Consider the following 68,405-nt stretch of genomic DNA (forward strand, 5'->3'; position numbering starts at 1 on the left):
ACCCGGTTCCTGCTCAGCCCGGGCCACCAGGGGCCACTGAGGCTCTGATGGGCCCAGGCCCTGGAGGCCGGCCTGGGTGAGGCAGACAGGCCCTTGCGGGCAGGGGCGGGCAGTGCTCCAGCCCCCAGGGATGGGGCTGTGCTCCCTGCCGGGGGCCCCGGGTCAGCCGTGGCCTTGTCCGGCTGCAGGACGGCCTCGCAGGCCCTCTCCCACCCCTGCGCCCTCACCCAGCCTCCCTGCTCCCCGTGCCCCTGACGGGTCAGCCACACAGCTGCCCATGCAATGACCCCTCAGTGTCCAGGTCCTGCCCACTTTCCAGTGAAGCCCCCCGACCCCCTCCTGTCCCGTCTGGGTGGCTCCTGCCCAGGGCACGTGGGATGGATGCCCCACCTGGGGGCCGGAGGCCCCCTGCCGCCCCTGCAGAGACGGGCATGGACCTGAAGGGTCCCCTCCCAGCCTGAGTGCCCTGTGGGGAGCCCCATGGCACCTCCACAATGCCACAGCCCCCATCTGGGCCTGGGTGGTGGCCGTGGGGACATCTGCAGGTCTTACCCGGGCCAGGGTGGCCAGAAACAGGCGCCCTGGGGTTCTGGAGGACTGGGGCTGGGGTGTTTCACCCCAACATGGGCCGAGGACGGGCCCAGCTGGCAGGCAGGCTCTAGGGGAGCCTGGGGCCCCTTGCTGCCCAGTCCAAGCAACGTCAGGGCTGAGGCTGGCAGGGAGGTACAGCCGGGCCCTGGGGAAGGGGACACTGCCCACCCCCACCCACGGGCAAAGGCAGGGCTGCGGGCGGGTGGCTGCGGCTCGGCGGCATCTGTGGCCCCTGAGTTTGCCAGCCAGGGTTCGCGTTGCCTGGCGGGCGGGGGCTGCGGGGCCAGCTCGGGGAGCACATGGGTATGCGCAGGGGAGGGCAGAGCGGGCGTGCAGGCGGCGGCCTGGCTTGGTCCCCATCCCCGTGAGCGTCCTCAGCCAGCTCCATTCTACACAGGGACACCTGGCCCAGGGCCCAGCGGAGGGGGGCAGGGGCGGGGTGTGCGTGTGTGGGGTGAGCGGGGATGTGGGGACGCCGAATGAGCCCCTCTGTGGGGAGCAAGACCACCTAACAGGCACCTGTGCACAGCCGTGCGGGCGGAAGCCCGAGTCCCGCTCCCTGCATGGCGGAAACTCGGGGCCGCTCCCTGCAGAGCAGGTGGGCTAGGCTGCCCAGGGGACATCCGAGGTCCAGGAGCCTGGCTGGACCCACAGGTCCCGGGAAACGGGCCAGACTGGGGCTGGGGCTCCTGAGAGTCAGGAAGGTGGGGAGGTGTGGAGGCGGGGTGGAGCCCCCTGGCTCCAGTCCTGGACGTGTGACCCCTGCACCCTTCCTGGGCCTCAGCCCCCCTTCGACAAGCAGAGGGAGGCAGTGAGCTGAGGAGCCCCGCTGGCCCCCAGGCCCCTCGCTGTCCGGGGAGGGCTGTCAGAGGGCACAGAGGACCTGGCTCTCCTCACCAGGTGCAGAGGGGTGGGGCCAGATTGCCGTTGCCATGGTGACGAGTTCACCTTTGTCCTTACAGCCTCATTAACAAACGCCTCCTGGTTTCATTTTTGGTCCTGGCAAGGGGTGGACCCTGACCTGCAGACGGGCCAGGTGGCCGGGCAGAGGGCCAGAGAGACGTGGGCAGTGGGGGCCCGGGACCCAGGTGTCCTCATGGAGGTCCCCAGCAGTAGGGCCGCGCCTTCACCCAGGGAGGGCCGGCTCGTGGCCCCGCTTTGCAGATGAGGCACTGAGGCCGTTCATTGTTCAGGTCGCACGAGGTCGAGCTGCCCTGGAGTCCTGGGCCAGGACACTTCCCAGCTTTTCCTCCCTCAGAGCAACTGACAACGCGCAGCTCGGCCTGGCTGGGCTGAGGTGGGGTTATTTCAGGCGTCTTGGCCAAGAGGGCTATGGCAGGGGACTCCCCCAGGGTTGCCAGCCCCTCCCTCCCGGGGGAAGTGGCCCGTTAGGAAGGCTCTGGGGAGGACAGGCTGACCCCGGAGCCCTCTCCCCGCTCCAGGCCCAAGCCGGGCCCCCAGAGGTCAGACCCCACCAGGCTCATGCTCCGGGGAGCTGAGAAGGGCTGTTCCAAGAAGGTGGAGTGTCCAGTGGGTTTTGCAGGATGAGGACGAGTTTTGCAGGACTCAGCTTGCCAAGATACAGTTGGAGCCCTGGGCTCTTGTGCCGCACGGGTGGAGAGCCCGCAGCCCCGGTTTCCTGTCGGTGCCTCCCGTTGTAAAGCCTGGCCTGGGAGGTCTGTGGGGCTCAAGGGGCCCAGATGGTACGCCTGACACACGGGGCTCCATGGGCATCGTCCAGCGAGTGGTCACATGCCACGCACGGGGAGCGGGGGCATTGGGGCAGGACTTCAGGCAGCAGAGCCCTGGGCCCCACTGACCGCTCCAGTGGAGGAAGCAACTGCTGACTGCTGCCTGCTCTGTGCACCCAGGGGAGTCTCTGGGGGGCTCTCAAGGGCCCTCAAGCCTGTCATCCCTGGCCCAGATCACCGTCAGCGTCCCTGGCGCCCACAGGCTGGGAAAGCCCATGGAATGGAAGCGCCGTGGCAGCAGGACCTGGGGGATGCTGGGCCCCAGCCGCCCCGTCAGCCTGCCGCCCCTGCCTGGGTGTCCTCGTCCTGAACCTCTGCTCCACCCCTGGGGTCCTCCAGGCCTGCTCCCTTCAAGGCCAGGGCAGCCGTGTCTGAACTCTCAGCCCCAAGCTGGGGGCAGGTGGCTTGGGGCACCCCAGGCCTCCACGGCCAGCTCAGCATCCTTGACTGCAGCCTCCACTTCCACGTGATGGGACGCGACGACGCCCGGGTCTGGGGGCTGTGAGCACAGGAGTGCTCAGTGAAGGGGGCCCCGTCCTCGCGGCTTGCTCTGTGAACAGAGAGGTGCTGCAACCTCGCCAAGGACACACAGGCGCTGCAGGCAGGGCCAGCTTCCGCCCTGGCCCTCCGCCCGGTGCCCCCACCAGCCCCTGCGTGCTGTTAACAGGGCTGGAGGGCTGGGCCCCATTACACGGGGTTCCTATAAATGGCATGAGGAGAATTAATAATGTATTTATAACACATCGTCGTGGTAGCCGAAAATGATCTATAAATGTGCGGTTAATGTTTTATAATGTTTTTGTAACCCGTTATAAATGATAAATGGCAGACTATAGATGCCGGATCAAATATTTATAATGCATTGTGTGCAACATTGGGCTGCTACAGTTCGGGAAAGCCATTAATAATAAAGTGGATGGAAATGTAAAAGTTACCGACATGCCCAGCAAAGCCATTTATAATGAAATGTAAAATTCGGCTGTTGGAAGCAAACCACGAGCCTCAGCCAAAGCACCGGCCGGGTTCCCCCGGAGTCTTGGGAAGGAGCAGGTCGTGAATTATTCGTGAGGTGTTCGGACGAGAACGTATACTATCCATAGCATGCCATATAAATATGCTATTAATATACCCAAGGCAGCGTGCATTATTCATGGGGCCTAATTAATTAAGGGGTGGCCCCTTAAAATGGGGTGTCACAGCTCCCAGCTCCCTCCTGCCTGGGGTGCTGGCATCCACAGCCGCCCGTGTGAGCCAGCAGCTGAACTGACGGTGGTCTGGGGAACCGGGGGAGGATGGGACGCCCCTGGGATGCTCTGCTGTGAAGTCCGTGTGGCCCCCTGGTACCCGTGCAAGTGGCTCTGGTTCCCCTCGGGGTGTTCTGCTCAGCTGTTGCCCACAGGCGTCCGGCGACCACAACCGCAGCTGCCCTCACTTCCGCGGGTCAGCCCCAGTGCTGCTGGGGACAAGCCACTCACTTTGCTTTGAAGCACAGGAGGCTCAGAAAAGGGGGGTGACGGATGGGGCAAAGCTGTGCAGAGTGCGGCTGCCAGCCCGGGCCTGCCCGGTGGGGTCCGAGCGTGTCTTCCACACAAGCCCGGGCTCCCAGCGCTGTTTCCTGAGACAGCCCTGACGCAGGGGTCAGTTTGGGAACCCCTGTGCAGCATGGCCGCTCCCTTGGGCGTCACGCTGCTTGGCAGGGGACGAAGGCTCTGAGAAGTCCTGCAGGAAGGGCCTTGTGGGTGGGTACCTTTCCCTTCTTTCTCCACGTGCCCCCACTCCCGCCCTGGTTTCCTCCCTCTGCCTCGGGGCTCGGGCGCTGCCAGCTCTGCTGTGTCTGGACGGCACCCCTGGTTGCGCTCCAGCTCAGGGGCACCCCTGGTTGCGCTCCAGCTCAGGGGCACCCCTGGTTTTGCTCCAGCTCAGGCCATCAGCCTTGACCAGACCTGTTACTTGCGGTTCAATCTACCGGTTAAAAGGTCTGCAGACCCCACCCTGCCACTCCACGGTCCCCCACCGCTTACCTGCCTAGCGGCCCTGCAGGCTTTTGGGATGCAAATCAGTGCTGCCTGTGGCCCGAATGCCCCTGGTCCCCAGCACTGTGCCTGCCAGCCTTCCTCCCAGGGAGGGCCCCCAGCCTCACCAAGAGGTCTGGAAAGCAGGAGCGGGGAGATTGAGACCATCTGGCCTGGAAGTCCTGCCCAGGACCAGGGTGGCCCCCCGGGTAGGAGGCCGGCCAGGCTGACCCAGGCTCCCTGGGCCCTCCCACATGCGGGGGCTGGGACTCCGAGGTTTCAGCTCTGTCTGCCGACCCAGTGGTCCCCTCTCCCCTCAGAGCCTCATTTTCCTGAGCTGCAGAACAGGTCGGGTCCACCCACTTTTGGTGAGACAAATGGGTGTGGAAATGCTAGAAAAGGCTGGAGTGGGGCCGGCCTGGCCCTGCCGCCTCCCCGAGCCCCCCCAGCCGCCCCCCCAGCCGCCCCCGCAGCTGGGTCCTTCCATCCCCTCCCGTGCTCCTCCATCTCTCGGGTGCTCCCCTGGCTTCATCCCTGCTGCCGAGCTCCATGCACGCCAGCCCCTGTGCCTGGGACACTCCCCCCTTCCTCTTAGGAAGGACAAGCCAATTGTCCTTGTCCTCTTAGGGGGACAAGCCGATTCCCACTTACCCTCAGGTCTCAGGTCTCCCCAGGGAAGCCATCTCCTGCCTCTGGCTCAGCACAGGGGCCCCTCGCTCGCCATCTAAAGGGACTGGATCCCCTCGAGGCACTGTCATGGGGGCCGTTTGCCTTTGTCTGTGCTACGTGTATCAGTCAGGTAGGAACGCTAGCTGCTGTAACAAACACGTCCCAAAGTTCCAGCAATGGGATCCAGCCCGCCAGTGTTTCTCACGACCCAGAGGCCAACCTGGCCAGTGATGACCTTCTGCCGGACCTGCACTGTCCAAGCTCCTCCATCTGTGGCCCCATCATCTGGTAAATTCTCTCCATCCAGCCCGCAGACCACGGAGAAGACGGAGACGGAGTGCACCCACCGCCTCCGTAGGCCACAACAGTCTCCTGACCTGCAGGGGAGGCTGGAGAAGGTTCCAGGCAGCGGAAACAGCAAGAAGAGGAGCACGTCCGAGGGGCAGTGGTGGGACGGGACGTGGAGAGGTGACTTTGGGGGAGGGCTGGACGGCCCGTTTTGAAGACAGTGCTTTTATGTTGAGTTGGGGCGGGAGGGTTAGAGGAGGGGTTTGAGAAGTTGGGGGGCAAGTTCTGGCTCCCACTGTTGTCAAAGATTTTATGCTGAGAAGAGACTGAAGGTGTCACGCCAGAAGCAGAGGCATGGCTAGATTTCCTGGAGAAACCCAGGCTTGCAGCAGCTGGTGGCTGTGGAGGTGGTGGCAACGGTCAGCTTCCGGCTGGACTGGATGTGGGCAGGGAGAAGACAGGAGGCGAGGGTCATGCCCGGAACAGAGGGGCTGGTTGAGGGCTGGGAGGCCCAGGAGTGGCTGAGTGCAGGGGGCCCCAGGGCAGAGGCTCTAGGCCAGAGGGGTAGGGCAGGTGTGGGAGGGTGGGGCCAGGCAGCAGCAGATGTGATAAGAGGCCGGACTTCACTCAGAGTGCTGCAGGGGCCAAGCAGGGAAGGGCTTGTTCTGCTGGCTTTCTGGAAGGATCCCTAGGCTGCGGGGGAGGGGCCCAAGGTCAGGGGCCAGGTGTCCGTGGCCTGGATGGGAAGGGCCGCGGTGGGGAGGTGTGGGCAGACTGGAGGTATCTGAGGTAGAAGGTCACTCTCTGTGAGGTGCTGAAGGGGACACCCCACACGTGCTGCCTGCCACACCACTGTTCCCAGAGGCAGCCACGGGGGCAAGAGTCAGCGCTCCGGCCACCTCCCTCTTCCTTCGGAGCCCCCAGCCTCGTCCAGCCCTGTGACCACCCCTTCGTGGCCTTGGCCTTTCCCTGCCTCACTGGCTTTTCCAGTTCTAAATTCTGCCCTGGGGTCAGGAAAACCCACTTGGCTCCAGGACTAAGCACCAGCCCAGACGAGCTGGCAGGACATCACCCTTTGTCCTCTTCTGGAAAACCCCAGGGGGTCAGAACAGCGGCATGGTCTCAGGTCACAGGGGCTCCCTGTCTAGTACCTGCTTGCCCCTTGGGATGGGAAGCTCACCACCACTGGGCCCAGTCGCAGAAAGGAGTTACCTCTGCGTGGGAAGACCGTCTCCACTCCTTCTAGTGGGCACAGAAGCCACCCTGTCCCCTTGCTGGGCCTCTATCGGAAAAACACCTTCCTTCCTGCCCGCAGCAGCCTTGTCTGGACAAGCCCTGGGCCTGACCAGGTGGGCAGGGTCACCGCACATGTCTGGTGTGTTTCTGGCTGCCTGTCCTCCTGCATACGGACAGGGTTCCCAGAGAACACGGACGGCTGGGAGCAGCCCCGTAACTGAGGTCCCCACGGGGACCCTTTTTTTCCTTAATAACCTGGGGCTTAGATGCTCGTAGCGGAAAACTGGGACACAGACCAGAACACCGAGACCCCCCCAGGGGTCTCAGGCAGGGAGACTCCTAGAGGACGTCGCCCCACCGGCAGGGCCGCCAACGACACCACGCCCCTTTCCCGGCCTCCGCTGCCTCTTCTTTGTATCCGGGAGGTTCACGGGCCCGCCGGCAGGCAGGCCGGATAGGAAAGTCCTTCCAAAGGCCAGAAATGCGAGGGCCGTTCCTGCTGAGCGCCGGGAGGGCGTGGGGGCCGCCGGCCGGCCCGCCTGGCGGCACCCGGGTCAGGCCTCAGTCTCCGCGCCCCAGAAGGGTGCGGGACGGGGTTGGAAAGAAAGAGGGTCGAAGCGCCTCCGCAGGACCCCGGGAGGGAGGGGCGAGCGGCGGGCGGGGCCTGGGCGGGGCCTATGGGCGGGGCTTGCTCGGGCCAAAGCCTTGCAGGACCAGGTGGGGGCGGGGTCCAGCCGGGCCCGGGGGCGGGGCCTCTCCGGGGGAGGATCCTGACTGGAGGAGTGGGGCCTGGAGGGCGGGACCTCATGGTAGGAGGCGTGGCTTAGCCGGGGGCAGGGCCAGGCGGGCGGGCTCCGGCCGCGTTCCCGCCGGCTCGTAGTCCTCCCGGGGCTCCTCGGCCGCGGCTCCTCGTCCTCCCAGCGCTCGGGGACGGGGTTCTCGTCCGCCCCCCGGGCTCGGGCCGGGCCGCGGCCACCGGGAAGCGCTGTCCGAGCTCCGGCGCCGGCCGGGCGGACACCGCCGCCCGCATGGCGGCCATCAAGGCGCTGCAGCAGTGGTGCCGGCAGCAGTGCGAGGGCTACCGGGACGTGAGCATCACCGACATGACCACGTCGTTCCGCGACGGCCTGGCCTTCTGCGCCATCCTGCACCGCCACCGGCCGGACCTCATGTGAGTGCGCGCCGCCCGCGCGCCGCCGGGGAGACCGAGGCCGGCCTGCTCGGGCCGGCGCGGGGCCGTGGACTGCGGTCAGGACCCCCGGCCCGGCGGGACGCTCCGCAGGCTGCCCCCCGCGGCCTCAGTTTGCCCGACCACCAAGTGGAGCTGGGCCGGAGCCAGGACCTCCGGCCGCCCCCGCCGGCTTAGTCAGTCTGTGACTCAGGCCAGCGACCTGGGCTCTGGCCACAGCCAGCCTTCCTGGCTGGTCTCCCTGGGAAAGGGCCAGCACAGCTGCCCTTCCGGGCCCTCTGAGACCCCCCACTGTCCTGAGACCTAGCCACCAGATCAGGGGCCCTTACTGATCGGACTGACTGTGAGGTACTGCCCCTCCCCGAGCCTGTTTAGGCACCCAGGAATGCAGCCCAGGGTCATTGTAGGGGAGGGGCTAACAGAGCCAAAAGCTTGAGACCACCCGGGTCCAGGTCCCACTGGCTAGGCCTCAGTACCCTGGGGTGATAGGGCCAGAGACAGGAGCGCTGGGAGGTGGGGCAGTCTGGGGACGAGGTCGTCTCCCCCCAGGAGCGTCTCGGAGCCGAGGCTGGGAGGTGGACCCTGCCCTGTTGCCAGGCCTTGTCCCCATTCTGGCCCCTTCCATCTGTTACGCACTCAGCAAACACTCTTTGACTGGGACCCAGCTGGCTGGGACAAAGCTCTGTGCTGTGAGGCCCTGGGCCCCTGCATCGTGAGAATTCACAATGAGTAAAGCTGCCCGGGCGGGTGCCTGGGCTGGCCAGACAGAGGCTCGGGAAGGGTGTCCTCAGAAGATGCCTTCTGGGAAAGCAGGGTGTTTCAAAGTTCTCCCGAGAAGTTGTGGGTGGAGCCAGAGGTGGGTGGAGCGGGTTTTCCAGGGAGCCCGCAGGTGGGAGAGGCCCGAGGCTGTACCTCCTACAGTAAGCGCAGCCCTCGGGTCTGCTGTACGGACCCGGAGCCCGAGGCCCAGGGAGGAGGCATCCTATCTTGGGACACAGAGCACAATCAGGCAGAACCAGAGCTGGCACGTGCCCCCCCCACCACTGCCCGCACCCAGATGTCCCCTGTACCCCCGGGGACTGTCCCCAGGCCCTCTAGAGGGAAGCTGGTCTTAAGAAAGAGGCCCACAAGGATTTCCTCCTGCAGCCGGGGGTTGTGAAATGCACGTGTGAGGCCGGTGGGCTGTGCTCTCTGCCCCCAGCCCCGGCCCGGTGATGCAGCGAGTGTTCCACACTGAACACCTGAAGCTGGGCTTTGAGGGGTGGGCTGGGGTCTTGGAGACTGGGGCATGGACTAGCAGTGGAGGCTGGGGCAGGCAGGGTCCTGGGGAAGGCTAGCTGGTGACTGAGCCCAGGAAACCTGGACAGGGTCAGCGGGAGGAGTCTGCCAGTGCTGAGAAAACCAGCGGGTGCGGCCTTCTGCCAGCCCCACAGCCTCAGGACACCACATGGGTGTAACTGGAAATTTGGGGCCTTTCTGAGCCCCAGGAGTGCCCAACTGTTCTCAGCTGAGCTGGGGTTGGAGGCCTTTGTGTGTGTATGTTTGTGTGTATGTGTGTGTGTGCAAGCCTGTCCCAGCATGCACTGCCCACAGGTGAACACAGGCGTGCACACGTGGGTGTGTCTGCGTCCTGGCGCAAGCTGGTGTCATGCAGCAGTTCCGATAACCGTTATTGAGTGCCTGCTGTATACTCAGCACTGCGTACTGTGCCAGGTGGCCTTGGCCCCTGCCTCAGGCAGGGAGTGATGTAGAGACAGACAGACACATGGACAGGAGCTCCAGGCAGCTCCAGGAGGTGGTGAGGGTGGGGCAGGGGCCGCTGGGGGAGGAGGAGGTCTTGCCCGGCGCGCAGGATGGTGTAGCCCCTCCCTGCTGGCTTGGTGTCCATCACCTGCCCCCGCTGGACTTTCAGCTCCAGGCGGGGGGAGGTCTGCTTTGTGCACTGCTGTGTCCCCAGTGCCTGGGACCATATCTGGCGCGTGCCAGGCACTCAGTAGCTAACAGCATGCAGCCGGAGGTCGGCAGACGTGGCTGGTGCTTGGGGCCCAGCAGGCGTGGCTGTCGTTGCCAGGTGAGGGCTCTGCAGGCGCCTAGGAGCAGCAGACAGCGCAGAGGTGGCCCGTGGCCACAGAGGCAGGGTGGAGGCGCATGGCTGCAGCCGGGGAACGCCACCGGAGGCCAGAGGGACGGGAGCTTCCGCAGGGAGCTCAGCCCTGCCGGCACCTTGGTGTTGGACTTCCGGTCTCCAGCGTGGGAGGGAGTAAACGTCTGTTACCCTCAGCCGCCCTGTTTGCGGATGTTTGTCATGGCAGCCGTGGGCGATGCGTCAGGGTCCTGTACGTGGCGGGGCCCTGGAAGGGACTCCACAGATACTAACTGGTGGGGTCCCATGAGTGTGGGCCCACGTGCGTCACGGGCCTCTGTCTGTGCCCTAAGCACCCCTCCGCTGCCTCTGGCTCCGGCCACGCCTCTGGGCAAGGGGGTGGCCTCCCCAAGAAGCTCTGAGCTGCCCCACCGGCCCCCAGTGGTGTAGGAGGGGAGGAAGCATGTGGGAACTTGGCAGGGTGGCTGTCCTCCCTGGTCAGACCTGGGTGAGACTCACCCCCTCCCTCCCCATCCTGTGAAGACCCCCGGCAGCAGGAAAGTGGACATCCTGTCTCCACGTCTCCTAGCTTTGCCACCAGGAAGGCCTTCCTTTTACCTCTTCTCAGGCCTTCCTGCTGCCTGTCTCCTCCTGGCGCCCAGCGGAGGAGCACACCAGTGCGGGGCTCCGGCTGCCTGCTGCTGGGTCCTCACAGCGGCTCTGCCCAGCGGGACCTGGGGTTCCCGTGTGCCCTGCGCTGGTCGCCCGCAGGCACCCTGGCAGGTGTGCGGTGTCTGCTGCAGGTAGGGAGACAGGTTCACCCGGCGGTGTGTCCCTGCCCCAGCCCACCTGCCCAGCCCACTCTGAAGCTGTAGGTTTCACAGATGGGCCTGGAGGCGCCTGCCCACAGGGTCTGTTTCCCCAGTGACGCCACACCTGCCCAGCAGCCAGGTGAGCTCAGGAACAGCTCAAAGTAAACACTCCCGTTCCGCCTCCGGGCAGTAAACCTGTGGGGCTGGACCTGGAGGGACCAAGACTCCAGGAGGCCAGGAGGAAGGTGGGCGGGCACGATGCCAGGGTGGGAGCCCTTCTCAGAGGCAGGGCTTCCTTCTCCAGGGCCTTTCGGGCGGGTGGGCTGCTGGAGCCCCCCGCCTTTTGGGGGCCTTCGAGGGCTCAGGAGTCAGGGAGTAGGGCTCTGTGCAAACTCGTGGGGTGCCCCCTGCACCCCACAGTCCCGTGGGGAGTGACCTGACCTTTCCCTGCAGCTTGTATCAGGCTGGACCAGAAGCAAGGGCAGTGGTGGGGGGCTCCCTGACCGCTCTGGGAGACTCACCAGTCATGGTGGGGTCAGGAGGCCCCAGTCCCAGAGGCCCCCACCCAAGACCTAATTCCTGGGCCAGGGCAGAGGGGCCAGGCCCCGGGCATGGGATGGCCTCCCCACGCCCCGGCGCTGGCTTTGTGGTCAGCAGGAAGCCACCTGGGGACCAAGCCTTGGCTCTGGCCTGAGAGCTGTAGCCCGGCCCTGTTGTGGCCTTCTGGCCAGCTCTCCAGGGTGCCTGTGGGAAGAGGCTTGGGTCCGAACCCCCGCCTGACTCCCCTTTCAGCTGCTGCACGAGCCCCAAGCTGACCCCTCTTGGCTGGGCCTGCTCCGGCCTGGGGGAGGCCTGCAGCCAGACGGCAAGCAGGGGGGCGTCCTGGGGCCAGCCCTACGCGTGGGGACCCCTCCCTGCCTCGCCCTGGCCGCCTCCTCGCCCCAGTCCCCTGGCCTCTTCCGGGGTGTCTGCCTTGGTGTCTCTGGCCCCAAACCAGCTCCCCCCGCCCCAACACTCTCTTCGGCCCCGTGGCCTCTCCTGTCTCCTCCCTGGGTGCTTTGGTGCCTATGTGTCCCTCCGTCTGTGTCTCGGCCTGTCTGTCCATCTGTCCCCCTCTCTGCTCCCTTTCCCTGTGGGATTAACCCCAGATGTGCTGGAGGCACCTGGAAAAAAGGCTCTGCTTCTGGCATTCCCCACCCCCACCCCAGCCCCAGAGCCCACCCCCACGCAGCTGCTTTTAGTTCCAGGAAGTAAACAGCGTGAGGTCAGCCCTCCAGGAATTTGGAAGGGGGTACGCATGCCCAAGAGCCCCTGGGGCGTTGGAGGTCAGCAGCCCTGCTCAGCTGTGGCCGCGGGGGGGAAGGGGCTGTGTGTGCCCGGGCACTGTGCCAGGCTGGGCGCCGGCCAGGGCACGGCACGCAGACCCAGTGAGTTCATTCATTCAGCCAGCGTTGCGACAGTGAACAGATGCCCAGGGGACCCCTCGCTCAGCGAGCACTGCACAGAGGAGCTCGTCAGAGCGTTTATGGAGCACCAGCTGTGTGCTGGCCCCAGGCAGGTGCCTTGGAGTCGTAACAGAACATCCATGATTTTATCATTACTATGGTTATTTTTATTTTTGGCCACACCGAGTGGCTCGTGGTATCTTATTTCCCCAACCAGGGATCAAACCGGTGCCCCCCCCAGAGGGGAAGCAGAGAGTCCTAAGAGGTGCGCCGCTGGGACAGTCTGGGAACAGGTCTGATTTACCAGGGGGTGGGGTGCTCCGCGTCCCCACCGCTGGGACAGTCCGGGAACAGGTCGGATTTACCTGGGTGGGGCGGGTGCTCCGGTCCCCGCCCACAGGTGTGCAGGTTTGACCCCTCGAGGCCTTAAACTGTAACACGAGCCGGCGCCAGACCTCCCTGAGTCAGACGAGGGGTCAGCCCGCGGGGCCTGTTGGGCAAGGTCTGCAAATGGGCAGCTGAGGCACAGAAGGAAGCCGTCCCACCAGCCCGTCCAGGAGCCCCGGGCGGGTATCTGCAGGGCTGGTTCCCTCTGGGCCTCCGCCCTGGACACGCGGATGCGGTCTGCTCCTCGAGCCTCCACTCTGGGCCTCTCTTCGTCCGTGTTTCCCATTTAGAAGGACGCCAGGCGTTTTGGGTTAGGGCCCCCACTGACTTAGCTTGATTCTCTCTGTGAACTCCCTGCTTCCCAGCAGGGTCGCGTCCTGAGGTCGTGGGGGTTAGGGCTCCAAACGGCCCCTTGGGGAGGATAATTCAGCCCGTCCCACTGGGGATTCACCTGCTGGGAGAAGGCTGGCGGCCTGGGGCGGGCGCTCCTTGGCGCTCTCTGAAAGGGTTTGCAAGGCCACTCTGACTCCGGCTGTTTCCGCCACCCCGCTGGACCAGGGCGATGCCGGCCGAACCCCCTGCTGAGGGAGCCGTGAGCTCAGGCTCCGGGAGAAGGGGCGCTCTGGATGCAGGGAACAGCGTGAGCCAAGGCCCAGAGGCAGGAGACAGGGAGTTTGGAGAGAGCCGGGTCTGGGTGGGGCATGGTCGCTGTGGGACTGGCCAGGGTGGTCCGGCCCAGCCAAGGAGCCTGGGAGGCAGGCTGGCTTTGGTGCTGAGTGTGGTGGCCTGGAACTTGAGTGGAAGGGCGATTCTGCACCCTCTGGCTGGCACATCTTGAGCCTGCTCAGTGGGGCTGACCCCAAGTCGTGGGTGCGCCGACCTGCCCTGGGTTCTGAGACGCTCGCTCTGGGTCTGCAGGTGGACAGGGTCCTGTGGGCAGCTGGCTGCCCCCCACCTCGCAGGACGGGGTCACTGCAGCCCCCCGGGTGGACCGAGGCCAGCGCAGGGGGCAGAGGGCTTCCTTCTTCTGCTTGTTTGGAGACAAAACAGACCTTGTTATCCTGCCCTGCAGCACCGAGCATCTTGCTGAGGACATGGCCATTTTGGTCAGTGACCCAGGGCAGGTCTGGAGAAGAGATTGGGCTTTCAAAGGGATGCTGAGGTCAGAAGGGCCAGCCTGGCCGGGAGTCCCTGGGCAATGGATGGAACCCAGCCAGTCCTCCAGCCACGGACTGCGGGGGAGGGGAGGCCGGGCCGCCACGCCCACTTTCCCGCCCTGCCGTCATTTGTCCCCTCAGACAGTCTGCTGGCCGCCCTGCCCCGGGCACAAAGCACCTCTGTTCTCCTGGGTGGTCTTACATCTGGGACCAGTTACCTGGGAGGTGGGGGTCCAGGCGGAGACCGGAGGGTCCCGAGGAGCCAGGCAGGGCAATGAACAGCAGCCGGAAGCCTGTGGGCCCCCCCGACGTGTGGCCCAGGGCCAGCCTCAGTTTCCTCATCTGTGTACTAGGCCTCCCGGGTATGTCAGGGGTCAGGGGGTCAGTGCACGGTCAGGGCTGGAGGCCAAGGCCTCCCGGGCCAGGTGGCTGCAGGGTCTCCTCTCTGTTTGTGACCTCCCCAGCTTCGAGGTGGGCGTGAGCAGCTGCGGTCGCCCTCTTAGGTGGGGCCCCAAGAGAAGAGGGCCCTGCCCGGGTTGGGCAGCACTGGGTTGCAGCCCTCAGCTCTCTCCTGTACCCCGAGGCTTCTGCAGAAGATCACCCCAAAGTGGCGAGGTTGCCGCCCAGCACATGGACAGCCAGACGGACCCATATGTGACCAGGCCTCCCGGAGGCGTTGGGCCACCCAGCTGAGTGTCCAGGCCTGGGCCGGCTGCCTGCTGGGGCCCGGCTGTGTCTTCGGCTTGGACCGTCCTCCCAGGGGTGCCATGCAGTGCTGCGCGGAGTCCTAGGCCTGGCCTGGAGCTGGCACCAGGCTTCTCCCCCTTCTGGAGTGATCTCTGTGCTCTGGCCTCTCCAGGCCGGGCCTGGGGCCCCTGCACACTCGCGGCAAAGTGCGGGCTGGGGGGGCGTGGGGGCTCTGACATCATCGGCCTGGAGGGTCTGCCCCCTTAGGAGGACGGCTGGGTACCTGGCGGGCACGTGTGAACCTCAAACGCCGGGACTCTGGGGCCTCGACCCTGCTCTGGTCCTGTGGTCCTGCTGTGTGGCCTCGGGCAGGTACGGAGCCTCTCTGCCGCATCCCTGTCTGTGAGCGGGGCGTTGACGGCGTCTGCAGGCGCGGGGCAGTGTTTGTACGGAGCTGGGGACAGCAGCGCTCACAGGCAGCGCTGAGTTCATACAGGGAGCGAGAGGAGCCCGGAGCTGGCGCGGGGCCCGGCCTGCCCTGACCACTGGGCCGTGCGCACCTCCGTCCATGGAGCCACTCGCTCTGGGACGCTGGCCTCTTGGGACCCCCCAGCTCCCTGCCAGGGGGCACCCTCCCTGAGCGGGAGCCCGGCAGGGCTGACCGCTCTGCCGCCCAGGGCCTGCTTCCAGCCACACCTAATGGGCGGGATCGCGTGCGGCCTCCACAGGGTGAGAGGTGAAGGTTGTAGCTGGGGGCCCATGGGGGCCACGGGGCCCAGGTCAGTGGAGGTGCTGGACGGCCTCCCGGGCCAGAGCCCTGCCCTCCTTGCGGTCGCCGTGCAACCTACTTCCTTCCCCGCCCCCACCCCGGCCTCGGTTTCCCCCTTCCCCCAGGCCCTTCTGGCTCCTCCTTTCTTGGACCCTGAGCTGCTTTGAACACCAGTGTTCTTATTTTCCAGAAACTTTGATGCTCTCAGGAAGGAAAATGTTTACGAGAACAACAAGCTGGTGAGTGCCCGCTTGTGCCTCCCCAGCCCACGTCCCAGGGACCCTCATGGGGCGACGTCCCCAGGGGTCGCTTCAGAGTCGCCGCTGCCTGCAGGTGGTCAGGGGAAGGGCCAGTCCGCGCAGGGCAGCCCCAGCTCCCAGAGCAGCCCCTGATCTTGCAGCCAGGCCCTCCCAGTCCCTCTTCCTGGACCCTCCTTCCCACCCGGGGCAGAGCAGGGGGAGTGGGCGGGACGGGGCTCCTGGGGGTCCTGGGATGGGCCTGCTCTCAGGCTAATGGCCTCAACTGCTGCCTGGCCCTCCTACCATGGACCCCTCCCGGCTAGCCTCAGTGTGTCTGCTGCTCAGCGAGCTCCTGACCACCCGCTGATGCCAGGGCGCTGGCCCATGCTCACTGTGCTCCCTTGTGGGCCCAGCCCGGGTGCAGCCGCCGCTCGGCGTGGGCAATGGGAAACTTAATCGAGATGAAATGAAACGGCATTTTCAGTTCCTCAGCGGCACTGACAACGTGTCAGACCCTCACCAGCCACGCGTGGACGGCTTGGGATGGGACATGCCCGCTGTGACAGGGTGCTTAGACCACCTGACCACGGGGAATGTGTGTGCGGGTGCGAGGCATGGTGAGGGGGCCGGGGTGCCTCCCTGGGTGAGGCCGGGAGGGGGCTGCGGAGGTGAGGCTCCGGGGCTGGAGGGCGCCCTGCTTGTGGGAGACAGCAGGCGGGGCCCGGCAGGGATGGAGGGGGAGGCTGGAACAGTGAGAGGAGGAGGCTGGAACAGAGCTGGGGGGGAGGTCGGAAAAGAAAGAGGAGACTAGAACAGAGGGAGGAGCCTGGAGCAGCCGGCAGCTCGGGGTGTGGGAAGAACTTGGCTTCTTCTCTGAAGGCTGTTGTGCTGGGAGCTGCCCCTAGTGCCACAGGGTCTGTGCAGGGCAGGGGGCAGCCGGAGGAGCCAAATCCCGCCTGTGTTTTGAAGGAGTTAGAGGCGGTGGGAGGCCTCAGTATCTGGGATGGAGGGGCCGTCACTGCTGGGGGCTGCAGGTCTGCGGGCCCAGGAGCCTCTTGGATGCACAGAGATTGGGGAAGTCATGGTAGTTTAGGGGAGGAATGGAGTGCAAAGGCGGGAGCCCACTGGGCAGGCAGGAAGAGCCCCGACAGCGCAGAGCCGGGCAGGGGAGGCAGCCCAAGGCAGGGCGGGGAGACGCAGAGGCCGCGGCCAGTGGGGAGCCCCTCCTGCCAGTGCCCTTGCCGCGGCCCCTGGCTTTGGCTCCTAGGACACAGGTCCCCGTTGGCCTGGGGAGGGCTTCTCCCATGGAGAAAGCTGCCCCGTGACCTGTGAGGCCCGTGTCAGCCAGGGGTGCACAGATTCGGGGGTGGGGGACCGTTGAGGGGTCTCCACAGTGACAGGCTGGAGTCCCTGAGGACCAGGGCCCAGACGGGCCCCTGGCTCCTTCAATCCCGTTGTTGGGGTGTGATCCCCATTGTACAGACGGGTAAACTGAGGCCAGGGAGCCACACAGGCCAAGCAGACCACGAACCAGAATCTGACCCTTCTGGACTCCAGGCGGTTCTGCTGCCTCGGGCCCATCCCACTCCTCCGGGGGTAGCTGGTGGTCTGGCCAAGGAGGGGTGGGGTCTCCCGGCCCCTCGCTGACCGCCGCCCTCCCTCAGGCCTTCAGTGTGGCGGAGGAGCAGCTGGGCATCCCGGCCCTGCTGGATGCTGAGGACATGGTGGCCCTGAAGGTGCCCGACCGGCTGAGCATCCTGACCTACGTGTCCCAGTACTACAACTACTTCCAGAGGGGTGCCTCCGGTGAGCGCTGCCCCGCCCAGGCCCCCCGCGGGCAGACACACCCAGCTCCCCCATGCCCCTCCGGGCCTGGGTCTACCTGTCTGCACCCCTGGGGTCTGCGCCCACAGCTCAGGTGGCGTGGCCAGCCCCACTGGGCTCTCAGGCCTGACACAGAGACCCCCCGTTGGGTGCTGAAGGTCAGCTGGCCCTGGCAGGGTGCAGCTGCTAGCAGGCTGCACAGGGGAGGGGCTGGCTGGGGGGGGGGGGGGGGGGACGTTCGTTGCTCCAGCTGCTTTGTGCAGCAGTCTCCCCACCTCCCACCACGCCTCGCCTCACCCGGGCTCAGAAATCCCCAGATTGCTCTGGGCTGAGGGCCAGCCTGCCCTAGAGCCGCACTCCGTGGGGGAAGAGAAAGTCCCTATTCCCTGCCTGCAGAGCAGGGCTCTTGGGGAGGGGAGGGGATGGGGAGAGGGGAGGGGATGGGGGAGGGGCAGGGGATGGGGAGGGGATGGGGAGAGGGGAGGGGGAGAGGGGAGGGGATGGGGGAGGGGATGGGGAGGGCAGGGGATGGGGGAGGGGCAGGGGATGGGGGAGGGGATGGGGGAGGGGAGGGGGAGAGGGGGAGGCCAGGCCCTGCTGCGAGTGGAAGCAGTCAGGGCCCCCCACCCAGGCCCCTGCCCATACCCCCCCACCCCAGCTCCCGCACTGGCACTGGCACCTCCAGGGAACCCACACTGGGTGGGGAGGAGGGTAGCTGGACTCTCAGAGCCAGCATGAGGGGCCTGGGCCCTGACCCCGTGTCTCATGCCAGCTGAGCGCACGGCCGGTGTCAAAAGGCCGTCGTCCAATGCCAGTGAGGAGCCGTCTGGAAAGAAGGCCCCGACCCAGCCCACCCAGCCCGCACCCGTCCCGGCCCGGGGACAGCCACTGTCTCCAGTCAGCACAAACCGTACCGTCCAGCGGAAAGATGGGGGCACGGAGGGCCCCCCGCAGAAGGCTGTAAGCGCCCAGCCCCTCGCTCTGGTTCATGGGTTCTCTGTCAGCTTCCCCCGAGCAGGGCTCTGGGGCCTGAGTGTGCCCAGGATGTGGAGTTCCCTCGGGGCCCAGACGTGGCCCCAGCTGCCCCCTAGACTGGCCCCACGAGCTCCTTCAATGCTGTGATGGTGGGGGTGTGATGCCCACTGTACAGACGGGTAAATGGAGGCCAGGGAGGCCCTACAGGCCCAGCGTGCTGCAAGCCGCTGCTTCACCTCAGCCCCTGCCCCGCCCCGTGGGTGGGCCTGGAGAACGGGCGGTGTGTCCTTTGCTCCCAGGCCAGCCCTGCAAGGTGAGGTGGAGACGGGATGGGGTAGGGTAGTCACTCCAGGCTTCCCCGCCCGGGGCGCTGGGAATTGGGTTGGATTTCTGCACCTTGGGGTGGGAACTGGAGGTGTTGGAACCTGTCCTGGTCCTCAGGGTCCCCCAACATCAGCCCCCAGCCCCCCTCCGCTTGGACCAGGCTGGAGACCCTGAACTGAGTCCAGGCATGAGCCTCCTCCGGGGCCTCGGTCTGTAAACTGGGATCTTCCAGCCCCCGGATGGCTGGGCGGGCTGGGGGTGGGTGGGCTGGGGCAGGCAGCTCAGTGGTGCCCACCGCCCAGGGCCAGGCCGCGGGGGGCTCCCTCAGCAGCAGCTGCGGCGTCTGCGGGCAGCACGTGCATCTCATGCAGCGCCACCTGGCGGACGGGAGGCTGTACCACCGCGGCTGCTTCAGGTGGGCGTGGGCGTGTGCATGTGTGCATCTGTGTGCGTGCTGAAGGGTGTGGGCACTTCCCAGGGCGTCCGCACCCCTAAGGAGGGCCTTGGGTGAGACTACCTCAGAATGATTGGGGGATGGGGCGTTTGAGTGACTCGCCGGCCGCACGAGGGGACGTGGGACGCATGTGCATGTGCTCTGGGAGGAAGGAGTGCACATGCGTGTGGCTGGATGGAGCCTCCCGCCCCCAACCCCCACAGATGCAACCAGTGCTTCAGCACGCTGCACTCGGGGGCCTACAGGGCCACAGGAGAGCCCGGCATCTTCGTCTGCTCCAGCCATCACCCCGGAACCGCCTCTGCCAGCCCCACGTTGCCCAGCCTGGCCTCCAGGCGGCATGGAGCCATGTCCATGGACTCAGAGACCCCTGGAGGCCTGAGGAAGACGCGGGAGGCAAGCGGACAGAGAGATGTGGGGCCAAAGGCCAGGCTGCCTGGCTGGGACCCCGTGGCGGGCAGTGCGTCTGCCAGAGGTTTTGCTCCAGCTGCAACCGACCCGCCGGCCCCCGCTTCATCCCGAGTCCTCACGGGGAGCCCAGCTGCGCCCAGGCTCATGGTGGGCCCTGCAGGGGGTGAAGCCAGAACTCATGTGACCAGCAGCTCCCTGACGGTATGGCCGTCGCCAGCAGGCAGACCCCCGCCCACCGGGACCCCGAGTGCCCTGGATCCTTGCCCGGCCACACCGCAAGGCTGGGCCACACCCCGAGTCTCAGCCCCCCAGACCAAGCTCAGTTCCAGGCCGGCGTCTCCAGTGCCAGCTAGCACCCCGGCCTGGACCCCATCATCCTCTAAGACCCAGCAGGCTCGGGAGTGGTTCTTCCAGACCCCCGGAGCTGCCCCCGGCCCTGGCCCGGCTGCTGCAGATGCGCCTTCCAGGGACGGCCGCAAGGAGCAGGCACTGAGCTTCCTCCGCAAAACCCTCCCGGAGCTCGGGGCGCCCGGCAGGTGGGTGTAGGAGGAGCCTGGGGCCCAGCGGGGTTGGGGCAGCCGGGGAGGCCGGGGAGGTTCTCGGGGCTTCGGCCCTGCCTGGCGTGTGGCACCGGGGCTGCCCATCCCCAGCCTGTTTACTGACCGGGGGGTGTGGGGACTGAGGAGGGCCTGGAGGCTGTAGGCGGGGGCCACAGCTGGCCCTGTAGAGCTGGCCGCATGTGTGCGGGGGGCCAGGCCATGCTCAGTCCATGTGAGGACACCATGCACAGATGAGGGGCCGGGGCCACGGGTGGTCCGAGCGTTGGCGGGGCTGAGCATGGCCCAGTGTCTTCAGCGCGCGGGACCCAGGGCCGCAGGGTGGTGGGTAGAGGTGGGTCTCCACGCTCGCGTCCTGGGGCTGCTGGACAAGCGGGGCCCGGGCAGCTGCAACCGCAGGCCTTGTTCCTTCACAGAGCTGGAGGCCCCGGGTCCGAGTGCCAGAGGTGGGCAGGGCCGCACCCCAGCGCAGGCTCGCGGGGGCGCCCGTGGCCCCTGGCTCGTCTCTGCTGTCTTCACGGGCTCCTGTCTGTCCATCTGTCCTGTCCTTCTCTCCTTTCCCTCTTGTCTTTGACGTCAGGGCCTCCCCCATCCAGGATGAGCGAGTCGTAGCTTGATCTCACCTGGAGACAGCCTGTTTCCAAATAAGGTCACGCCCTGAGCCCCTGGGGGGACAGGGGGTGGTGCACCATGGTGCCCGGTACACGTTGGAGGGTCCACGCCAGGCCGGCGACAAGGCTGCAGCCACTGCCCGGAGTTGCCCTTCCCGTTGGGGCTATTCCTGGCTTGGAGCTGCTGATGCTGACGGGTGCCAGGGCCTCCCAGGGCGGGCACGGGCAAGCAGACCCCCTGCCACTGCAGCGCTGAGGGGTGTCCAGAGCTCTCGGGGGCCGAGGCTGTGTGAGCGCTCCCAGGGTGCTCCCTGTGGGGAGCCCAGTCTGGGGGGACGGGGGAGAGAACTGGTTTGCCTGAGGGGCCTGGGCCCCCACTTCCTGCACAAGTGCACCCCCGGGGACGCGGTGGCCGTGGGCGGGCCTCATGCATGTCACTCAGGATGGAGCACAGACTCTGCCATGCAGCCTGGCTGCTCCGATTGGGTCGGGGGCTCAGGGAGGGAAGTCAGGGTGCTGCCCATGCCCTGCACGTGGTGCCTCGGGGGGTGTTCAGTGCCAGCTGACCCCAGAGCTCACAGGAGGGCGCGCCAGGGCCAGACGCAATGCCCACACCCACAGCAGCCCTCAGGAGGGTGGGCCTTGGGAAGCGTCTCAGGGAGACGAGGGGCTGCTTACTGCCTGGGGGTCGAGGGAGCTCCCACCCCTGCTGACACCCGTGCCCCCCCAACAGGGCCCCCACCACCACCACCCCCGCTCCCAGCTCCCATCCCAGATCTGAGGGGCCCAGAGCCAGTCCGCCAGCCAGGGCGTCACTGCCCACATCCCCACAGACCCTCAGCTCCCTGGCGAGGATGGGGCCTCCCGCCACCCCGGGTGTGGGCAGCACCTCACGGGCATCCCAGGAGGCCAAGAAGGGCTCGGCTGCCTCCTCAGGGGCTGTCGGGGCCGGTGCTGGCTCCAGGCTGAAGCCGGAGGCCCCGCTGGCCAAGGGTAAGAGCCCCCAGTGTGGGCGGGGTGCGGGCCGGGCTGTGGGGGTGGTGGGGTCCCCAGGGTCCCCGCGCCCAGCCTGTCGCCGTGTCGTGGCCGCTCTGTTCCCGGCCTGTGGTCCTGTTTCACAGCCTGGCTCCTGGGGGCCCGTCTGGGCAGCTGTCACCCGCTGGCCCAGCCCCACAGCCCCGCCGCCCTGTGGCGACGGCGGCCTGGCAGGGTCCCCTTCCCGTGGGTCCCTCTTCACTGCCCAGAACTGGCCTCGGGGTCTGTTCTGCAAAGGCCCTGATGCCCTTGACTGCCCTGGCCTCGTGCTCCGGGCCGGCGTTACGGGCGCTTTGCTGCAGGACTGTGAACTTGGCTTTTTCTTGGCGCCGGGGCTGCCCCTGAAGGCACCCGTGGGGTCACTGGGCGGCTCAGAGAACGCAGGATCCAAAGCGTTCTTCCTACTCTTTCGTGGCTGAGCCCCCAGCCCGAAGGCCATTCTGCCCGGAGCCGAGGAGGCCTGCGGATGGTCACCCCACACCCGCACGGAGTCCCTGGAGCACACACACCCTGTTTGGCAGCAGGAGAAGTGGGCAGGGACCCCCCAGGCACACAACACAGGGGGGAGTCCTTCCCAGGAGCCAGGCTGGCTGTGGGGGTGCCCGAAGGTGGGGTGGTGGGAGGAGCGGGAGGGGCAGCCTTTCCCAGCAGACTACTCCCATCCAGGCCCAGGCGCCAGCCCCCAGGGCAGCCCGGAGGACCAGCCGGCGGGGTGGAGGGCCCGCCTGAAGCCCGTGGAGAAGAGCCCTGCAGACAGGTGCGTGCACAGGCCCCCGGGGCGCCGAGCCTCCCCCGCCTGTGGCCAGGGCGGGCACCGGGCAGGCACACAGCAGGCGCTTCTCACAGGCCAGCCACACGGCGGCCAGTTGGCACCCATGGCAGGGCTGTGTGCCCTTGGCCTGTGCGGGTCAGCTGTGGAAGCGGGAGCCTGAGGGGACAGGCCATGTGCCCTCAGGCTGCTGGCCTCGGGGGGGTCAGGCGGCTCCAGGGAGGGGCCACCAGCACCCTCAGATCCTCACTGAGCCAGCCTGGAGGCCCCAGGGAAGGAGAGCACCCGAGGTGCATCCCCCCAGGGCTGATCTGGGACCCCCACTCACTGTAGGCTTGGCAGAGAGAGGGGCGGGGAGGGAGAGAGGGCCGCTGCAGGCCCGCGGTGCGGGGTGGCCTCCCTGTGTGAGCTGCGGGGGACCCATCCTCATACATGCTCCAGGCAGGGGGCCGTGTGTGCATCGGCCGTGTGCACCTGAGCACACGCTCACACCTGTGCACACACATCTGTTCTCCAGGTGAGACCGTCGGGGCCGAGAGCTGCACGCGTGCTTCAGACTGGTCTGCACAGGGTGTGGGGAGGCCTGTCTCCTTCCCCTGACCTCCTGCCTCTCTGCCCAGGGCCCCGGAGGCAAAGGAACCTCAGGTCCTGGGAGAGCCGAGGGCAGGTGATGCAGCCGGGAAGGCGTCCGGGAGCTCCAAGGGGGGCATCCGCATCACGCTGAACTCTGTGCGGGTGGACAGGACGCCAGGCACGGCCGGCCCCGGGGCCAGCCTCCCAGGTACTGCCAGCCAGAGGCCCCCAACCCTCCTCTACAGGCAGCCCTGGTCTAGCGGGCCCTTTCCTCGGGGGCAGAGCAGCCGGTGGTCCTGGCGGGCGGGCGTGCGTGTGTGAGGCGTGACTGTGCGTGTCTGCTCCCAGCCGCGCTCTGCCTCCCCAAGCAGGTCCCCTCTCAAGGGCTGTGCTCTCAAGGGCCAGGCTTCTGTCCCCTTCCCCTCCCATGGACGGGGCCAGCCGGGCAGACGTGGATCGTGGCCTGACACCCATGTGGGCACCCCTCCAAGGGGCCCCAGCTCAGGAAGGCAGGAGGGGGAGGGCCTGGGCCTACCAGCCTGACACATGGCTCGTCCCCACCACGGGTAGCCGCGTCTGCGTCTGCATCCCCTCTCAGGAAGCTGGCCGTCCCTGCCAGCCTGGATGTTTCTGGCGACTGGCTGCAGCTTGAACCGTCGAGGAAGGAAGGCCCTGCCCAGAGCCAGAAGGAGGAGGAGAAAGGTCCTCCACAAGGCAAACCAGGTGAGTCCAGGGCATACCGCGTTCCTGCTTGGGATCCTTTGGAGGACATGCCCCGTGGGGCTTTGGAGGATGCATAGGAGCTCGTGAAGCCTAGACTGGAGGAAGACAAGCCTCCAGTGCCAGCAGAGGCGAGTGCACCTGGACGTGCTGGGCTCTGTGTATCTGAGGTGGGGCTGGAGGTCTGGAGGGGCTGGGCTGGGCCCCAGGACGGGATCAAGGCCCTGCCTCCCTCCTGGAACCTGAGTCACCCTGGCAGCGATGGGGCGTCTGCTCCTGGCATCTTGTGGGAAGGGTGGCTGGGGTGCTGGCAGGGTGTCCTTGCTGCCAACCTAGAGGAGGGCAGGGCCCGAGTGAGCACAGGGTCTCCTGGGATGTGTCTGCCAGCTCACACTCTTCAGGCACCAGCAGGGGCTGCTGGGCATGGCAGGCATACCAGGATGCCAGGGCGTCCCGGGGGGCAGGGCTGGGTGGGCCCCACTGCAGACCACGTCTGGGTCATGCTGGGCCTGGTGCCTGAAGAGGCTCGTCCTGCCCCTTCCCCAGGGAGGCCTCCAGGCCCGGCCAGCGTAGCTGCTCTGCCTGCCAAGTCGGCAGCCTCCCCAGTCAGGGTGAGTGGGCTGGGGCACGGGTGGGTGAGAAGCTCAGCCCCAGGACCCACGGCCGCCCCCCACCTCTCACCACCCGCTCATCCCCAGCTGCACCCCGACGACATGCCGCCTGAGATCCAGCGGCAAGTGCAGGACATTGAGAGGCAGCTGGATGCCCTGGAGCTCCAGGGCGTGGAGCTGGAGAAGCGTCTGCGAGCGGCTGAGGGGGGTGAGCGCCCCCCACACCCCGGGTTGGGCCCCCCTCCCTCCCCCGGTCGGGCCTCCCCTCCCCACCCAGCACCCTGACCTGGCCTCACCCAGCGTGGCCCTGGGCGCCTCGGCCCGCCTGCGCCCAGCCCGCTCCTCTCTGTAGATGACTCAGAGGATGCCCTCATGGTGGACTGGTTCCGGCTCGTCCACGAGAAGCAGCTGCTGTTAAGGCTGGAGTCGGAGCTGATGTACAAGTGAGTGTCTGGCCGTGGCCCCCTGGAGGGGCCTTCTCCGTGCACGTACACGGGTGCACACACAGGTGTGCTCATGGGTGTGCTTGCGGGCATGCTCCCGGGTTTGCCCGTGGGTGTGCTCACAGGTGTGCTCGTGGGCGTACTCACGGGCGTGCTCACATGCGTGCTCATGTGTATGCCCGTGGGTGTGCTCATGGGCGTGCTTGTGACGGAGTGTGCTCACGGGTATGCCTGTGGGTGTGCTCGTGGGCGTGCTCGCAGGCGGCCAGGCTCACAGCCACACACCCTTGGCAGGGCCAGGGACCAGCGCCTGGAGGAGCAGCAGCTGGACCTCGAAGGGGAGCTGCGCCGGCTGATGGCCAAGCCGGGTGCGTCCAACCAGCAGCGCGGGGCGGGGCTGCGGGGCGCGGGGTGTGGGCTTCCCTGGGCCCCTGGCTGGCTGCCTGGCTGAGCTCCTCAGCCTCTCTGTGCCTGGGTTTCATTCCTGGAAAATGGAGATTCTAGCACCCTCTCCTTCGGTGGTGGTGAGGGTTGTGTGGGGCGTGCCGGGAGCAGCTGACAAGAGTCTGTTGGCATCGTGGTTCCCGCAGCTGAGTTCAGGGCTGGGGCTCGGGTCCTGGCAGGCCTGCCCGCCCCTTGCCATAGTGCTGCCAGCCCACCGTGTCTGGGACGGCGGGCGGGGCGGGCGGTGTTGTGTGCCTGGCTGTGACAGCCGGGAGGGGCCCGCAGCGCCCGCCTCCCGTTCAGGTGCTGTTCACTTGCTCCCTCAGCCAGCACTGCCCCTCACGGCCCAGGGACCCCCCCATTTCTCCGTCAGGGGAGGAGCCTGACCTTGGGGAGTGGGGACACCACGTCCCTGAGCAGGGTGGGGACAACAGGGCTCCGCTGATGCCAGCTGTCCCCGCAGAGGGTCTGAAGTCCCCCCAGGACCGGCAGCGGGAGCAGGATCTGCTGGACCAGTACGTGCACACGGTCAACAGCCGCAGCGACATCATCGACTTCCTGGATGAGGACCGGCTTAGGTGAGGGGGTCCAGGGGGGTCCGGGTGAGGGGGGCTCAGGACCTCTCCTTCTGGTCAGCCGGAGGAGACCCACCCTGTGCATTTTGCAGGTGGGTCCCGAGGCTGAGGGTGGGCCCTGCCAGGCAGCCCGGTTCCCAGGGTCTCCCCTAGTGAAACCCCTGGTGCACGCCGGCCCTTCTGACCCCGGTCACTGTCCCAGGTCCTGCCGGGCGGAGAAGCGGGGACCTGCGTGGGGCAGGAGAGGGTGGTTCAGTGGTGTGGCCCGCCGGCAGGTGGTGAGAGGGCTGGTGAGGTTGGGCGGTATGAGGGCGCCCGCACCCCCGCCGCCGCGTGCCCTCACGGCCGCTGCATTTCAGGGAGCAGGAGGAGGACGAGGTGCTGCAGAGCATGATCCAGAAGCTGGGTGACTGGGGGCTCCGGCGCAGGGGGGCGGGGCCCGTGGGGCGGGGTGGGCCATCGGGGCGGGGCCTGTGGGAGGGAGGGGGCCGGCTGGCCCGCGGGCCGCAGAAGCGCTTGGTCAGGAAGGCTCACCTTGAGGCAGTGAGTCCCCCGGGCTTGAGGGGTCCCATGGTCGGGGCGAGGGGAGGCCTCGTCCCCCAGAAGGCGCCCAGCCCGGCGGGTGCTCTCCAGGCAGGCGCTCGGCGCGTCCCCCTGGGAAGGGCGGTGGGTGGGCTCTGCTGGGGCCTGGGAGGCCTCGCGGGTGGGAGGCCGTGGGGAGCCGGCCTCCAGGTGGGCGAGCGAGGCCCCTGTGTCCGCCCCCAGACCTGCAGAGGAGCAGCGAGGAGCAGAGGAAGAAGCCCAGATTCCGCTTGTCCAGCATCTGGTCCCCCAAGAGCCGGAGCAGGACCCCCGAGTAGCCGCCTGGCGGCACTGCAGGACCCTCACCTGCGGGCAGGGTGGGACCCACGCTGCCCCCTCTGCGGGGTCCCGGGCACCTCAATAAAGAAACTGACGCGTGGCCTGGCCTCCGTGTCCCGTCCCGCCCCAAGCTCCTGGCAGCCCAGAGGTCTCAGCCACCGTCCTCTGCTGCTGCGTGGACAGGCCTGTGGCCTAGGGCGCTCACAGCCTCTCTGGACCCAGCCTGGGCCCTCTGGGATGGGCCTGCTGGCTCCTTCCTGGCCTGGTGGCGCAGACAGGCTAGACGTGAGCCTTCCAGGAGCCAGGGCAGGGCTGGATCTCTGCAAACCGCACCGGCTGCTGGCCCCCACACCCCTCGTGGGATCCCCGTCTAGATCTGTGACTTTGACCTTTGAGGTAAAGGCCAGCTGGGCCCCTGTGGGCCGCGTTCCTGGCGTCCAGCAAGGGAGAGCCAGGCACCGCCCTGCCCGACCCCGGGTAAGGGGGCCACGGTCCCGCAGGGCAGGCCTGAGGGAGCAGAGCTTCCTCGCAGCCCAGACCTGCGTCCTCGGCAGCGCCAGCCCGGGCCCCTGGACTGCAGTCAGCCTCCCTCCCAGGGCTCAGCCTCCCAGCCTGGCATGGCGGGTCACAGCCGTGTCTTCCTGTGGGGTCTGCAGCCACCGCGGAGCCCACCATGGTGGTCCCGCCCTGGGGACCCTCGGCAACAGCGAAGCATGGACACTCCCCACCCGGCGGCAGGGCCCACCCGGCGGCAGGGCCCACCCGGCAGCAGGGCCCCGCAGGTACCGTGGGGATGGGAGCCCCTGGCTGAATGTGCTGGGCCCACCGGCTCTCAGCTCTGTCCTCACGGGCTGTGGGGGTCTCCGCTGGGGTCTGGGGAACCGCAGTCAGGATGTGACCTGACAGGGCAGGGTGTTGCCTGGCGCAGAGGTGGACTCCTGGTCCCGGCTGTGCTGCTCAGCCGCGTGGCCTTGGGCCAGGGCCCTGCCCTCCCTAAGCCTCTGGTAGCGATGGGCTGCGTGTTCCTGGTGAGGTTGGTGGGGTCACGGGGCTGAGCCTGGCCCAGCAGTGGGTCGAGGGGCTCAGAGACTTCCTGCCGACCCCTGGATAGCAGCCAGATCCTGGTGGAGGGCGGGGTGATGGGGGGCTGTGGACAGCCCTGGGCGGTCAGTGGGGCCTGGGCCCTGCAGGGACTCGGCCAGGTAGGGCAGCCTGACGTCCTTCCGCAGGCACTGGGCACCGTGGTGGCTCTGAGCAGAGGCCGGGGGCCCTTGCGTGTTAGGAAGAGGACCGGGAAGGGCCCCAGGGCTGTCAGCCTGACCCTCCCTGAGTGCCAGCCCCCACACCATCCTCCCACGCGGGCCCCTGCGGCAGTGCGGCCTCTTCACCACCAGGGGGAAGCAGAGGGCCACTCAGCAGAGCCGATAGCTGCATTTTACTGACAAGGAGACAGGGGCTCAGAGAGGTGCGGCCAGCCCCCTGGAGTCACACAGCAAGCTAGGTGTGGCCTGGGGCTGGAACCTGCAGCCCAGCTCCAGCACCCCAGTGGCAGTGCCCTCCACATGACCCGGGAGCCCGGGTGGGCAGGTGCACAGGGCATCTCGAGACAGGGTGGGAAGGATTCCTCCCGGCGCGTGTGAGGTTGTCCAGCCCGTTAGGGGACAGCCCTGGTGGGGACACGCACCTCAGAGGCACCCCCGGGGAGAGGGGGCTGCCCTCCATCATGGCTCCTCTTTGGGGCCCTGGAGGCCCCCCTGGGGGTGCTGGGGGGCTCAAGGTAGCAGAGCCCCTGCTGGCGGTCACACCCCAGGGTCTGAGCTGCTGGCAGGCTGTGCTTGCTGTCCACCCGGGGGCCAGTGCCCGGTCATGGCAGGTCAAGCCTGGCGGTGTCCTTGGGGGCCGAGGAGTTACCAGGTCACACAACATGCATTCCATCGGGGCCAGAGCAGGAGGGGCCGCAGGGACCACCCTCTAGGCATATAGGTGGGGCCTGGCTTCACTGTGGCCCCCCAACTTGGAGGAGAATTCAGCTGGTGTTCCCGCCCCAGGGGGCCCCAACGACTGCAAGGGGCCCACAGACCAACAGGAGTGGGCACGGCAGTGTGCAGTGGGCACAGCGCTGAGCGGGAGGCTTAGCTGGACCCATGCCCACATGTGCTGGGAGGTTCCTGGGGCTTTGAGACCCACCTGTGCATACGGGAGGCTCTCAGTATGGCCTTTCTCTTCCCAGACGTGGCCCGGAGGAGCCGTGCCCCATCGCTGGACACGGTGCTGGGCTGTGTGTTTGGAGACGGCTGTGTCCCGGGGGCCCTCATGGGGCCCACACGCTGGCCTGGGGCCTCACTGACGGACTTTCAGGGCAGAGGCGATGCTCGAACCAAGGCCTGGCTGTGTGGAGGGTCCGGGGTGTGAGGGGAGCTCAGGGTGGGGAGTGGGCCAGCGTGGCTACAGGAGGAAGGGGGAAGTGACCCAGCAGGGGCTCCTGTCTGCCGGACTCCAAGCCCACCGGGAGCCTCCCACCTGGCCGCCTTCCTTTGCTGCCGCCGGAGCCTCCACTGCCCCGGCCTCCACCGGGGCAGACGTGCGGCAGGCCCTGACCGCCCCTCGCCTGGAGCCCCGTCCTCCACAAGCCTGGCTCCAAGATAGGGCTCTCCTCAAAGAGGCTCCCTGAGCCCCCGGCTGCCCACCGCCCTGGCCCACGTGGGGCCCTTGGAGGCCACCCTGCTTTAGGTGTTGTGTCTCCTAAGGTGGGCGTTCCATGTCCTTGAGTGAGGGAGCTGGGCCGTGTCCCAAACCCAGGACTACGCCTGGCACACAAATGAGCCGAGCACACGGGTGAGTGAATGAGTGAGGCCCACCTCGGGATGTGACCCTGGCCCACTCGCCGCCCTTCCTGGGCTTGAGCTTTCTCACCGAGCGAGGGGCTTGCGATGCTGCTGGGGGTTCCCCGGCCCCCGGACAGGGCTGGCCTGAGCCCCGGGCTGGCGCAGAACTGCCTTGTGGGGGGCGCTGCCCAGGGCTGGAGAGCTGCGTGGGCTCAGGTGGGCAGAGTGCCCAGGGGGTGGGCGGCCCCTCCTACCCTGCTCGGACCTGACGGAGCCAGGGAGGGGTCAAGGCCTTGGGGTTTCTGGGCTATCTCAGGGCTGGCGGCCCCGCCTCCCGGCCCAGAGGGCACTCAGCCTGGGGAGCCCTGGGCCCCCTGGAGTGTCAGAGAGAGGTTCTCCCTCTGGGGACCCCCTCCCAGTACAGCCCGTGGGCAGGAGTGGGGGACGAGCACGCACACGAGGCTCAGTAGCTGTAAACAGTGGAGACCTCAGTGGGGCCCCGCCGCCTCCTTCACCCCCGCAACCCCCACTGGCTGGTCCCGACCCGCTTCCCTCAGCCATGTCCATGGGGCTGAGGCTGGCCTGGTCCCTCCCACAGATGCCCCGGGCTCCCTGCGCCCATCCCCCAGCCATCTCCACTCCCACCCTAGAAGGGGGAAGGGCCCCCCTGGATCAGAGGCAGGAGGAGGAGGGGTCAACAGAGCCGTCCTTGGCAGGGCAGGGCTGGCGGCAGGGTGTGTCCGACCCTGGGGGCTAGGGTGCAGGCGTGGCCTCGGGAAGTAGGCCCGTCTCGGGAGCCGAGGAGTCAGGTGAGCAGCGCTGCCTTTGCCGGGAAGGTGGTGGATCCTGGAGGATGGCCAGCTCGCACAGCGGGCATGGCGGGGCCTGGACTCTGGTGTCCTTAGCCTCCATCTGGGAGGTGCGGGGAGCAGAGCCTGGGCCCCCTCCCGGCCCCCCTCCTGTCTGGGGACTCACTGGGGAGGGGCCCTGTCCGGTTTGGCCCAGGCAGGAGCCACAGTCGCCCCACAGACAAGTCTCTGTGGTCACTGCCGTGGGCACGTTTTCACCTCTCAGCATCTTGGGCGTCCTGGGAAGAAAGGGCTGCCCAGGCCTCTAGAGGACACACGCAGGGTGTGACCCGGCTTCCACCAGCCCGCCCGAGTTCCCCCTGTACCACTGACCCCAGGGCTGGCCGCGGCCCTTCCTGGTGGAGTCAGTGCGAAGGCGCCAGAGGTCAGGCCCGGTCTGCTCAGGGGAGGGGCCTCCCCGGAGCCCGTGGGCCACGCTCTTCTCTCCCCACGGGGCCTGCCCTGCCCTGGGAGGGGTCTCCTTGCCCATGGTAGACGCAGGGGTGGACCTAGGAGCGTGCACACTCGTGCATGGGGGCTCGTGAAGACCCCAAGGGGGGCTTCAGAGCTTGGCTGTCAGGTCAGCGCACTCTGGAGCCCGGGGACCCAGAGCGCGCTGTGTGGGCAGTGGACGTGAGCTCTGGGTGGACACCCCCTCGGCCCACAGGCTCCCAGCCCCTCAGGAGGGGTGCGGCGGGAACACGGGGTCCTGGCCCTCCTCCTGCCCCGTGTGTGCTGTGGACGCTGCCTTTCCATGTGCAGCCTTGTGCAAACGGGGCCTCCTCGCCCCCTGAGGCTGCTGTGGGTCCCGCTCACCCCCAAGAACACAGCTCTGACTCAGGCCTGCCCGTGCCGCCTCCCACGCCTTCCAGCAGAGGCGGGCGCCCGGGGGCCGGCGGGCTTGGGAGCCCTCTGCAGGGCCACCCGGGTGCCTCTCCTGGCCGTCCTGTCCCAGAGTACCAGAGTCTGTGCTGACGGGCTCTCCCAGGACCCTGATGAGGGCGGATGGCATGGCCGCCGGCACATTATGCTGCTAGTAAAGAACGTCCCCCCGACACACATCTCACCTGCAGCCGCTGACACCTCCCAAAGTCCGTGAGGATGGAATCCGATCGGAATGCAATCTCCAGGACATCTTATCTCATCACAAATTGAAATTATATTGTATTAAATTAAAAAGCTAAAACCGTTCTGTTCGCTCTCATACGGCTGTGTGAAACTTCATCAGTGGTTTTAAGAACATGACACTTCCGTATGGGCCATTTCTCCTCTCATTTACTGAGGCGGGAAGACCTGCTGGAGAGAGGGGAGGGGGGCGTCTGGCTCTGGGGCTGGCCCCCCGGGATGGACCCGCCCCTCTCTGTGAGTAGGGGGCTGGGGTCAGGGTCCGAGGCTCCACAGGGGGACAGGGGGGTCTTAGCGGGAAAATGTCTCTAGGACAGCGGGGGAGAGGCAGGAACTGGTGGTACCGTGAGGGACAAGCTGAGCGGCCGGGGGAGTGCAGCGGGGGAAGGAAGCCCCTTGGAGCTGGGGGTCGGAGGGTGGGCAGGTAGGTGAACAGCAGGGGTGAGCCTGAGTGCAGCTGGGCTTCCTTGGGACAGAAGAAGCTGGGCTGCAGCCTTGAGTTCTGGCAGAGCCCCCCGCTCGCCAGTCCAGGGGAGAGGGATGCTCAGACGGCCTGGGGGAGGGGGCGTCGTGCACCTGCTGTTTGGCCAGTCCCGGGGAAGGCTCACCCCCAGGGTGAGAGGCGGGCGGGCTTTCCCACACTGCGCCCACAGGAAGGACAGGACCGCCCGTTCAGAGCATTTTATGTTGATCACATGTTGAAATGGAGACATTTCACACATAGCGGGTTCAATAAGGTATGTTACGAGACTGATTTTGTCTCTTGCTCTCCTTTTTAGCACAGCTGCTAGGGAATTCACCACCGCATGCCTGGCCCTCGCAGCCATGGCCTGACTCTGTCCAGCGGTCAGGGCTGCTGCCCATGCCAGTGGCTCGCTATGACCCCACCTGCCCGCTAGGGACGTCTGCCTGCGCTGGCCTGCCCACCTCCGAGGGTGCGGACACCGCCCTCGCCCACCACCCCCGCCCCGCCCTCCTTTCAGACCCCACCTCTCCTCTTATCACAGGGCCAGCGGCGCTCTGACCAGGCTGCTGCGAGCCGGGCTGAGTGGCCACTGTCCAGTCCCCACAGGGGGCCTGTTCCCACCCGCTGCCGCCCAGAGGCCCCACAGCGTACCCTGTGCCACTCACTCCCAGGGCCCTGTGTGTCCTGAGAGCAGACCCTGCTGGCTTCTCCATTTCGTCTGGATGTCCCCCTCCAGGGTAGACGGCTCTCGGTATCCTTGGCTCTCGGTATCCTTGGCTCAGGGTAGATAGCCCCCTCCCCAACCCTAGGAAATGAGTCATACTTAGTACAAGCCAATCATGGCCATTCTCATCCCCATTAAAGGAGGCTCTGGGAGGCTCAGATGGTAAAGAACCCGCCTGCAATGCGGAGACCAGGGTTCGATCCCTGGGTGGGGAAGATCCCCTGGAGGAGGGCGTGGCAACCCACCCCAGTACTCTGGCCTGGAGAATCCCCATGGACACAGGAGCCCAGCAGTCCACGGGGTCACAAAAGAGTCGGACAGGACTGAGAGTCTTAGCACACATGCAGAACCTCCGTATCTTTGGGTTTCTTACCATGTATGAATTTCCCAGGGCTGCGAAAACAAAGCACCACCAACTTGCTGACTTGAAAAACAGAAATTTGGGGATTCCCTGGCAGTCCAGCGGTTAGGACTCTGCGCTTTCACTGCCGAGGGCCCGGACGCAATCCCTGCTCAGGGAACTAAGATCCCACAAGCCACGTGGTGCAGCCAGAAAGTACCCGGTTCCGGAACCAAGGTGTCTGTGGGTCAGCTCCCTCTGAGGCTGTGAGGAAGGCCTGTTCCAGGTCTCTCACGAGCTTCTGGTGTTGCCAGCAATCCCCGGCGTTCTGGCACGTGGCTGCATCACTCCAGTCTTTCTGCAGCCGCTGCCTGGTGTGCAGGTCTGGGTCCAGATGCCTCCTTTCACAAGGATCAGGGCCCCCACTGATGACCCCATTTCCAATAAAGTCTCACCGTGAGGTTCCTGGTGGACATGAAGTTTTAGGGGGCATCATTCAACCTACTCCGTATGGGAAAATCATCCCCTTTTCATTTTACTCAGATTTTCTGGTATTTGTAGACGACTGGGAATTTATTTCCCGGAGTGGAGGTGTGGCCCCTAGCAGAACCTCAGACGTGGACCTTGTCTGCGGGAGGGCCGGTGGGTGGTGGGCAGTGAGGCCCGGCGCTCTGGTTGGGAAGTTGGTGATCGTAATGATGAACTCATGGAAAACTAGATGCAGCTGTTAACCTGTGCTGCCTTAGCTTCCAGACCACAGATTCATCAAAGCTGGGGAAATATTAGGAAAATACTCAGAATATCAGTGTTAACGGACTGCTTCTTGTGGCCTCTGATAAGTCTTATGAGAGAGGTGAGTTTGAGGTGAAGGTAGCCAACCCAAAAGCTAGAGGAAGGACGTTGAGGATTTGCTAACAGAGCTTTCATCCCAGCTGATGAGGCATTCCACGAAGGGGCTTTGCTGTGGGAGGAAAGCCAGTTCTCATGGTCCACGCTAAAGCTCTTGCCAAAAGCAGAAAGGAAGTAGAAGGCTCATCAGGAGAAAAGCCCACGTTTCTAGGCCTCCCTGCAAACCTCCCATTAAGACAGTCGTATGATTCTGTGAGACACCACTGCCCTCCCGTCTTTGCTGGGCGCCGCCTGGGGTGTGGGGGCCGTGGTGGGACGTGCGACTCACGGTGCCACAGCAGCCACTTTGGGACCATGAGGCAAGATACGCTCACCCCACAGTGACTGGCAGGGCAGAAACAGGGAAGGCTCCTGGGTGTTTGCCGACATCCTATGGCTGTTGCCTTGCCCTGAATTAGCCAATCTAGAACCTTTTATATGGAGACTTCTTGTTCTAAGGGATAATAAACCAGGATTGTTTGAGCCTCTGCCTTGCATGTTCTGATAGCCAAGTCGAGCCCCCTAAGCTACGTGTGCAGTCCTTCCCCTTGCCCGTGTGTGCCCCAAACAGACTGTGGGCACCACGGACATGACGACCTGGCCCTGACCACGCAGTCACACAGTCCCTCAGGACCTGCTCAGGGAACGAAGGGGCTGCCCCCCGTCTGTGGCAGCATGGCCCGGGACTCAGAGCCCATCCTCCTGAGCCCCCTGCCCTCCCTGCGGCCCACGGCGGGTCCACGGTACGACCTGGAGCAGGGCCCTGGCTCCCCTGAGAGTGGAGACCCCAGTGACGGCGTTACACCCCGCGCTGTGCTGCGTGCAGGCGGCCTTGTGCGCTTTGTCGGCTCGTCGGGGACTGCGGCGGGGGTCTCAGCAGCCCCCCTTCCTCTGGTCTCAGGTCTGCCTGCCACAGGGGGTGGGCAGCCCTCCACCCTTGGGAGGGTTGGAGCAGAGTCAGAGAAGTTCTCCAAGCCCAGCTCCACCTGCTGATGGACGTCAAAGAGCTGGGCGCACAGTCCCGCCCCCTACCTGCTCCCACGGTCTCCAGTCTTTCTCCGCCTCGTGGGATAATATATGCTGACTTCCAGCCGGCCCAGGAAGTCTCCCCTTCTATCTGCCTGTTGCAGAAGGCTGGGGTGCTGCCCGGGCACGTCAGCCCATGGGCGTGGATGCGGGGCTGGGAGGGCTGCCCTCCTCCCCCGGCTTGGTCAGGCTGACCTTGGAGTGACCCCAGGCCCAGTAGTCCGAGTGGGGGTGGCTGTCACCTCAATAGGAGGAGGGAGTAGGGGGGAGGGGGGAGGGGGGAGGGGGAGGGGGAGGGAGGAGGGGGGAGGAGGAGGGAGGAGGGGCGGGACCAGCCTGCAGTGCTTGGCGGGGCTCCAGGCAGCAGCCAGGTAGCCGGCTGCGTGCCTCCCTCCCCTGGAAGTGGGGGGGCCCCCCAGGGGACCCCCGTATCACGTGACCCGTCAGCTGACAAAACAGGATGACTCAGCTGGCAGCTGTCGGCCCCTGAAATAATGACAAAAACAATTAGCAATCCAAGCAGTAGCCTTTCCTTAATTATCTCCTCCGAGTTTAATTAACTAGCTAAATTATCAGCAGTAATGTAGGCATTAATTATGTCAAATTACAGTGTAAAACTCACAAAGTGTGGAAAATGTCAATTCAGCTCGGCTCACCTGCCAAGCAGGGTGGCGGTGTGTGCGCGGTACCTGCGCGTCAACCGGCGGGCTGAGGCCACGGGGCCCCGGGCCGGCGGGCTGGCGGGGGGCGGCGGCCACAGGACTGGACACGCGAAGGTGCGGGGACCAGGGAGCCTGGGCCCCGGGGACATGGATGGTGCCGTGGGGATGCTCCTGCGAGGACCGAGGGAGGGAAGGGAGCCGCTCCTGGACCAGATGGCCAGGATGCTGAATTATTAAATTATGAATATTAATACAAATCAGACACAAAAGAGGTAATAATTTTGCTGCCCTACAGAAATAATTAACATAATTTTGATAAATTACATGATAAGAGAATCTCAAAATTGAGGTAGATTTATCTTAATTAATATCTTGGACCGGCTCTGAAAGGTAAATTGTTCCTTGGGGGCTGGGGCAGGGTGAGTCCACGGTGGGCCGCAGCCCCCGGCCAGGCGTCGTTCGGTCGCGAGGCCGGGGGGACACGGCGGGAAGAAGGGGCACGTCTGGCCCAGGAGCATCTTGGGAGCTGGCCGGCCTGCTCCGGGCCTCAGTTTCCCTTTCTGGAAGCCCAGTTGGTGGACCCAGCTGGCCTCGTAAGGCCTTTAGCTCTGCCTGGCACTTTGGTTCTCCCATCAGAACGCTCGGCTGTGCCCCGTCACACCTGCCCAGCAGGTAAGCCATGCACCTGCCTGCCTACCTGTACACACGTGGCCGGGAAAGCAGGGGATCCAAGAGCTAGTCCCAGCAGCTTGTTCTGAGTCTCCTCTGAGCCTCAGTTTCCCTTTGGTATGATGGAAGTTGGCCTGCCTGGACTCGGAAGACTGTTGGCCACCCCTCCTACCAGCCCTCATTTCCCTGCCCGTCCTGTGATGGGCGGTGGCACGGGGACATTCACTAAGCCAGAGGGAGACTTCTGAAGACAGCGGATGAGCCTGGTGCAGGTGGCACCCAGGATGTCCAGGGCCCACCAGCTGGCCAGCCCTCAGACCCCAGCAGCCTGGTCCTGTGTGACCTGGGACCATGGGCATCCCACCAGGGGGCTTGTCACCTAGGAGGCCCTAGTCTCCTCGAGTCCCCCAACTCTGCTGCAGACGCACTGGCCTCTCTACTGTCTTCAAACAGAGCAGAGGAGCGCCTGCCTCAGGGCTTTTGCACCTGCTCTCGCTGGCCGGTGATGCTTTTCCCTGAGTTGTTGCTGGACTCCCTCTCCTGCTCAAGGAGGTCTTGGTTTTGCAGGGGGCCTCCTGGGACATCCCCCTTCACCACCGTGATTTCCCAGCCCCCTGCCCTCCTGCATTCTTCAGAGATCTCCAGTCAGTACAGTATGCGCCTGCTTATGTACTGCCAGTCGCCCCCCACGCCCCCCCAGAACACAAGCCCCACCAGGGACTTGAATCATCACTATTGTAAACTCAGGGCTTGGCGCATAGTAGGTGCCCAGTAAAATTCTATGGTGTCCTTCACCCAAGGGTTGGGAGGTAACAGGGCCCAGAATACAAGGGCCCCAAGATTTCTTCTACCCAGGCTGGCCTTGTGGCCCTGGAAACACTTCACAGGTGGGAAACCAGGGCCAGGAAGGCAGCGAGGTGGAAAGCGCTGGTCCACGGGGCAGACTCCGGCCTCTGGCTCACACCCCTCTAATCACTGGGCGGCCTTGGCTTCCCGTCTGTGAAATGGGAGAACAACGCCTGCCTCACAGGTGGACCCCAGACCTGGGCCTGGGCGAGGGAGAGCTTCATGCAGCACAACCAGTGATGTCCAGTGAGGTGACCCCTCGGGGGCTGGGAATCTGTGACCCCTCCCTACAAAGGCTGGATCTGCCAGAGCTGCAGGCGGGCAGCCTGGTCCAGGGGCCAGAACCAGGCAAAATGGAAGGCGTTTGTCCCCGTGTGACATGGAGGCCAACTGCTGGGGATTGGCCAGGCCTCATGTGATGTCAGGGTAAGGTGGTGGGTGGGAGAGTCCTGGGCAGTCTTGTGGAGGAGGTTAAGAATTTTGCACTTAATCCTAAAGTTTAAGGGGGTTTTTGGAGGGTGTCAGGCCTAGGTAATGTATTAGATTTGGGTTTGTTTTTTCTTAAATGTTTAAATTATGAGACATTTCAAACACACAGAAAACAATAGAACAGATACTAGCTGCCTCACCACCAAGATTGCGAGCTCAGTCGCTGAGTCATGTCCGACTCTGTGCAATCCCGTGGACTGTAGCCCACCAGGCTCCTCTGTCCACGGGATTCTCCAGGCAAGAATACTGGAGTGGGTTGCCATGCCCTCCTCCAGGGGATCTTCCCAACTAGGATCGAACCCGCGTCTCTTACCTCTCCCGCGTTGGCAGGAGGCTTCTTTGTTTCCTTACCACCAGCACCACCTGGGAAACCCCCACTCCCAACCAAGATTAAACAGCTGTGAACATTTCACCATCCTTTAATCGGATCCCTGGTACGCACTCTCATTTTAAAACATTTTTATTTTAGGATAGTTTAGATTCACAGAGCAGGTGCAGAGACGGCACAGAGGGCTCCTGGGCACGCACAGACCACTCCACTCCTGCAACACCTCACCTCATCTGCTGGGCTGAAGGCGCTGGCTGAGACGCCCAGGCTGGTACCTTCCTGGTAGTTCACCCCACACTTGACTCAGATTTCCTCGTCTCCCCTAATCCCCTTTCCTGTTCTGGGATCCCACGTGACATTCCATCCCTGTGTCTCCTTTGTTTTGTGACTGTCCTTGCTTCTGAGGGCCTTGGCGGGTCTGAGGGACTCTAGGCCCGCATTTTGCAGGGCACCCCTTCGTTTGGGTTTATCCAAAGCTTTTCTTGGGCTTAGGCTGGGGTTCTAGGTTTCTGGAGGAAGAGTCCTGTCATCAGACGTGAGCTTTGAGAACATGAGTCTGGCTGCTTGGGAGGTGGTGGAGGGGCTGCATCCGGGCCCCTCAGGGTGGGCCGGACAGGACTCAGGGGTGGGGGTGGAGGGGTGGGAGAGGGCTGGGAGCCCAGGACAGTAAGCGAGGGGAGGGTGGGCGGCTCAGGAGTTGAGTCTTGAGCGGGGCCAGGAGGACGCCTGTCTCTGGCCTTGGCGCCTGGGTGGGCGCCTGAGAGAGCTGGGGATGGGAGGGGGCCTGTTGGGGTGGGGTGAGTGGGATCTGCTCTTCTAGAACATTGCCCCCACTTCACAGCTCAGGGCCACCACTGCGCACTGGGTGGGGAGGAGGAAAACGAGGGGTCTGTGTCCTGGTGATGAAGTCATCAGGCCCCGTGCTGGGGTATCTGATGACACTCAAGTGTTTAATTACAAGCTCTGAGTACCGTGTGCTGTGAACGCTGTGGGCGGGGAGAGTTCCAGGCTTCATCCCGCTGTGCGCTGCTTCTGAGCCCCTCGGGTCCGGCCCAGGTGGGGAGGGGGGTCTAGAGAGACAGGCGGGGCAGGTTCCCAGGCCACTGGCCTGACTTGCAGGCCCAGGGGAACAGGCGGACCCCCAGCACAGCACTGTGGGAGGTGCTGGAGCCGGGGCCCGAGATCGACATGGCCGTGGTGCCAACACCACCTGCATCACCCAGGCCAGGCGGCGCCTCCCTAGAGACTGGGTCCTGAGCATCACCGAGAACTTGCCAGTCAATTCCTACCTCTTGCCTCTGTTTCCTCATCTGTAAAATGGGTTCACAGCAGGCCTTAGAGCGACCTGTCGTGACCAGGAGACAATGGGGGCGTGAGTAGTGTACTCGGTCTTAGTTTCAGTCTCTGCCCACCAGCTGTCTGTCTGTCCCTCCCTCCCTGCCTATCCTTCCATCCTTCCAGCAACTGCAGTGGACATTTGTCTGCCCAGCATCTGAACATATGAAAGCAGGTATGTTTAGCTGTTTAGCCTACAGGTATGTTGAGCTGCTGAGCCAGAGCTAAGCCTGCTCAGCTCAGCCTACAGCCTACAGGCACACCTGTGGTGGGTGGGTGGGCAGGTGTGAGCCTGGGCACACCTGTGTGCAGATGTGTGTGCATGTGTGTCTGTGTGTGGGGGATCAGGCAAATGCTTACAGCCTGGAGGGACATCTGTCCTCAGCCCTTGGTGTCAGGCCTCCTCGCTCTGAGCTGGGGATTGAAGGCAAGGATGGAGGAAGTCAGGCCCCGCCCCCTCAGCTCCTGCTGTTTTCTGGGGCCCCAGAGGGGAGCCTGTCATCAGCGTGGGGGTGTGGCCATGGTGTGCTGGGGCTGTGTGTGCCTCATGCCACGCGGTTATGGGTCCAGGTGGCTGTCCCGCCCATGGCATGTCCAGCCTGCGGTGGTTTCGGAGGCACGCACGCTTCAGGCTCCCCCAGCTCTGCCCCAGCCTCAGGCTGACTGTCTGTAAACCGGGTTGAAGGGCTCTGCAGCACCACAGCCCTTGAGTTGTGTAGACATCCTCCCCCCTGAGGTCCCGAGGCCAGCCCCCAGGTCGGGCAGAGGTGAGCGGGGGGCCTGGCCTGAGGATGGGTGGGTGATCCACTTCAAGCCCTGTTTACAGCTTCCATGGGGAAGTTGCAAGGCCCATGCCTCCATTGTCCCACCTGTAAAACAAAGGCCCACTGGCCTGGCTGGCCGGCCGGCTGTGTGGACAGAGTGAACCAGCAGTGACCTGCATCTGTCGCCACAACATCCCGCAGTAGGGTCTCGGAGGCTGGTTCTGGACCCACACTCCAGCCAGAGCCAGCCCAGGCATCAGCCCATTTTCCAGATGATGCCATTGAGGCTCAGAGAAGTGAAGCAACCTGCCCAAAGCCACACAGCCCGTCAGGAGCCCAGTGGGGTACAAATGGAGCTGTGTGTGACTGGGTGCCCACATAGCTGGTGGGCACGAGTTCGGACAGCAGGGCCTGGGGGGCTGGGAAAGGAGGGCTGGCAGAAGGACTCGCCCAAGGTCAAGCTTGTCAGGGACATTGCCGAGCCAGGCCGGCAGCTGCCCCTCCCCCTCCCCCCTCAGGGTCTCCCTGGCGTGACCCCCCCGGCCCCCCAGGTGCAGGGCCTGCCATGCACTTGGCAGAGGCTTTCCCAGCAGCAGGCTCTTCCCGGCTCCTCTGGTGACTTTAACTGGGCTGGCACCCAGGCCGACACCATCTGCCCTGGCAGCCCCTTCTTCTCCAAGAGGCCCCTCCCTTGGAGCAGGATGATGGGCGTGGGGGCCTTGGCAGGCAGAGGTGCTTGGACTTCCCATCAGGGACTGACATGGATGCTGGGAGGGACCCCGCAGGGGGCTGGGCCAGATGCTGGACCTCCCGAACCACCAGTCCCTGGACCTGCTCAGTCCTTCACGGGTTCCTGGCATCCTGCACTGCCTTGCGGGGTGGGGGGGGAAGGTGGGTGGCAGGAACAGAACCTGAGAAAATACCTTTTCTAGCCACCCGCAACACTACGGCTGGGAAAAGCCAGGCCTATGGGGGTCAACCCTACTGAGTTTGCTCTGAAATCCTGACCATTTCCGCTCCCAGCCCAAATTCCTGCTCCTGTCAGGCACTGGCAGCAGCCCGGACGGCAGAGTGACCCCTCCCCGTCACTTCCAGATACAGGCCGGGCTCTGCACGAGCTCCTGGAGTGGCTGCCAGCACCCCTATTGCAAGGTGGTGCGAGGGCTAGTGGGTCGGTACTTGTAAATAACTATTAATTAATAGTTAACAAATGCATCTCAGTTTGCTGGTCGTGGCTGAACGCACACTGCACTCTGGCTTCGCCCCCACCCTCCACCCCCGTGGAACCTTGGCGGGTGACGTTTTCTGCATCTGTAAAATGGGGCCATATCAGGGCGGTGCGCTGTGCCCCTGGTGCACGTTTAATCCTCGCAGGGGTCCCCACTTCAGCTGGGCCCCCAGAATCTCAGACCCGGGTGCCCACCTCTCCCAGGCACCAGTGGCTCAGAGTCCCAGGGCCGCCTCCTGGGGCACGCCTCAAAGGGCGGGGCCGGCGCCTGGGGGCGGGGCCTCGGGAGGAGGGGCTGGGGCGGGGCCACTGGGGCGGGGCCTCGTGTCCCGCCGCGCGCCCTCCGTGCGGCCGGAGCGGAGCCAGCAGGTGGCGCTGCGGCGTTTCCTAAGGCGCGCGGGCGGCGAGGCCGCGCCGGGTGCGCGGGGCAGGTGCTCCGTGCGCACAGACACGATGTGCACGGGTGCGTGTGCATCCGGTTGTGTGCACACATAAGCCGCGTGCCTGCGCCTCCCTCACACACATGCACACACGGGCGCAGACCCGCGCCGCGCACGGCCACACTGGTTGCCTGTGCCACTGAATCCCGGCCTCAGGCTGTCCGCAGACCCTTGTACCCGCCGTGTCCTCCTCCTGGCCGGCCTCCTCCTCCTGCAGCCCAGGGTCCTGGAGTCTTTCCCCATCCGGCCTTCGGCAGACCTCGGCTCCGGTTTTCTCGGGGCTCTCAGAGTCTGGGGTCCAATTTGCAGATGGGGAGCCCAAAGGAAGCCCCCCAACCTGGAATGGACCCCTCTATCTGGCGTACCGGCGGGCAGGCAGGTCCTGACTGGGGTGGGGAGAGGCTGCAGCAGGGCTGCCGACCCTGGAGCTGGGACAGTAGCAGCCCCACTGGGCGCTGGGTCAGGCAGGGCTGGCGGGCAGGTCACTTTGCCGTGATGCCCCATCAACCCTGCCTCCCAGGGGAGTAACTGAGGTCCAAGTGGGTCTGGCGCTGGCCAAGGTCACCCGCAGAGGGGACCAGGACCATAGGTGGAGGGTGTCTCAAAGCTGCCCTGGAACTGAAGGACACTTATTTTCAGCCTCCGGGCTGTGGTCAGGAAGGACCCAGCTCTGCCCCCAGCCTTCTGTGTGTCGCAGACAAGCCCCTGACCTCTCTGGGCCTTGGTTTCCCCGTCTGTCCAGGAGAGATGAGTTCTACCTGGGCCTACCTTGAAGGTTGGGTCACATGTCCTCACCTGACTGGGGCCGAGCCCAGGCCCAGCCCCCCGCCCCCCAGACGCGGGCTTGTCTGGCATCCAGAGGCCTCTCAGAGTCGCCGTTCTCCACCTGAACACAGGCGTCTCAAGCCTCGCTTCCTCATCTGTGATAAGGGCTGTTAGGCCCACCTCAAGACATGGCGACGGGGGGAGGGGGGGTGCTGTTGAGACAGGAGTCTCCTGGCCAGGGAGGCCGCCTCCCGTGTGCCAGTGCATCTGTGTGTGTGCGCACGTATGCCCGTGTGTATACACAGAAGTACACGCAGAAAACCGCTGCAGTGATAAACGCCCCCCAGTGAAGACGCCCCCGCCGCTGGCACCAGGGGTGACAGGCGAGTGGGTGGCTGGTGCCCCGCAGAAAAGAGCAGCCGTGTGCCGCCCACCCACCGCCCCCAAATCCTGCGTAAGCAGTTTATCTTGCAGGTCAACAGCTTGCATTGTCTGCTCCGCGGAATTGTTCCAACACCCCGGATACGCAAAGAACACGCCTTAATTAGATTCTGCAGAACCCTGACACACAAACAAAAGATATTAATATCAAGCGCTGCAGCTTCAATTGCAGTTTACACAGATCAGAGAACATTTTGGGTGCAAAGAGGTTGTGCGTGTGACAGGTTGTTACTTGACAAGTTGGGGACGTGGGCGCCTGACAGGCCTGGGGTGGGGCGTGGGGGGGCGGCAGGGGCCAGGAAGGTGGGCGGGGCCAGAGCTCAGGGGCGGGCCTTCCAGGAAGGCCGGGTGATCCCGGCAGTCTGGATCAACAAGCAGGCCAGGGATCCGGTCATCCCTGCTGTTGTTCATGGACATTATTGGAGAGATTATTATGGAGCCCAGTGGAGAGTCGTGTCTGCTCTTCCCAGACTGGTCACTTCTCAGCCTGATTCAGGCTCTGTGCCCCTTACACTGGGGTATAATTCTTTTCTTTCTATATTTTAATGTTTAAAACTTTCTAGAAAAAATAACAGCTTCTGTCCATAGGGTTGCAAAGAGTCGGACACAACTTAGTGACTAAACAACAATAACTGAGACAATTCACACGTGCAGTGGGATGAGCGTGACCCCCCCCCCCAAAGATGTCCTGACCTCCCCCACCTGTTCAGTTCAGTTCAGTCGCTCAGTCGTGGCCAACTCGTTGCGACCCCATGGACTGCAGCACGCCAGGCCTCCCTGTCCATCACCAAGTCCTGGAGCTTGCTCAAACTCATGTCCATTGACTTAGTGATGCCATCCAGCCATCTCATCCTCTGTCGTCCCCTTCTCCTCCTGCCCCCAATCCCTCCCAGCATCAGGGTCTTTTCCAATGAGTCAGCTCTTCGCATCAGGTGGCCAAAGTATTGGAGTTTCAGCTTCAGCCCTTCCAATGAATGTTCAGGACTGATTTTCTTTAGGATGGACTGGTTGGATCTCCTTGCAGTCCAAGGGACTCTCAAGAGTCTTCTCCAACACCACAGTTCAAAAGCATCAATTCTTCGGTGCTCAGCTTTCTTTATGGTCCAACTCACATCCGTACATGACTACAGGAATGAGGCTTTACCTGGAAATAAGGTCTTTGCAGAGGAAATCCAAGTGAGATGAGGGCGTTAGGGTGGGCTCTGATTCAAGGTGACTGGTGTCCTTATGAGAAGAGAAGTCACGGGGAGATGGAGACAGAGATTGGAGCGATGTGACCGCTAGCCAAGGATTCCCCCCACCCCAGGAGCCCCTGGAGTGGCTGGCAGCACACCCTACAGTCCTTGGAGGGAGGCTGGCCCTGCCAACACCTTGACTTCCGGCCTGCAGGACCTGTGGTTCTGGCCACCTAGCTCGTGGTTCTTTGTTACAGCAGCCACGGGGAACTCACACGCTAGCCGCACCATTCTCTTTTCTGAAGCGTACACTTCAGCATTCTCAGTGCAAGCCACAGAGCGGTGTGGCGGTCAGCACCACCTCATCCCAGAAAAGGGTTGTCACCCCCAAAAGAAACCCCGCCCACACCAGCAGTCACTGCCCACCCTCCCCACCCCCAGCCCTCCGTTTCTATGCATGTGTGCGTGCTAAGTCGCTTCAGTCGTGTCCTCTCTCTGCGACCCTAGGGACAGTAGCCCTCCAGGCTCCTCTGTCCGTGGGATTCTCCAGGCAAGACTGCTGCAGTGGGTTGCCCTGCCCTCCTCTAGGGGGTCTTCCCAACCCAGGGACGGAACCCTTGCCTCTTATGTCTCCTGCACCGGCCACGAGCGCCGCCTGGGCCACCCCTCCGTTCCTAGAGATTTGCTCATTCTGGACGCTTCTCATCAACGGGATGCACGTCCTTTGTGTCGACTTCTTCCTCTTCCATGTGCACGTCCTCAAGGTCCATCCGTGTTGTGGCGGCCTCAGTGCTCCCTCTGTCTCTGAAGCTGAAGCCTATAACCGTGTTTGTTATCCCCTCATCCTGGGATGGGTGTTTGGGCTGGTCCCACATTTTGGCCATTGTGAGTCATGCTTCTGTGAATATCTGTGTACAGTTTTGTGCCTGGAGAGATTCTCAGTTTTCTTGCTGGACACTTAGAAGTGCTTGAAATTTCTTTGGAAGGAAAGTGACACAGGTACCTGGTGAGAAAGGCGCTTAGGGCGGCACAGCGGGCTGCAGCGACAGACAGGCTTGCCTGCGAGTGCAGAGCCCAGGCCGCCCCTCGTGCATCCGGAAGGGCTGTGTGATTGCACGAGGACTGGTGTCGACCATCCCCTTCCCCACAGTGACAGCAGCAGTCTTGTGTCTTGCTGGCCCCATAGCAGCCAGCGAAGGGCAGGCGCCATCCTGGCCCTGACCCAACATGGCACCTCCCGCAGGGCAGATGGGGTCGCCCAGAGAGCGGGCGCTGACGGAGCCCCCGCGGTGCACTTGTGCGCATGGCCAGGGCCTTGGTGGCCCGTGATGCAGACCAGCACGGCCTCCCACATCCAGCCCTTCCTCCGTCCTCCGACAGCCCCCAGCCCCAGCCCAGGAACGTGCGGTCTCCAGGCTGGTCTTCACCAGACCCTGCCTGGCCCCCTGCATGACCTCAGGCAAGCGGTCCCCCTGGGCCTCAGCGTCCTCACTTGCACTCGGGGACAGCCTCCTCTCTCGGCCCCAATGGAGGGCTCTGTTGCCAGCATCACTTGGATTTCATCATATTAACTATGTTTCCTTATTTTCTGTCTGTCTGCTCCTCTGACACGCATGGGGGCCTGGCTGAGGCACCCCCCCGCCCCGCCGGGGTTAGCCAAGTCCTAGAGACAGATAATGGAGAAGGCAATGGCACCCCACTCCGTACTCTTGCCTGGAAAATCTCATGGATGGAGGAGCCTGGTGGGCTGCAGTCCATGGGGTCGCTAAGAGTCGGATACGACTGAGCGGCTTCACTTTCACTTTTCACTTTCATGCATTAGAGAAGGAAATGGCAACTCACTCCAGTGTTCTTGCCTGGAGAATCCCAGGGACGGGGGAGCCTGGTGGGCTGCCGTCTATGGGGTCGCACAGAGTCGGACACGACTGAAGTGACTTAGCAGCAGCAGCAGCAAAGACAGATAAAACTCACCTGCCAGGGTGCACTTTTCAGACACAAACCAGCCAGTGCGGAGCCCACCCACCCCTTTCTCCAGGAGCTGGCACCCTCCTGCTGTGGTCTTCCTGCCTTCGTCTCCAGGCAGGTCCCAGACCACCAAGGGCAGCCCCGGGCCCGCAGTGCCCCTCACTCGACCTCTTGCCCGACCTTGGGGCTTCCCTGTGTGGCCCTGCGGGAACGTGACAATAACACGAGCTTCCTTCATGACAGGCACGTCCAAGTCCGTGCCCCTCACACCTGATTAAAGCAGATCCCGGTACTAAGTGGGTGTGCTCTGGGCTGGGAGGCTGGAGGCAGAGATCCCCAAGCAGGAAGCTCCCAGTGGGCACCACACCGAGGGCTTTCCAGGCATTATCTATCGCCTTTAGGCCTCATGCCAGCCCTTTGGGGCAGAGGCTGTCACAGAGGAGAAAACTGAGGCTCAGAGAGGGCAGACTACTAGCTGCAGGCCACACAGCAAGAAGTGGCACCAGAGGGCGGGCCCCACGACAGTCAGATGTTAAAGCACCAGGTACCCCGTGGGTGAGGTGGTCGGGCAGTCCACAGGCCTCCCTCCTCCTCGGAAGGGCCAGAAAGTTCTCAGCAGGAGCATGGAGGTCAGTTGTGAGGAGATGGTGCCCATGGTCCGGGAAGGGGAAACATGATTGCTTAAAAGAAACTGCCTCTGATGGATTCAATTACACGTAATTTATATAATGGTGGCTGGAGTTTGCAGCCAAAATATAATAATAATCGCAAGACTTTCCTTCCAGGGCCCCAGAGACAAATTAAAATAATGCAGAGTGAGTTCCTAATTGGTGTGGGCTGTGGGAGCCTGGAGGCCTCCAGGTGTGCACCCGAGACGCCAGCGCCCGGCTCCCCGAGGCCAGCTGGCTGGCCCGCATGAGCACCTGTGTGGGTGCAAACGGCACGGCCCACGAGCACCTGGGCCTTGATACAGGACACTCCCCGGCCACAGAAGCCCCCAGCCCGCAAGCTGTCGTCGGAGGATGAAGACCAAGGCGCGGTCACGTGGCTACCGCGTCTAGCCATCGGATTGGCCAGCTGTGGCCCCACCCCTTCTCCATCCCCTGCAGGCCCCACAGCTCCTCCTACCCCTACGCCCCACTGTCCCCACCCCAGGGACTCTGGGACTCACCCCTGCTCAGGGAGGAGAAAGCTCGTAGGAACACTTGCTGAGCAAAACAATCTTTTCTTTCTGCTGTGAAATAAAGTTCTGGAACCACGGCCAAAGGTGACCACCTGGCCTTGGAGGGGGACACGCAGAAGGCCCGGGTGACCCTGAGCTGTATCCACCCCTGGCTCCCAGCCTCACTCTCCTCACCTGTACACTGGAGTGAGGCCCCAGCCTGGGGACCACACACTCTGGCCCCAGGGGGCACGGCCCTGCCTGTACTCATGACCACTGCGTGATGCCTCATCCGTGGGCCTGTGGCCTGGGTGGCCTTGGGTGGTGGCAGTCTCTGCTGGCCCTGAAGTTGCTGAGCCTTTTTTCCTTGAGAGCATAGCTGCGATGCCCCCATTTTGCAGGCTTGAAAGCAGAGGCCAGGGGGCTGAGGCCTGGCTCTGGGACTCATGAGGGGCCACCCCCTTGGGGCTCCAACAGATCCCCACTTTCCTTCCATGTAACATCTGGCACCCCCACTGAGCCACCCCACTAACCCACATCCTGCCCCCCAAAGCACCTTCCTGGCTTGTCCTCTGCGCCCAGTACACAGGGGTTCCTAGGCCCATCATCAGTGCACGTGTCGGGGCTCAGCACCCAGGAGCTCCCAGGGGCAGGGGAGTGACCGTCACCTTGGTCCCCAGGGGCAGGGTGCCACCACGGGCTTGCAGCTTGCGGCCCGGCTGACAGGTTAATGAGGTAGCGTCACCTTTCTTCTCGTTTGGAGCAAGGATGGAAATGAATGTATTTTAAAGCAATCAATACACTGAAACACAAACAGATGGACAAGTGAACATGTGCACAAGGGGAAGACACCTAGGAAATGAGGAGGGCGGGGGTCAGGGCTCGGGGATCCTGCGTCAGGGGGAGGGCAGCTTGTAGACTGATGGGGCCTGGCAGCCCCCTGCCCCCGACCCCATCTGTGGTCCTCCTGGGGACCCCGCCCCACCCTCCTCTGAGAAAAGCCGTTCTCTTAGGGGGATGGGGTGCCTGGGGTAGGGGGGTCTAGTTGGCAGGGGCTGATCAATCAGCTCCTTCCTCCCTGAATTGATCAGAAATGAACAAAATCATTCTTGGCTAAGGAGACAGAACTCTACTCTGTAAAAGGCGGGAGGGTGGGAGATGGGTGGGGGTCCTGGCCACGCCACCCGCCTGCCTGATGCCCACGGGGCAGCTTCTCCAGCCCCTGCCTGTTGGCACTGACTGTGTGCAGCCCTGGCCCACTCCCATCACCCGGCTCTGGGTCCTGGGTGCAGCCTGCATGCCCGGCCCCCGAGTTGAACTATGCCCCGTTTTACATACGGGCCTGCTGGGGTGCAGGCCTCCCCCGAGACGGTGTGGCCAGGGCAGCGGGGTTCTGGGTCCACACGGGGTGTGTGTATGCCACGTGGTCCTCGGAGAGGTTGCCAGGGGCCGGCCTTCCCAAGCACCTCCGCCCCCTCCCTCACCTTCTCTGGCCAGAGCCCCTCCTGCCCTGCACCCGCCTGTGCCCCATCCCAGCCTCACTCTGGCCCCGGCCTCATGCCCTGCCCATTTCTCCACTCGTGTCCTCACCTCTCTCCCGTCTCCAGCTGCAATTACAGCTAATCAGATACCTGAGTGGCTTGGAAGCTATTAGCAGCTCTCCCTGCCCGCTGGGAAATCAGCCAGGCTGGACAATTAGCTCTTTAGTTGCAACTCAGATTCTGATGCAAGCAATAAACAACTCGCTGCACGGCCCCTCCCCTGCCCTCGGCCTTGTCACGCCCCTCCTTCCTCTTCCCTTCCTCCCCCGACCCCATCTCGGCCTCTCCATGCAGATGCCCAGGGGTGGTGGGGGAGCCCTGCAGCTGTCCCTTCCCCCTGACTGGCCTGGTCCAGACACCTGACACTGTCCACAGCGCCCAGCTTGGCTTTGGGGAGGCTGAGCCTCCTGGAGCCAGGAAAGGAGGCAGGAAATGATGACCTGGGCTACTCGGGGGGGTCTGCAGCCCCCACCCCACCCTCTAGGCCGGCCCAGGCTGAATTCTCCCTGCCTGCCGTGTGTGCGTGAGTGCACGCGTGTGTGTGTGCGTGTCCGCCCGCCCGTGCACGCGCCTGTTTGTAATTAAGCAGTTAATTGCGTCGGTTCTTGATTAGCTTTGGGGGATGGTAATGTTCTAGCGAGATGAGGTGTTGTGTACAGTTCAGAATCATTTAGAGAAATTGGAGCTAATTTTGCTGTCTGCGCTTATTACTGCATTAATTTAATTTGGGTTGCTTTTAGCTCATTAACACATCTAATTAATTCGTTGACATCACTATTAAGATGTCTCTTTGAAATTGGCGTCTCCAGATAATCAGGATGGAGAGGCTGACACGTCGGGCGCGGAGCTGCCTGGGAACGCGGGCGGGAGGGAGGACCGGACCACTAATGAATTTTCCATCAGAGCCGCTTGGTTTGTCAGGAGGTGCGAGGGGCGGAGGGGAGCTGAGACAAAGGAAGGGGGAGCCCGAGAGCTCAGGCAGCGGCTCGCCGGGTCTTAAATATTGAATTGGTTATGAAAACAAACAGACTCCGCGGAGGAGCCAGGAGCCGGGACGTACCCTGGACAGGGCCTCTGCCTCCTGCCTGCCTGCTGCCACATTCACAGGGGCTGGGGCGCCCTGGACGGTGCTGGCCCGGCCAACGACAGGGCCAGCCTGCGCGGAGGCGCGGGAGGGCAAACCTGCCATGGGGGGCTGAGTGGGGGGAGGTCCCCAGGGCGTGGGGGTGACCCGGGTAGAATAGGTGGGTGGCCTGCGGCCCAGAGCTGGGAGTGATGTCAACTGAGGTCTCGGGGGAGCTTGGAGACACCCAGCTGACCTGAGGGACAGCTCAGGGGCCGGCGGGACGGCGGCCCCACCCGTGGTCATTGGCGAGTGGTGAGAAGCCCTTGACCCCACTCACACCACTCTGTCTCCTGGGACCCCTGTTCAAGGGACAGAGAGCTAACCCTCCAAGCTTTTGAGGGCGGGGCCTGTGAGAGGGCGTGTCCTTGAGGGGCGGGGCCTTGAGAGGATGGGTCCTTGATGGGCGGGGCCTTGAGAGGGCGGGACCTAGATGGGCGGGGCCTGCGAGAGGGCGGGGCCTATGAGAGGATGGGGCTGTGGGAGGGCGGGGCCTGTGAGAGAATGGGGCCTGTGAGAGGGCGGGGCCTATGAAAGGATGAGGCCTTGTGAGGGCGGGGCCTTGAGGGGCGGGGCCTGAGAGAGGGCGGGACCTCCAGGGGCAGGGCCTGTAAGAGGGCGGGGCCTATGAGAGGATGGGGCCTTGAGGGGGCGGGGCCTATGGGAGGATGGGGGGTCTTGTGAGGGCGGGGCCTGGAGAGGGTGGGGCCTTGAGGGGCGGGGCCTGCGAGAGGGCGGGGCCTGTGAGAGGATGGGGCCTGTGAGAGGGCGGGTCCTAAGGGTGGGGCCTATGAGAACGTGGGGCCTATGGGAGGGCAGAGGCTGCAGTGTCGGGGTCGGCTGTGGGTCCTGAGCTGGGCCTCTACCTCTGTGGGGTGTCCTGGGGACCCCTGCCAGTCTTGCCATTCACCGCCTCACTCCCTTTCCTCACCTCAGGCAGGTAAACCTGTGCTTCAGAGAGTGTTCCCAGATGCGCCTTGCTCCAGGAAGACCTCCTGGATTCCCCTGAGACTCGGGTGGACAGCGGGTGCCCATGGCAGGGCCCCAAGTGGCCGCATGCTCCTTGCACTTAACAAAGTGAGGGCTCGTTCGCCTGCATGGCTGTGCCTAGGAGCCCAGCGGGCCGTGGGCGGGGGTCTCGGCTCCTCTCCATGTGGGGGCTCCTTCCCAGCACAGCAGCTGCGTTTAAGAGAATACGGTGGCAGCACCTGGCATTTTTGTGACCTTCCCTTTGAAGTTGCTCTGCAGCTGGTTGAACAGCCACTGAGGTCCACCCAGGTTCAAGGGGAGGGGACATGCACTCGACCACTTGATGGAAGGTTCTGGAAAAGCGTGGGGACAGCAGCCATCCTGGAGAAATGCTGTCAACTATTCTAGTAAGAAGAAAACATACGATGTATGAGCAAGAAAATATGAACTGTGTCATTTGATGATTTTGCATATGAGTTAAATATCCTTATATTCTCATTTAAAGCTGACATTGTACAATACAAAGGTGAGTGCTAAAATTCATGCTAATAATTAATATTAAAAAATTTTTTTTTACTTAGAATGATGTGAAATAAATAAAACTCACCATTTGGCTTTCCCAGTGGCTCAGTGATGAAAAATCCACCTGCAATGAAGGAGACTCAGGAGACACAGGTTCAATACCTGGGTCAGGAAGATGCCCAGAAAAGGACAACCCACTCCAGTGTTCTTACTGGGAAAATCCCATGGACAGAGGAGCCTGGCGGGCTGCAGTCCTTGGTGTTTCAGAGAGTCAGACACAACTGAGCACTCATGGTGCCAAGGCTGTTCAACTGGGGAAGGACAGTCCCTTCAACAAAGGGCTCTGGGAAAACTGGAAATCCACACACCAAGAACGGACAGTCCACACACTTCTAGAATGAAGGGGAATCCTTGTCTCATACCACATACAAACGACGCAAAGTGGATCAAAGACCTGAACAGAACAGCGGATCTATAAAGCTCTTAGAACAGATAGGACCCCCTTTGTGACATTATGTCTGGTAGTGACTTCTTGGAGGTCACACCAAAACACAGGCAACAAAAGCAAAAATAGACAAATTGGAATCATCAGAATGAAAAACTTGGGTGTGCCAAAGAGCACGATCCATGGAGTGAAAGGCTTCTACGGAAGGGAGAAAATACTTGAAAATCATAAATATGATAAGAGGTTAATATCCAGAAATATACTTTAAAAATCACAACAGCAATGAAAACTCAACCCAATTAACAAATGAACAGTAGAAATTTCCATATTTGTATTCAATGACTTAAATATAGACATGTGTCCAAAGAAAATATACAAATTGACAAGTGCATGAAAAGATGCTCAGTATCACGAATTATTCGGTTCAGTTCAGTCACTCAGTCGTGTCTGACTCTTTGCGACCCCATGAATCGCAGCACGCCAGGCCTCCCTGTCCATCACCAACTCCTGGAGTTCATTCAAACTCACGTCCATCGAGTCAGTGATGCCATCCAGCCATCTCATCCTCTGTCGTCCCCTTCTCCTCCTGCCCCCAATCCTTCCCAGCATCAGTCTTTTCCAATGAGTCAACTCTGCATGAGGTGGCCAAAGTACTGGAGTTTCAGCTTTAGCATCATTCCTTCCAAAGAAATCCCAGGGCTGATCGCCTTCAGAATGGACCGGTTGGATCTCCTTGCAGTCCAAGGGACTCTCAAGAGTCTTCTCCAACACCACAGTTCAAAAGCATCAATTCTTTGGCGCTCAGCTTTCTTCACAGTCCAACTCTCACATCCATACGTGACTACTGGAAAAACCATAGCCTTGACTAGATGGACCTTTGTTGGCAAAGTATTGTCTCTGCTTTTGAATATGCTATCTAGGCTGGTCATAACTTTCCTTTCAAGGAGTAAGCATCTTTTAATTTCATGGCTGCAATCACCATCTGCAGTGATTTTGGAGCCCCCCAAAATAAAGTCTGACACTGTCTCCACTGTTTCCCCATCTATTTCCCATGAAGTGATGGGACCAGATGCCATGATCTTCGTTTTCTGAATGTTGAGCTTTAAGCCAACTTTTTCACTCTCCTCTTTCACTTTCATCAAGAGGCTTTTTAGTTCCTCTTCACTTTCTGCCATAAGGGTGGTGTCATCTGCATATCTGAGGTTATTGATATTTCTCCTGGCAATCTTGATTCCAGCTTGTGCTTCTTCCAGCCCAGCATTTCTCATGATGTACTCTGCATATAAGTTAAATAAGCAGGGTGACAATATACAGCCTTGACGAACTCCTTTTCCTATTTGGAACCAGTCTGTTGTTCCATGTCCAGTTCTAACTGTTGCTTCCTGACCTGCATATAGGTTTCTCAAGATGCAGGTCAGGTGGTCTGGTATTCCCATCTCTTTCACAATTTTCCACAGTTTATTGTGATCCATACACAGTCAAAGGCTTTGGCATAGTCAATAAAGCAGATATAGATGTTTTTCTGGAACTCTCTTGCTTTTTCGATGATTCAGTAGATGTTGGCAGTTTGATCTCTGGTTCCTCTGCCTTTTCTAAAACCAGCTTGAACATCTGGAAGTTCACGGTTCACATATTGCTGAAGCCTGGCTTGGAGAATTTTGAGCATTACTTTACTAGCATGTGAGATGAGTGCAATTGTGCGGTAGTTTGAGCATTCTTTGGCATTGCCTTTCTTTGGGATTGGGATGAAAACTGGCCTTTTCCAGTCCTGTGGCCACTGATGAGTTTTCCAAATTTGCTGACATATTGAGTGCAGCACTTTCACAGCATCATCTTTCAGGATTTGAAAGAGCTCAACTGGAATTCCATCACCTCCACTAGCTTTGTTCGTAGTGATGCTCTCTAAGGCCCACTTGACTTCACATTCCAGGATGTCTGGCTCTAGGTGAGTGATCACACCATCATGATTATCTTGGTCATGAAGCTCTTTTTTGTACAGTTCTTCTGTGTATTCTTGCCATCTCTTCTTAATATCTTCTGCTTCTGTTAGGTCCATACCATTTCTGTCCTTTATCGAGCCCATCTTTGCATGAAATATTCCCTTGGTATCTCTAATTTTCTTGAAGAGATCTCTAGTCTTTCCCATTCTGTTGTTTTCCTCTATTTCTTTGCATTGATCGCTAAAGAAGGCTTTCTTATCTCTTCTTACTATTCTTTGGAACTCTGCATTCAGATGCTTATATCTTTCCTTTCCTCCTTTGCTTTTTGCTTCTCTTCTTTTCACAGCTATTTGTAAGGCCTCCCCAGACAGCCATTTTGGTTTTTTGCATTTCTTTTCCATGGGGATGGTCTTGATCCCTGTCTCCTGTACAATGTCATGAACCTCTGTCCATAGTTCATCAGGAACTCTATCTATCAGATCTAGTCACTTAAATCTATTTCTCACTTCCACTGTATAATTATAAGGGATTTAATTTAGGTCATACCTGAATGGTCTAGTGGTTTTCCCTACTTTCTTCAATTTAAGTCTGAATTTGGCAATAAGGAGCTCATGATCTGAGCCACAGTCAGCTCCTGGTCTTGTTTTTGCTGACTGTATAGAGCTTCTCCATCTTTGGCTGCAAAGAATATAATCCATCTGATTTCGGTGTTGACCGTCTGGTGATGTCCATGTGTAGAGTCTTCTCTTGTGTTGTTGGAAGAAGGTGTTTGCTATGACCACTGCGTTCTTTTGGCAAAAGTCTATTAGCCTTTGCCCTGCTTCATTCCGTATTCCCAGGCCAAATTTGCCTGTTACTCCAGGTGTTTCTTGACTTCCTACTTTTGCATTCCAGTCCCCTATAATGAAAAGGACATCTTTTTTGGGTGTTCTAAAGGTCTTGTAGGTCTTCATAGAACCGTTCAACTTCAGCTTCTTCAGCGTTACTGGTTGGGGCAGAGACTTGGATTATTGTGGTATTGAATGGTTTGCCTTGGAAACGAACAGAGATCATTCTGTCGTTTTTGAGATTGCATCCAAGTACTGCATTTCAGACTCTTTTGTTGGCCATGATGGCTACTCCATTTCTTCTGAGGGATTCCTGCCTGCAGTAGTAGATATAATGGTCATCTGAGTTAAATTCACCCATTCCAGTCCATTTCAGTTTGCTGATTCCTAGAATATTGATGTTCACTCTTGCTATCTCCTGTTTGACCGCTTCCAATTTGCCTTGATTTATGGACCTGACTTTCCAGGTTCCTATGCAATATTGCTCTTTACAGCATTGGACCTTGCTTCTATCACCAGTCACATCCACAAATGGGTGTTGTTTTTGCTTTGGCTCCATCCCTTCATTCTTTCTGGAGTTATTTCTCCACTGTCTCCAGTAGCATATTGGGCACCTACTGACCTGGGGAGTTCCTCTTTCAGTATCCTATCATCTTGCCTTTTCATACTGTTCATGGGGTTCTCAAGGCAAGAATACTGAAGTGGTTTGCCATTCCCGTCTCCAGTGGACCACATTCTGTCAGACCTCTCCACCATGACCCACCTGTCTTGGGTTGCCCCACGGGCATGGCTTGGTTTCATTGAGTTAGACAAGGCTGTGGTCCTAGTGTGATTAGATTGACTAGTTTTCTGTGAGTATGGTTTCAGTGTGTCTGCCCTCTGATGCCCTCTCTCAACACCTACAATGAGGTAACTACCACTTTACACCTATTAGGACGGCTCTTCTAAAGATGTAAGTAAAATGGAAAATAGCAAGTGTCGATGAGGACCTGGAGGCCTTGGAGCACCGCCCGCGGGAGCGCAAAACGGTGCAGCCACTGGGAAACAGTGCGACGCTGCCTCAAAAAATGAAATGGAATCACCCCCTCGTCTCGGTCTATACGCAAAGAACTGACAGCAGGGACTTGAAGAGATACTTCTGTGCCCGTGTTCAGAGCAGCGTCACTCACAGCGCCAGACGGTGGAGCCACGCAAGTGCCCGTCGATGGTGATGTACGCACAGCCTGCTCCGTCCACACGCTGGACTGTGGTTCACGGAGGGAACCCTGACGCCTGCCGGAGCGCGGATGGACCTTGAGGACGTGATGCTCAGGGAAATAAGCAGACGCCGGAGGACAGACACTGGGCGACTCTGCTTCTGCGCGGTCCCCAGGGGAGGCGTCAGGGTCACGGAGACAGGAAGCAGGGGGTGGAGGCCAGGGACTGGGGGGTGGGGAGTTAGTGTGCATGGGGACAGAGTCTCGGTTGCGGAAGATGAGAACGTTCTGGAGATGATGGTGGCGGCAGTTGCCCGGGAACGCGGATGCTCTTACTGTCTCTGAACTGGGTGCTGACAGATGCTTAACGTGGTAAGTTTACGTTATGCGGGTTTCGCTGCCTGACAGTGTTTTGGCATCTCTTCGCAGGGTCGTGAGACTTTCTGCTCGGCAGGAGCGGGGCCGCAGAAGAGCAGGAGCAGCCTTGGGTGGGCTTCTCCAGGGTCACCTTTTCCAGCTTTTGAACAAGAGACCAGCGTCTTCAATTCACTCCCGGCCCCACCAGTCACCCTGGGTCCTGGGAGACACTTCTGCAGACAACTTGTCACGGGTGGTCCACAATGCGACTTTCAAGGTTTTCTGGAAAATCCATGAATAATGGAAGTGTTTCTTAGTCGACACCCTCAAGAATGGACCCCCTCACCCAGGCCCTGCTTGCTGTCCCCCTGAAGGTATAAAACTCACTGTCCTGGACCGGGGTCTTGGCTCAACCATCAGCACGATCACTTGGGGTGTCTGTTCCACCTGCGGAGCCATACCTGCTCTTATGTGTGTGTACGGGATGTTTCTGGAAGGGCTCCCAGGGCAACGTCGACATTGACTCTGAGAGGGGAGCTCGCTGGGCTGGAGACAGTGAGATGAAGTCTTTTCTCTGTAAACCCTTCTCTGCTTAAAAAAATAAGCCCCCAAAGCCACGTTCCACAAAGTGCCTCCTCCCAGGCGAGCAGCTCAGGGGATCCAGCAGGGCAGCTGGTCCTGGGGCCCCCGCGTGGAGCCCCGGGAGGCCACTTCAGTCGTCGTCACGTGCTGAGACCCATCTATGGCGTGCAGGCAGCCCTTGTTCTTTGTCCCTGCTGCGTAGTACTCCACTGCTCAGATGCCCCAAGGCTTATTTATCCATCCTCCTACGGAAGGATGCATTGTTCCTCCCAGTTTCTGGTGCTTATGGAAACTTCATAGGTAGCCTCTGGCTTCTTTGGGGTGCACACATAGCCCCCTCCTTTTAAAATCTTAAACATTAGCCATTCAGCAAGTAAATAAACTGGGAAATGTTCTTGTGTTCCCTGGGCCCCTGGGCTGGGAGATGGACCCTGGAATGACCCTGGGCTTCGTTGAGAGTCAGGGAAGTGGAGAGGAAAGTGTTGAGGCCCACCCCAGTAGGCAGTGTGAAGGCCCTTTCCCCTCACCTCAGTTGGGGTCCAGGGGTCCGCTGGCCACCCACCCTGTGGAGCAGAACCACATGTGGACCCGGAGAGAGGCAGCAGGGACAAAGAGGCTGAGGGACCTGGTCAGGCCAGGTCTCAGCATCAAGAGCTGCGTGGCTTCTGGGGCCACAGGTGGGCGTTTGTCTGCACGGGTGGCCTACTGGTGCTCTGCACCCCCTGCCTGCTTCCTAAATTTAGGGGTGTCCCACCTCTGCCTTCTTCCCAGGTTTGGAGTGTCCCACTGCAGGGAAAGGAACGCTTTTCTGTTAATCGCATTCCTGGGGATGAGCGCTTCATGAAACACATTAGTTTAATAAACTTAAGGGGCTCCCGTGGTTGGGGAGCAAAGGGCCGCATCAATTAACCCCGGGCTCTCTGGGGCACACGCAGGGGTGAGGGCCCCCCGGAAAGCGCACGTCCTGCAGTTAAACTCCAGACGCCGCAGGGCTGGTCGTCTACTCTCAGCGCCATATTGATTGGGCTGGCGGCTTTGGCCGCGTAAACAGCCTCCCCGCCTCACGAGTAAGTGAGAGCTGGTCTCTGGATGAGGTCTAAAGAGTGAGGCCACTGAGGGGGCCCCTACTGACGACCCTGGGTCCAGAGTGGGGTCCTCTGCAGGCGGAGGGGGCCGAGGCCTACCCTTGCGGCCCCCCAGGCACAGCCTCTGCGGCTCCGGGGCCTGGGTCCCGCTCCTGCATCCTCATCTTCCAGCCTCTGCCCTTGCTCACTCGGGGCCTCCTCCCCGCTCTCCCAGAGCCCGGCCCCAACCTGGAGGGGAGGGGCCGGGCCCGGGGTGAGCAGACTGGGCTGGACAAGAGCACAGGCCCTCCTCAGGGATAGCGTGCCCTGGCCAGCCGTGGGGACCCCCCACTGAACCCCAGGGAGAGGTGCGAGGGACGTGGCCAGAGATGCTGGACTCCCAGTCCTTATGCCTCCGCGTAGCCCCCTCCCACAATGAATCGGGGTCGGGGGACACACCAGCCTTGACCCCTGATGCAGCCACGGAGGACGCTGCTCTTCTGGGTTGCTGGCTCCAGGAGGCCAGCCATGGGGCCGTGAGGACTCTCAGCTCATGTGGGGCCAGGAGGCAGGGACCGGGACCCCGGCCATCGGCCACCAGCCGCCTGGACGGGAGCCTCTGGCCTACGGTGGGCCTTCAGGTGACGCAGCCCCAGCTGAGTCCTGAAGCAGCGGCTGGAGACCCTGAGCCAGATCCCCAACCAAGCCGCCCTCCCATCCATGACCCTGGAAGCCTGCCGCGAAGCCAGCATTCGCTATTGCGGTGAGCCGCGGGGCCCGGAGCTGCTTGCCGTGCGGAGACACGTAACTGCGGCACCGCCTTTACCAGCAGTGAACACACGCTCTTTTCTTCCTCCTGCATCGCGGCTGAGTTACTAGTGGTTTTCTTCTTTTTTTTAATAATTGAGGGGAAACCCAAGACCAGAGAAGTTAAGTCACTTTGCTGGAGGCACACAGCAGGACCCAAGTTTGAACTGTGACCTGTGTGACCACAAAGCCCGGGCCTGGCCCCTGCCCTGCCCTCAGCCCCTCCACCCTGGGGCCACCAGCAACGGTCCTGTTCTCCCTTAATCGGCTCTGGTGGAGGGAAATTTCAATCCAATAATGGAGAGCTGCAATAACTGTTATAATTAATTTATACAAAAGACATTATAAAACTACCCTCTATGCATTCCAATCCCATCCGTGAGGTGTGCCCGCTTCCCGGTTAAGCTACGGGGCCTCATGGAGACAGACGGGAAGAGGTATTTCAATATTTCTTATAATTTTATATTCTCTCTAATATCTCTCATGCTAATTTCATTATGCAACAGAGTCGGCATGGTGATATAATTATTGAAAAGTAATTTTGCAATAAATGGATTTAAATGTGTTGGAGTCCGCTATAAATTCAATCTCATGGTGAGGGTGGCGCGTGCAGGCGAGGGGCGGCGAGTGGGCCGGGTCCTGGGTGGAATCGGAGAGGCCCTGCGCGGCCCCGGCCGGGAGTCTGCTTACACCTGCCAGCGGCCGACCGGGGTGTGAAAACCAGAGCACTGCCCTCCCCTTCCCCCCACCGTGGCCCTGCCTGTGCCAGAGTCGCTGTCCGCCTCCCTTGTGACACCCAGGCCCTCTCTTGGCTCCAGTGGCAGCCCCCACAAGGCAGCCAGTGGATCCTAGGCCACACCCCCCGTTCCTGTGAAGACCCGAGTAAAACCCAGACCCCTGTCTCAGCTGACCTCTTCCTTCCTGATGCCCCAGGCCTGGTTCCCTCCAGCGCCCTGCATTTCCGTGGCCTCGCTGGCCATGAGAGCCCATCCCAGCCGCCAGGCAGCATGTCCCAGGCCCGATCACCTGAGGCATTCACTGTGGGTCTGTCCTCAGGATCAGCCCCACTGCTGGCCAGCCCTAAGGCCGTCCCAGGGGTACCCCCAGCCAGGAGGCTTCCAGGTAACCTAAAGCAGATGAGGACTGGGGGGACCTGGGCAGGGTGGGGGGCAGCAGAGGCAAGTGGGGTCTGTGGGAGGGGAAGGCAAAAGCCGGCTTCTGACTTGGCTCTCTCCTCCTCTTCCAGGGAGCCCTCCTTGACTGACCCAGGTCACAGGGCCTCGTCAGACTCGTAAGGCCAGACCTTCCTGGGTCGGGTGCTAGGAGGCCCACAGAGTGGCGGGGACAGAAAATGAGGGTCCCTGTGGCGTTTGCAGGGTTTGGGCATGTGGAGCTGGGGGCCACACTCAGGCCCACCACGCTCTCTGGGCCTGGCATCCTTGCCTCTGAAGAGGGACAGAGGACACGCGGCATGGAGAGTGCAGCACGGCGTGTGCAGCTCAGGAAAGCCCCACTTGCCCCTTGATGGCCGGGAGAGACCGTGGGCCCACAGCAGCCAAGGGCGGCTCGCCACCCCCTCCATCCCCCGGGCCCTCCCCACACGTGGGAACTCACTCACTCACTCACTCGTCTCCCCGCTCCTGCCTCCACGGCAGCGGAGGAGAGTTGGGGGTGCCCAGCTGCCCCTGCCCGTCACCCGTCAGTCTGGAACTCTCTCTGCCCGGGCTGGCACCGGAGCCCTCTCCATCACAGGCCAAACTGAATCTGCAATTTGTTCTTGGGCGATGTGTAAATTGGCACCTCATTGATTATTAATGAAGTGCTAATTGCTCTTTGCAACTAATTTTGATGCAGATGCAGCTGGGGCTGTTGGTACAGTTCTGCAGACTGGGAATTGCTGACCACGTGGGCCTCACAGCGGCTGGGACCCAGACCCCAGATCGGGACACAGGGCACTTTTCAGCTTGCGAAGCCCCGTTTACCCCGTCCCAGGCTGGTGAAGACAGAGCACCCTGACTGACTCAGGAGTAGGGAGGCCGAGGGCCACTCAGACATCTCCTCCCACTTCCGGCTGACAGGGACAGCTGAAGGACAGGCCCTGAGCGCCGGGCTGGACGCCGCAGGCCTGATGGGGCCCTACGTGCCCTGTGGCTGGGTCAAGGGCGCCCGCTGTTGGGCCTCCACTGGACACTTGACTGGTGAGGCTGGGAGAAACCGAGGATCCACGCCTGCCCCCCAGAGATGGGACTCAAGGCTGTTGCTGCTCTGGGCTCGTCCTCCTGGCTTCCGGGGCTGAGAGCACTGACGCAGTGGAAACACAGGGGCCTGGGTGAGATCAGGATGGCGGTTGCCCTGGTTGCACCAGGCGGTTGCTGGGCAACAGGCCTCAGGGACGTCCCAGCGGTGAGAGGGCAGCTCTGGGGACCAGCTCCCCGGGCACAGGAAGTGTTATCTGGAGAAGACTCTGCAGGCCCAGAGAGACACTTCCTCGGAGCAACAACAGTGGGGTCCTGACCGGGTAGCCACAGGACCCCCAAAGCCCCCCGCCTCTGGGAAGGTGCCTGGAGACCCAGTTCCAGACAGGATGACACAGGCTTCCCACCCAGCCCCTCACCCAGCAGTGCCCAGGGAGGAGGCTTCCCGAAGGGAGGGTCTGAGTGCAAGCTGGGGGCACCCAGAACAAGAGGCTGAATTCTGGAGTTTTCAGGCTGCTGAGGCTGGGCTGATGGGTGGTCCTTCCCTGGCGTAGGTGGCGGGTCGGTGGTCTCAGAGGGCCCTGCAGCCCTGATGGCATCACCCTTCACCCATCACCCCTGTGCCAGGCAGCGGGGACAGGAGGAGGACGTGATGGGCAGAAGCCCGGGGCGGGGACTCTGCACAGTGACCGCTACAGCCCAGGGCTGCAGGGCATTGTGGGAAGATCTCTGGCTGGGCTTGCATCCTGGGCTCACATCTCCTGTGAGAAGGGGTCGGTGCCGCCCCTGCTGCTGCACCCTCCCAGCCAGACCCTTCTCCTCTGGGCCAGGAGAGAGCCCACGCACCCCTGCAAATAACCAACAAATAAGGCCACATCATTAAATGTCAACAAAACGTCTGCCAAGAGTCTTGGAGGTGGGGACCCTCGGGCCCCAGTCACACAACTCAGTAGAGCAGCCCAGCCATGGAGTCTGGGAGTCGAGGGAGCAGAGAGCAAGAGGGTCCCCACATGGTCCAACCTGGCCCCCAGAGAGGGGTACAGCTGGGATCCAGGCTGAAGCCCAGCTCACCCGCCTGATGGCTCCCTGGTCCGTGGCAGCCAGGCCGTGCGGCTGTGGAAACTGGTCCAGGAGGCTTCCGGGCCTGGGGTGGGCTGGGGACCCCGGGACCTCCTCTCCCTCACCCTCGGTGTCCTGCCTGCCCTGGCTCTGTGGCGGGACCCCCTCTGCCCAGCATGGGTGGGTGTGACCTCCCTCTACCCAAGCCCCCTCCCCCGACACCCCCGTCACTGTGAGTGTCCCTAGGGTGCCCACTGCCAGGTTGTCAGCGCTCCCCGGCTGTCCAGAGCACCCACGAGCCAGCTGGTGGGGTGGCGGCAGGAAGCACAGGGTGCTGAGGACCGAAGTCGGGTCTGCCTGGGGACCACCACCTTCTGAGCTGCCAGGTGGGCCGGGCGCCTCACACGTCCCAAGGAAGCCCTGTGTGCAGAGGCGGGGCGTGCGGGCAGTGCCCGAGGGTGCAGGCCAGTGCCTTGTGAGCTGGTGACGCTTGTCAGGGAGTCAGGGAGTTCAGGGAGCCCATCTTCGGTGTGTAAATTTAATTCACAGGAATTCAGCTACAAAAATGGGGGGGGGGTGAGAGAGACGAAGAGAGAGGAGAGAGACAGAGACAGAGAGAGACAGCAGGAGAGGAGAGAGCAGGACAGAACCAGCCGCTGCCCGCTGTCCCCCGGGCATCAGGGGCCCTGTCTCAGCTCAGCTATCCCTCAAAACCTGTGTATCTGTCACAATCCAGCCCAGCTACTCCTGTGTCTGCCCAAGGCCCAGGCCTGACCAGGCTCTGGGGGCCGGGCCAGGACAGCCCCTAGGAGCTCCAGGCTGCAGTGGGCATCTGAGGGTGGACGGGACCCCAGGTGAGGCCCCAGGCACCGAGTTAGCGGGGCCAGGATGGCAGCAAGGTGGGCAGGCCCAACCCAGCACCGAGGTCCAGTGTTTGAACCATTCAAGTAAAAACAGTCCAGGCAGGAAAAACTGTGTCTGAAAAGACGCTTGCTCCTTGGAAGGAAAGTTATGACCAACCTAGATAGCATACTGAAAAGCAGAGACATTACTTTGCCAGCAAAGGTCTGTCTAGTCAAGGCTATGGTTTTTCCAGTGGTCATGTATGGATGTGAGAGTTGGACTGTGAGGAAGGCTGAGCGCTGAAGAATTGATGCCTTTGAACTGTGGTGTTGGAGAAGACTCTTGAGAGTCCCTTGGACTGCAAGGAGATCCAACCAGTCCATTCTAAAGGAGATCAGTCCTGGGTGTTCATTGGAAGGACTGATGTTGAAGCTGAAACTCCAATACTTTGGCCACCTGATGTGGAGAGCTGACTCATTTGAAAAGACTCTGATACTGGGAAAGATTGAGGGCAGGAGGAGAAGGGGACGACAGAGGATGAGATGGCTGGATGGCATCACCGACTCAATGGACATGGGTTTGGGTGGACCCCGGGAGCTGCTGATGGACGGGGAGGCCTGGCGTGCTGTGGGTGTCGCAGAGTCGGACACGCCTGAGCGACTGAGCTGCACTGACCTGACCTCCTTTCAGCCGTAGGCTGCAGTGGGCCCGGCTCCGCTTTCACCTCCAACCCCTGACGATGAGGTGGGGGCGAGGGCGGAGGGGGAGCGTGTGCTTCAGGTGGGCATCAGAGCCAGGGGCACCCCCAGCCCCGGGGCCGACAGGGATGGACAGGCGCTGCGGAGGGTCTCGTCCATCCCGGGGCGGGTGGTGTGGGGAGATGGGGCGGGCCTGAGCAGGGCTGAGGGGCCCACTCCACTGCAGGCTCCCTGAGGCTGGGAGAGGGAACCAGGGGCACCTTTGGGACGTCTTCTCAGCGGGCCCTCAGTGAGGTGAAATTCGCTCAGTCGTGTCCAATTCTTTGTGACCCATGGACTGTAGCTCGCCAGGCTCCTCTGTCCACGGGGTTGTCCAGGCAAGGACACTGGAGTGGGCGGCCATTCCCGTCTCCAGGGGATCTTCCCCACCCAGGGGTCAAGCCCGGGGCTCCTGCACAGCAGGTGGATTCTTCACCGTGGGGCCTTATTGTCCACACGTCAGATACCCCCGCCCCCGCGCCCCCCAGGGTCAGCGGGGACGAGCCCTGGGCTGCGGCCCCTCCTCGCAACCTGGCCCTCTGCGCCCCGCACCTGTGCTAGGGTCACCCTAGGCCCCTCTGGCCACATGGCCGGTGTGTCCGAGCACGCTCCCAGCCACGCGTCGGGGGCTGCCTGTGAGAACATGCATCGTCCTGCGGGTGCTGCCCCCACAGGGAGAGCTGTGTCTGGACGGGCTGAGTGCCGGGCTCCTGGGAACAGGTCCTAGTGGGCTGACCCGGTGACCCTCCCTGGCCTTGCCCTCCACGTGTTGCCCCCCAACCCCGCCTCTCCCAGCCTCCCTGGCTGTTTCTTCTGTCATCAGAAAACAGCATCCCCAGCAGGTGTGGGGGCAGGTGCAGGGAAACGGGGGACTTCAGCTAGGGGAGGCAGAGTTGGGGGGTCCACATGGAGAGACGGAGTGGCCCCAGGTCCTGGGCCCCACAGACCCTCAGGAGGTGCCTACTCTCGGTCTCGGGTGGACTGGCGCTGTCTGGGGATCTCGGATGCCCCCTCACCCCGGCCTGTTTCCTCTGGCCCCGGGCAGGTGCCTTTGGGGTCCCAGCGGCCTCTGCAAGTGTAGGGGGGAGCTGAGAGTCCTGGCTGGGGTGACGGGAAGGCAGAAACCCAGAGGCTGGGCCCTGACCCCGGGGGCGTCTCTGGAAGCACCTTGGTCCCTGTCGCTCCCCGATGCGGCAGCCTCTCCCCTGCCCTGTGGTCTCCGGTCCCAGGTGCCTGGGGGTCTCCCCCACCTCCCTCCCCACCACACCCCACCAGCCACGCTGCGGTTTCTGAGAGGTGGGAAGGGGGTGTCCTTGGAATTAAAACCTTGGGGGCCGGGAGGGGGCGAGGAGTGGGGCTGATGTATCTGAAATACAATGCATACAAAAACGTCATGAATGTTTAATTTTATTTTATTAAGTACCACATGGGTGATGGCTGACACTTTATTAAAGTGTCAAAGCGAGTGTCCGAACGGTCTAATTACTTATTCCAACAAGGCGGGCGGCCCAGGCGTGTGGGGAGGTGTGGGCGGCAGCGCCCGGTAAGTCACACCTATTAAACCATTATTTGCACCCAGAGGCATCTCATTAATACCTCCGCCAGCGCCTGCGCGCCGCCTCTGCAGGCTGACCCCAGGCTCGAGGGAAGCAGCGGCCGGATTCCGCCCCCGGCACAGCCTCCAGACCAGCAAAGCCTATAAAATTAATAACGGCTCTGCCACCTAATTGAATTCCTGACAAACGGTGGGCCCGCCACCGTGGGCACCTTGATTCTGGGATTCGGGGGCCGGTCCCCACCCGGGGGCTCTGCCAGCAGGGAGGTGCAGGCCCGCTCCCGCCCAGGGCTGCCCACATGTGCCTCCAGGCCCTTCCGGCTCTGCCTTCCTCCTGTGCCACCTCTCGGGGGTGACCCATCCCAGTACCCTATACCCCCATCCCCCGCGCCCTGTCCCTTGCTGTGAGGGGCACCCCCACCGACCCCGCAGGTGCTGTGGGGAATAAGAGGGAGACGGGGCAGGGACCAGCTCACACCCCGCCGCGCCTCCTGGGGCTTCCTGAGGCCCGCCCCGGTGCTGGGCTTTGGCAGGGAGCCCCGCCTGGCTCAGGCCCTCCTTGGCCCGGCCCCTCCTCCACCCTCTTGTCAGGCGGCGCTGCTGCTCCACGATGACTTCTCCCTCTTTGACCCAGGGGGCAGGGCACTAACTCCACCCTCTCTCCCACCTCCACCCTTCACCCTGGCCGTCCCCACCTCAGAGCGTGCCTGTGCATGCCTGGAGGTGCAGGCAGAGTCCAGCGCATCCGGGGAGCCCTCCCTGCCAGCACCACCCACCCGCCACCCATCCGCACATCCGTCTGTCGTGTAGGGACCACTCAGTCATCAGTCATACGTCTACTGACCTAGTCCCACCCCTCATTTGTCCATCTATCGACGATACATCATTTACCTATCGGTCACCTCTCGTTTCTCCATCTAACACCTCTACCTACCATCTATATCATTTATGTATCGATCATTATCTGATTGCAAGAACACAGACTCACTGTAAAAAGTGGAGAATGCAAAGTAAACACGAGAAAAGTTTCCTCTGTGACCACGCTCCTGGCAGTGTCTGGACGCCAGGGAGCGCAGGTGCCACGATGCTGTGTCAGCACGCAGGCCACCTCTGACCCCCGAGGTAAGAAGGACTCTGAGGTCTAAGCCAGGTGTGGCGCCTGAACCACGGCCCCAAGAGGTGTCCACATCCTCGCCCCAGGTCCTGTGGCCAGCTCACCGCACACGGCGGAAGGGACGTAGCGTCTGTGAGCAAGTTAAGGCTGCTGAGGTGAGCGAGGGAGCCTGGATTGTCCAAGTGGGTCTGACGGAGCCCAGGCGTCCTTAGGGTCAGAAAAGTGAGGAGAGCGGGAAGGGCCCCCAAGCCAAGGCATTCAGGCGGCTGAAGAAGCTGCAAAAGGCCAGGAAATGGCCAAGAGCCTTCAGGAGGAACTGGCCCTGCACGTCCCTTAGACTTCTGACCTCCAGAACTGTACGAAAACTGATTTCTGTTTGTTGCATTGTTCCAAGCTACTAAGTGTGGGGGAGTTTGGTACAGCAGTACTAGGGACCTGATGCATGAGGTTTGGCCAGAAAGGGTGCGAGGTCGGCCAGCGACCTCTGCCCTTGGCTTGGGCTGGCCCGCGGCAGGGCCCTTGCATGTTTCATCATCTGTCAGAGGCTTTCTTTGAGGTGTGCACCCCCGTGGCAGGAATGACATTCACACGGTTGTGCCAGCATCTCCACCATCCGTCTCCAGAAGTTGCTCACTTTCCCAAAAGAATCCTCTGTCCCCTAAACACTGAACGCCCTTCCCATCCCCAGCCTGTCTGGTGCCCAGCACAGAGCCCTAACTCCTCTGAGCCTCAGTTTTCTCCTCTGTAAAGTGGGGGATACCCTCCTCACATTACCATGAGGGTGCCTGAGGTCTGGCACACGGAGTACTGAGTCAAACCTTGCTCCCTGCCTCCTCTGTTCTGGTCTTGTGGGCCCTTCTCCCTTGACAAATGCTTGTCAAATCAATGTCTGTGGTATGCCTGGGTCCAGAGCTCAGTGTTGGAAATGGAGGGGCAGCGGGCTGAGAAAGGAGGAAGAATTCCCTCCAAATAAGAATGGACTTTCTAAATCTCCAAAATGCCCAGTCTAACCCTTTGGGCTACCTCTGGGGGGTAGTGATGACCCCATCAGTAGGAGCATCCAAGTGGAAACCAATTGTATGTCTGCACCTCCGCAGCTGGGCAGGGTGGGTGCTGGGCGCTCCGGCCCCATCCAGGTGCAGCTGCTTGGCTGGCCTGTGCCCGACCCCCTAGTGAGCCTTGTCCTTCCTGGCACCCCAGGCCTGCACAGGGCAGAAGTACTCGTACCCGTGCTCAGACATCCGCATTGGGGCTGAGAGGGGATGCTGGGCCCGCCAGCCCTGCCCGGGTCCCAGTGTGTCACTGTTGGCTTCGGGGACCAGTGGGCGGTCTTAGACAAAGACCGTTGGGAAATCCTTTGTGCAAATACCCCAGGGAGACCCCATAACCCCTGTGAACACCTTCCCTGAGACCCCTCTCTCCTCCCTGGCCATGGACCTGTCTCGGAGTCTGTCTCCATCCTCTGACTCCAGGTTTCTTTCTGTTCCCGACACCCTGTCTGCGAGTCTGTCTCTGTCGCTGGGAGGAGGCGGCAGGGAAGGCCCCTGGACAGAGCCCCCAGCTGAGGCTGTGCGGGGGCCTTTGAACTACCACCCCTCTCCCCACCTCTCTGAACCTGTGTCTGTGCGTGGAAGGCCTCTGCTGTGAGGCTGGTGGGGTCCCCTACTGTACCCCAGAGCTCCCCAGGACCTCTCCTGTCAGCAGGTGCGGTGAACGGGGTCCAGGAAGCCAAGCAGAGTCGCACCTGACCCAGGGCTCATGAACCGGGGTCCCCTCTCCCCCTCTTGGCCACAGCCAGACTCAGCTGTCCTTACTCTCCTGCCCACTTCTCCCTGCTGACCCCACCGCCCTGCCCACGGGGCCTCAGCGTGCTGGTGAACAAGTGGCCAGGCCGCAGCTCAGAGCGGGAAGCTACTGGCCCCCGCTGCGCTGTGCACGCCCCGCAGGGGCCCCTCCCGGGGCTCCGCACCTGGGCGCCCCGCAGGGCCTCGGCGTCCTCGCCTGTGGAATGGGGTCGCGGGCGGCCGGGGGGGCGGTTCCGCGCGCCGCCGCCAGGGGGCGGCCCTGGCCGCTCCGGAGGCCGCGCGCGGGGCTCGCCCTGGATTTGCTTCTTTTCATCACCCCTGCGTGTCCAGCTGCTCCTGTCAACACCTTCTTAGAGCGTGTAATTCATCGCCCCGCTGACAGCTGGAGCCGCCCGGCACGCCGCGCACCTGGGGCTGGGCCTGGAGGTGGGCGTCTCCATGGGGGTGGGGGTCCCCCTAAGGACGGGCCAGGAGGCACCCGCAGTGGGCCTGGACTGGGCCGCCCTCCCCACCCCTCCCCGCCCCTCGCCCCTGGGTTCCCCGGCCAGGGGTACAATTCCATCTGCCACCCCGCCCCCAATTCCCTCCGCCTGGATTTCTCACCTAGCTTGATTTTATTCCATCTGCACTCCCCTTGAAACTCCCTCAGGCAGGCAGGACCTCAGCCAATGAACAGAAATACACACTCCCACGGGGCAGGGGAGCATGGTG

At 62.5% G+C, this 68,405-nt stretch overlaps 1 protein-coding gene and 1 long non-coding RNA gene across 2 annotated transcripts; one reads left to right on the forward strand and one right to left on the reverse strand.

Annotated features, from left to right (window-relative positions):
• The first annotated feature begins 7,405 nt into the window (after positions 1-7,405).
• On the forward strand, positions 7,406-26,602 carry MICALL2 (MICAL like 2). Its single transcript, XM_055561538.1, has 17 exons — positions 7,406-7,718; positions 15,267-15,315; positions 16,980-17,121; positions 17,912-18,099; positions 18,741-18,853; positions 19,096-19,839; positions 21,205-21,464; positions 22,173-22,263; positions 22,896-23,056; positions 23,419-23,571; positions 24,115-24,179; positions 24,267-24,387; positions 24,532-24,622; positions 24,917-24,990; positions 25,530-25,644; positions 26,001-26,047; positions 26,407-26,602. The coding sequence occupies exons 1-17, from the start codon at positions 7,576-7,578 to the stop codon at positions 26,499-26,501; spliced, it is 2,652 nt and encodes an 883-aa protein (XP_055417513.1). The 5' UTR covers positions 7,406-7,575; the 3' UTR covers positions 26,502-26,602.
• Positions 26,603-30,996: 4,394 nt separating this feature from the next.
• On the reverse strand, positions 30,997-33,141 carry LOC129638037 (uncharacterized). Its single transcript, XR_008707669.1, has 3 exons — positions 32,864-33,141; positions 32,418-32,571; positions 30,997-31,471 (listed from the first exon to the last, which is right to left on the reverse strand). It is a non-coding gene; the product is annotated as an uncharacterized LOC129638037 (long non-coding RNA).
• Between the last annotated feature and the right edge of the window lie 35,264 nt (positions 33,142-68,405).

The sequence above is a fragment of the Bubalus kerabau genome, chromosome 23, assembly GCF_029407905.1.
Source record: "Bubalus kerabau isolate K-KA32 ecotype Philippines breed swamp buffalo chromosome 23, PCC_UOA_SB_1v2, whole genome shotgun sequence".
NCBI classification, from domain to species: domain Eukaryota; kingdom Metazoa; phylum Chordata; class Mammalia; order Artiodactyla; family Bovidae; genus Bubalus; species Bubalus kerabau.

What these genes read in the sequence shown, in the direction of transcription:
- MICALL2 (XM_055561538.1), top strand. Translation starts at nt 7,576, where the DNA reads ATGGCGGCCATCAAGGCGCTGCAGCAGTGGTGCCGGCAGCAGTGCGAG. An exon ending in TACCACCGCGGCTGCTTCAG is followed by an intron (nt 18,854 to 19,095) that starts GTGGGCGTGGGC and finishes CAACCCCCACAG; the next exon opens with ATGCAACCAGTGCTTCAGCA. An exon ending in CTGGATGAGGACCGGCTTAG is followed by an intron (nt 25,645 to 26,000) that starts GTGAGGGGGTCC and finishes GCTGCATTTCAG; the next exon opens with GGAGCAGGAGGAGGACGAGG.